The sequence below is a fragment of the Salminus brasiliensis genome, chromosome 22 (assembly GCF_030463535.1).
Source record: "Salminus brasiliensis chromosome 22, fSalBra1.hap2, whole genome shotgun sequence".
NCBI lineage: Eukaryota > Metazoa > Chordata > Actinopteri > Characiformes > Bryconidae > Salminus > Salminus brasiliensis.
Genome location: NC_132899.1, coordinates 23,873,444 through 23,945,532, shown reverse-complemented (window position 1 = coordinate 23,945,532; position 72,089 = coordinate 23,873,444). Strand labels below are relative to the sequence as shown.

At 42.4% G+C, this 72,089-nt stretch overlaps 3 protein-coding genes across 4 annotated transcripts; 2 read left to right on the top strand and 1 right to left on the bottom strand.

The window, feature by feature from the left end:
- Positions 1 to 15,311: 15,311 nt before the first annotated feature.
- On the bottom strand, positions 15,312 to 38,112 carry ubald1a (UBA-like domain containing 1a). The gene is made up of 3 exons (XM_072667858.1): positions 37,591 to 38,112; positions 36,823 to 36,882; positions 15,312 to 15,694 (listed from the first exon to the last, which is right to left on the bottom strand). The coding sequence occupies exons 1-3, from the start codon at positions 37,696 to 37,698 to the stop codon at positions 15,389 to 15,391; spliced, it is 474 nt and encodes a 157-aa protein (XP_072523959.1). The 5' UTR covers positions 37,699 to 38,112; the 3' UTR covers positions 15,312 to 15,388.
- A 535-nt stretch (positions 38,113 to 38,647) lies between these two features.
- mgrn1a (mahogunin, ring finger 1a) lies at positions 38,648 to 59,824 on the top strand. 2 transcript variants are annotated; one of them, XM_072666943.1, is made up of 17 exons: positions 38,648 to 39,146; positions 39,503 to 39,621; positions 39,736 to 39,824; positions 39,937 to 40,083; positions 41,555 to 41,672; positions 42,449 to 42,515; positions 42,601 to 42,644; positions 43,282 to 43,329; positions 44,467 to 44,535; positions 47,120 to 47,279; positions 50,569 to 50,681; positions 51,425 to 51,651; positions 52,610 to 52,724; positions 53,210 to 53,255; positions 53,883 to 53,999; positions 56,488 to 56,530; positions 56,651 to 56,740. In XM_072666943.1, exons 1-16 carry the CDS (start codon positions 39,059 to 39,061, stop codon positions 56,523 to 56,525), a joined length of 1,605 nt encoding a protein of 534 aa, XP_072523044.1. In that variant the 5' UTR covers positions 38,648 to 39,058; the 3' UTR covers positions 56,526 to 56,530; positions 56,651 to 56,740. The 2 variants fall into 2 exon arrangements, with proteins under 2 accessions (XP_072523044.1, XP_072523043.1); XM_072666942.1 differs by lacking the exon at positions 56,488 to 56,530 and having other exon boundaries at positions 38,649 to 39,146; positions 56,651 to 59,824.
- A 2,514-nt stretch (positions 59,825 to 62,338) lies between these two features.
- Positions 62,339 to 67,282, top strand: foxj1b (forkhead box J1b). Its single transcript, XM_072667427.1, has 3 exons — positions 62,339 to 62,565; positions 63,502 to 64,088; positions 65,661 to 67,282. Exons 2-3 carry the CDS (start codon positions 63,561 to 63,563, stop codon positions 66,480 to 66,482), a joined length of 1,350 nt encoding a protein of 449 aa, XP_072523528.1. The 5' UTR covers positions 62,339 to 62,565; positions 63,502 to 63,560; the 3' UTR covers positions 66,483 to 67,282.
- Positions 67,283 to 72,089: the final 4,807 nt, after the last annotated feature.

The window sequence follows — 72,089 nt, the reverse complement described above, 5'->3', positions numbered from 1 at the left end:
AGGCTTAGTTAAATGTGTGCTGTGTAAAATCAACAACTCCCTCTCATTTGACCAGGAATGTCTAAACCTTTGCATACAACTGTATTAGTCCAGCTCTGGCATACAAATCTTCAATCTACAAAAAAATTGATCAAATAAACTGTAGCATTACCTGTGGATGCTGAGCTGTAGCTGTCTCTAGAGGAGTATCCCGTTGGTTGGTCAACCAAACATTAGTCCTGGAACTGTGGTTAATGTCAGAATGTTAGGAACATATAGAGTTAGCACTATATAAGAAATAAAAATATATATGCATACATAAATACATATATATACACACAGCACTTAGTATGTTATGCTTGTCCTTCTCTAGGAACACGTCCTATGTTCACATGCAGTTTACAGGAGCTTTTATGCTCACACAGTTTCACATTTACATGCAATGTACACTCATCATTTCCCTAATCACTTTTTACTTGATTTCACTCTTGCGTGATGCGATGTTTGTCAGATTACCATCACTAACACGCTTGCCTGGTTTGGCCCTCGAGTCACTGCGGTTCACAGCAGAGAAGAAACAGCCTTGTTCAGAGTCACATATTCAAACCTGAATGGATCGTGGGGTGACTTTCTAGAAATGACATGCCGTACTTCTGCTGTGTCTGTTTTCATGTTGTTTGCATGTTTGCTCAGGGCTGTTGTGGCGCTTGTGGGACGCGGACTGCTTGCGTGCCATATTGGTTTGAATACATTTCCATAGGCAAATTCTGCTGGGAAAAGGGCATTGGTGACTCAAAAGAGTTAGATGTGGGTTTATTTGTTTGTTTTTTCCTTTTTTTCTAGGCAATTCACATTCCTGTAGTTTGTGAGACTGTTATTTTTGTCGTTTACATAATATCGTTCTGCCAAAACAGCTTTCACCCGTTGCAGCATGGACTCTACAGGACCTAGCCGGCATGAAGTTCATCAGCAATTTGTACTGCAGTAACTCTTCTGTGAGATCAGACCAGACCTTCTGGCCTTCACTTCGTACTCACATCTACAAGTCTTAGGTGCCCATGACCCTGTAGCCGGTTCACTGCGCACAAGACTTGCCTGATGTTTTGAAGATGCTCTGACCCGATTGTCTTGCCATCACACTTGGCATAGTGTCTCTGATCCTTACACTAATTGCCCATTTGTCCTGCTTCCAACACATCACCTTCAAGAACCGACTGTTCGCTGGCTGCATAACATGTAGATCCCACCCACTGACTAGTGGCATTGTAACCAAATAATCAGTGTTATTCACTTCACCTGTCAGGACACCCCATGATAGCATTGAGATATGGAGGTATATAACTAAACAAGTAAAACTGGAGAAATCTCTAATAACATCTGTAAAATGTGATTAATGGAAATGTTTTTTCTTGTGAGGAAAAAGTTTGGACACCCTGTGTCCTTATAGCTGGTACGTCCATCATCATCAGAGGTTTCCTATAATCTTCCACCAGTCTCACACATCGACTGGGAGACCCACTCCGCCATGCAAAATTCTTAATTCCTTGGTGGATACCTCAAATTAAATTTACAGTGCTTTTTACAACTGACATTGGCACAAAGTAGCTTTACAGTCATTGGTAACAGAAAAAACTTTCTCAATCAAAGTAAATCCAATAAATATGACTCAATTCTGAGTAGAGGTATTGAGTGTAAGATGCATAGATATTTAACAGGTAGGTATTGATAATAAGGTGCATAGAAATGTTACATGCTGTGACATTATATGCAGACAGCTTATGGTGTACATGAAACATGAATCAGAGCTAGAGAATATATATAATATATAAACATAATATAATATAATGGTAGAGTGTAGTAAGAATAATAAGAGTAATGATGGTTAATGGTGGTTGTAATGATTACAGTGGCAAATAGTGGGCAGCTGGTCTGACACCATTGGTGTCTGGTAGAATTAGATAGAATTAGTTCTAGTTTAGATTTGACTAACAGTCTAATTAAAAGGAGAGAGTCAGAAGGTGATACAGACATGGGAGCACCCTGAAACACTGGCAGCAATACACTCCACTGTCCACAAACCAGAGTGACTGCGTACAAGCAGCAGGGCTACAGCTCCAGCTCCGTTTACCACAAGTTAACCCTGTGTCCATGACAACCTGGATCTGCAACATTTCATCTAAAGGGATTAATTAATACCATATACATTAATACAAAGGCTAAACTGAACAAATATGTTTCCTGAGGCACTGGGGCTGCTATCAATGAATCTTGCTCTCTCTATTCTTTAATAAACCCAGGATGCGCACATCTAATTGGTCCAAAACGCTAACTAGCTGACATTTAGCACAAACACAACCACTATCATTATTACTAGTGGTGGATAGAGCATCTAAACTAAACATGCCACACTCTGAATGCTCAAAAGACTCACCCACAGCCATAATTAAGCAGGTACTTGTAGTTGATTTAGGCACTCGCACAACAAACAGCCTTTGTTGCAGTGGTAAACAGCTACTCCACTTTCAGTGATCAATAAGCCTTTGGAAATAAACTGAGCAGGAGCACTGAGCAGGGACACTAAGCCAAGACTAGTTTGAATGCTGGAATATGCTGGAATAGTTTGGGTCATTGTCATGTTACATGGTCCCCCTCTGCTTCAGTTTTTGGACAGAAGATCTCTCCTTAAACGCTGTCTGATACAATACAGAATTCATAGTGGATTCTATGACTGCAAGCTTGCCAAGCTAAGACAGGCTCCAGAATCCTCTCTAATGACATTTTAATTCCAATCTGCAGCTAATATTCTGCACCTGATTCTACTTGAAGGCATTTTAAGTAGTAATAAATGTTGGAATGTCCTATTTATTTCCTCACAATGAAAATGCCATTTGTGTTAAGTATTTTTTAAATACATTTCTTCAGTTGCATTAGGTTAATTATATTACCCCCATCTTTTAATATTGTTTAAATGAAGATTTAATGTCCATATGTTTCATTATGTTAAACACGACAAAGGTTTTCAGAGGCGGTATCCATTTCAAAAGTCATTCAGTTAGATTTGATGTGAAATGGTTAACTGTAAAGGAAATTATGGAGCTGGATTTCTTTACAGTGGTGGTAGCGTTTACCGTTTACTAAATCTAAATCCGCCATTTTCTATAACCTAATTATTATATTCACTTATACTTTAACATCAATCATAATTATTTTTGTGCCAAAATAAAGTAAAAAAAAAAAATAGAGAGCTTGGTGTATATTTTTATTGTTTGTGCACTCAATATTAACCATATTGCCTTCAAAATAGACTTTATTCCAGTGTAAATAGTTCCTCTATTTAATTCTCAGACCATATTGTAACAAGATAAACTAATGGATTTGTGGGAAAATGTGATAAAGGCACAACTGTCCAGCTTGCTGTCTTTTCCTCTGCCTGGTCTCTAGGGGTCAGTCTTGGTTCAGTTCCCAGGCGAGGGCAGCATGTGGCCAGCTGGAGAGAACTGCTGAACAGACTGCACTCCCAGCTCACTGAAATATTAACCAGCAGACTGCAATGACTGCAGGCCAACAGCTCACAACAACACAACACAGTTCACAATACAGTTCATAATAACAACACAATTCGCAACACAATTTGCAACACAGTTCACACCACAACATAACAAAGCACAGCTCAACATAGAGCAGCTCACAATACAACATGCAATATAACACAGCACAGCTCATTAATGCAAAGTTCACAACACGGCTCATATCACATCTCACAGCCTAACACAATGCAAGGCCCACAACACAACTCACAGAATAGCACAGTACATAACACAATATAACACAACAGCTCACAGCACAACACAACTCATAGCATGAATACTGCATAGCACAACACAACTCTCAACACAACACAGCTCACGACACAGCACAACTCATGACAAGACAACACAGCACAACTCAACACAGCTTACAAAACAGCTCATAACAAGACAACACAGCACAGCTCAACACAGCTCACAGCACAACACAGCTCAAAACAAGATCACAGCACAACTCAACACAGCTCACAACACAGCTCAAAACAAGACGACACAGCACAACTCAACACAGCTTACAACACAACACAGCTCATATCAAGACAACACTGCACAACTCAACACAGCTGACAAAACAGCTCATAACAAGACAACACAGCACAGCTCAACACAGCTCACAGCACAACACAGCTCAAAACAAGATCACAGCACAACTCAACACAGCTCACAACACAGCTCATATTAAGACAACACAGCACAACTCAGCTCATATTAAGACAACACAGCACAACTCAGCTCATATTAAGACAACACAGCACAACTCAACACAGCTCACAACATAGCTCATAACAAGAGACCACAGCACGACTCAACACAGCTCACAACACAACACAGCTCATAACAAGACAACACAGCACAACTCAACACAGCTCACAACTCAGCTCATATCAAGACACCACAGCACAACTCAACACAGCTCACAGCACAGCACAGCTCATAACAAGACAACACAGCACAACTCAACACAGCTCACAGCACAGCTCATAAGACAGACATGAATTAGCCCTGTGTGTAAACTAGTGATGACACTGGGGTTTCTGACTCTGCAGCACACCGTTATCTATAAAGCCTGAAGCTAAGAATCTGCTGTTTATATGGGGTCCCTCTCTCTTTATGTTCAGTGCTCGTTCCACCACCCTCCCTTCTTTGAGCCCTTTTTTTCTACACACAGACACACACACACAGCTGGTTGTGCTTTCTCAGCAGCAGACACATGTGCCTAAGATGACTGTGTATGACATCACCTCAGTGGGAGGAGCCATGAGCAGGGGGTCAGTCAGGTCAACCAAGTAACAACACTTACACACCGTCCAATCAGCAGCTGTGCCTGGTGCTGCTCTGTGTAAGGAATGCTACAGTCCGTCCCCAACCTCTGATTCATGTTCAGTGTTGAGTGTCTGTATCTTCTCACTGTGGTTCCATTGCGGTTCTTCTGGATTCAGTGCATCACATTCTCAGAATGATCATCTTCATCATCAAGTTTCCCAAAGCATCTTCGTGTTAGATCATCTAAACTGGTAGAGAGAGTGCTCCGTGTGATGCTCGCTCAACCATTTGTTAAGATGTGAAGATGGGTTTTTAAGAAAAGCCTGAATTTCAGTAGTTGATTATAATAATTTGTTGTTCCGAAATGAATGCGGTCGAATCTCCAACTTCAGATCGAAGAGCCGCTGTGTGGTGGTCCTTTTTTACGCCCCCTGACGTGATGCAGTAATGGGAACAGCGAGGAGCTGCAGATGAGATCAGGGTTTGGTTTGTTTTTTAAGCTTGCTTTTCTCGGTTTGTCTCGGCCACCCCAGCACTGGCACTGCCTGCTTGTGGCCTATAAAGGCCATCATTATGGTTTTGGGAAATGATCCTTTTTCACTCATTCTTTCCCTCTTGTGATTCACACTTCGTTCCCCCTCAGTTAGAGGGAAATGCCTCCGAACACGATCCTGATTTTCATTTGTTCCACTTCTTTAAATGATGACAGCAGAGCAAATCTGCTCCATCTCTTCTGTGGAAGCACTGAGAGCTAATCACTGCAGATAAGGCACTGTGTGTGTGTGTGTGTGTGTGTGTGTGTGTGTGCGCGCGCGCGTGTGCGTGCGCGTGTGAGAGTGTTAGGGCAGCTGTGCTGTTGGGTTATGACGTAGTGGGATTAGATGGAGTGTGTGTGCTTATGGGAAAAGCGAATGAAGGCCAATCAGATCCCATAGCTATCACTCGCATGCAGACAAGGGCAAAAGCAGATGTACGTACATAGGGGTCGGTCTGTCTGTCTGTCTGTTCAGTTCAAGATTTACTGACATGACTTAATCAAGTATGATACTGCAAAAAGGTAATAACACAATAATAATAATAATAATAATAAGTAAACCAAAGATTTAGATTGAGATTTAAACATTTACATTTGACATTTAGCAGATGCTCTTATCCAGAGCGACTTACAAAAGTGCTTTGCTATTTACCCAAGAATAACCTCAGCTAGTTTGAATAGACTAAAAATTCAAATAATAAACAGCTTCTATTGACAGGAACTGTTCACAGCCAATGCACTGTTATAAATTATAAATATTAAATTATGCAAATATAGCACATAAGTGTTGGGTTTGGGTTGGGTTTAAATGGCCACCCAGCCCGACCTGCTGGAAGATTGCCCGCTGAGGTCCCCTCTACCTGCGTCAGACCAGCTGCCACCTACCAGTACAACCAGCAGGCCCCCTACCCACCACCACCCACACCAGACCAGCGGTACACCCTCCTACCACTGCTACCTGTCTAATGACCATGTTAAAACCTAAGTGGACTCTTTTCACATATATGCCTCTATTAATATCACTACTATTAACTATCTAAACCATGATTAATATATCATGATTATGATCAGAGCAGTTCAACAGTATAGATGGTTTGGTCATTTTTTATCAATAATTTATACATAGCTCTGGTCAGAGGAGGATGGGTCAGGTCCCCCTTGTGAGTCTTGGTTCCTCCCAAGGTTTCTTCCTCCATCTCTGAGGGAGTTTTTCCTTGCCACTGTCGCCGTTGGCTTTCTCACTGGAGGTCTTGGATCCTTCATGTCTTCTTACGTTATTTCTTCTTACGTCTCTCTTTTACTAATTACTAATAATGTAAAGCTGATTAGTGATGACAACAGTTGTAAAAAGTGCTATACAAATAAATTTGACTTGACTTGACTTTTTCTGTCACAGAATTCCCTCATATTATTCAAATCTTGCTTTTATTGTCTGTAATACAGCTCTGTAAACAACTCTAAGGGTCTGTTTACACCTGGTATCAACAATGCATTTTGTATCCAGATAGTATCTGGTCCTGCTTTGACCGGATTCTGTTTACACTTAATTCATTAAAATGCATTCCCAATGTGACCAGATACAATCCGATTTACTTTCCCACATAATAAAAACACACACTAACACACACACTTCATTTCCCATTTACTTCCTGTAAACATCGGTTTCTCATCCAAACTGTCCTGCTCTGGGAGACTAAGCACAGTTTAGAGAAACAGTGGGGGTTCTTCAGGTTCTTCTACAGCATTGTGGAACAATAGATGGTTCTCGCATTCCCGTAACGGCTCTGTTAGAAAATGAGACAGACTATTTAAACTGCATTGGAATAAACTCTTGCTCTCATCGACCGGTAAACACTTGGCGAGAGAGAAGCCAAGATCCACGTATTTCTCGCTTAACTGATGAAATCCGATCTTAGAAAACACATTTCGTTCACACTGGCTTTTCATGCGGACAAGGAAAAAAAGGAGTATTTACTGAGTATTTGAAGGTATTTGAAGTATAAATAGTAATTATGCAACTATAGATGCTTTGTTTGGGACAAAATATGCCTAGTTGTGGTTTTACAGGCCCACTTACAACCCTGTTATTTTGCTTCAGACTGAAACAGAATGCAATTGCTTGCAGAACCCGCATATTAAAGCATCACTGCCACACTGTCACAAAAACACAGCAATGATTTTTTAAATTATTTTTCAAGTCCTACCGGATGGTGCTGCTGTCCTCTCATTGTGTCCTCTCATTGCGTCCTCTCGGCGGAATGTGCTGTTAGCAAGCTGAAGAGATTTGTAGCTGGGTAAGCTTTTAGCCTTTTTCCAACTCAGTTCCCTGGCTTTGTGTTTTTCAGTTATTACTAGTAAAAAATGTAGCTGGTGCTTTCCCTTCTGATGTGTGTTTAGCAAGAAGATATGGTAAGAGTTAGCTTTGGCTAGCATTGGTTACCTTATAGCCTGACGCAGATCCCTGTTTGACCCCTTAACCTTTTCTTTGTTGAGTGCCGATTTAGAGCTCCGCTCTGGCGGACACTGGCACAGGAAACGCCGCAGTCATGAGGCCTGCCTCGCGCACTAACCTGTATTCCCAAAACCAGGAGAGTCTGGTGGTGATGTGCTGCTATCCGGTATCAACAACACCATGTTCTGCAGAAGTCAGAAGTCATAAGTCCCCCAATAAAATCAAGTTAAGACTGTTATGTAACAGTTTGGGGGGGTTGGAATCGGCCCATTTTTGTTGTTGTTGTTGTTGTTGTTTGGAAGGGGGAGACAACAGTGTTTGATGCATGTCCGCTTCATGTACCAAACTCTCATTATTCAACTACTTCAAGATAAATACAGTTTTGACAAAAGTCATCATTGTTTGCTTGATCTAGACAAACCCACAGTTACAGACATGCTCATCTGACTGACACTGACCAGACAGACATTAATAATAGACTAATTACTGTCTCTTTTTGTTTTGCTTAGCTCTTCGATCTTTGCACAAACCAGTTATGACTAGCATCCCCACCACTTCCCCGTCGACATTTTGCTGAACCTGCATATGCAAGTGTATTTTGTATGTGGCAATATCAGGTCAACTTTGTTTATTGAGCAAACACTTGTTTATATGCGGTGACATTGTGAAACTGCAGGCTGGAGCTGCACAATAGGCGTGCGAGTGGTGATAAGCCACTCTTTTAAGACTCTGAGGTTTATCCTATCAGCTCATCTGGCAAAACCAACACGCTTTATTGGTCTGCCTGTAGCTCTGTGGTGAAATCACAGGAGAGGCTGCCTATAGGTGCAGTTTGTAGGTTTGGAGTTACTGACTATAGCTCATTAATGACCATCAGATATCACAATATGACCACTGATGACCAGATACTTTCTTTTGGATGGTCAACCTTCCTAAATACGCCTGTGACACTGACACAGCAGTGGCGTGGTGTTGTCTGCAGTGCTGGTATTAGTGTACTAGTTGTACCACTGGTGTGTTTTTTAGCATGTTATTGGCACTACTGGGTAGAGAGTGGTCCACCAGCCAATAAGGCAACCAGGCAAAAGTGGTCCTGTGGTCAGAAAACACCCACTAATGGACGTCTAGAGCAGAGGTGGGCAACCGAGGGCCTGCACAGGCCCTCCAGCACTCTAACAGACCTAGTAAACCTGGCAATTAACAGGCGAGTTAAATCAGGTGTGCTTGAGCATGAAATGCGCACACCTATGCAGGAATCCGGCCCTCCAGGACTGGAGTTGCCTACCACTGGTCAAGAGAATTATTACTACTACAGTATCTACATTAAAAGAGTATACCCTTTATAACCACTGGTTAGATGTTGAGTAGAGCAGCAAAAGGGTTAAAGGTTCTTCAGACCTTTGTATGCTTCTTCACACTTACACACATCTCCTTTACAAACATAGTACTTAATAATAGGTTCCCTGCTCTGGTCCTCTAGGACCCCAAGCCCTGCATATTGTAAAATTGACCCTGCTCTAAACACACCTGATCCAGCTAATGAGCTAATTAACAAGTCCTTGTGTAGGGCAGGAGGTTCTCCAGCACCAGATGCATTGCTTAGGGAACCTTTTGAAGGACCTTTTACTTTTTAAAAACCTTTCTAAGTGTGTAGGCTCACAAGTGGTCTTGGATCTATTCATCTATACATCCATCTTCTTGTCTTGTGTGTTTCTTCCTAGTCCGGACCGCAGCGCGCTTGGTGCCTACCTGGAATCATTGAGTGCAAGGTAAGAATACGGCCCGGACTAGAGAGCCAGCGCAGAGTAATGTGGTCTTGGATAGTAAATGAAATGGCTATATTTGCGTTGTAGACAGTGTGATCCACCAGAAATGTTAGCACCACCATCACTGGAGAGAAATCCCATGTTTGTAAGATTCTCTACAATGAAGCACTTCAGCCCAAGCCACTCTGAACGCCGCCGTTTGCACCTCAACCGCTGGAATGTGCAGATGTTTTGAGGAATAAGTGGAACTTTAAAACTTTACAACTTTGAAACAGCTGCTTTTTTAATAGCCACTTAGTCCTTCAGCTCCTTGAATACGATTGTGGTGATCAGAGCATGTCTTAATTCTTCCAACACAAACCCACTTCCTGCTGACTCATGGCCAGTCATTCTGTCTGACCAACTTGCAGAACACACACACACACACACAGATAGGAACTGAAGCAGCAGTGTGTTTAGAGCTACGGTCTGTGTGTGTGTGTGTGTGTGTGTGTGTGTGTGTGTGTGTGTATCTGGTAATGAACCCTGCACTCCTTCTGATTCATCACAGGACTGCACTACTTCCCCCTCCTGCCCCCTTCCTCCCTCTCTGCCATTGTGAAATGCAGCACAGTGTCCATTCTCACACTCTCCCTCTCTCTCTCTCTCTCTCTCTCTCACAGACACACACTCTCTCTTTCCGCACTGCCACAGCAGTAACAGTAAGCGTCCTGCTCAGCCTCTCCTGGCCAGCTTGGTGCGTACTGTGCTTGTAGTGCGGCTCCGTGGCGCGGCCAAAGAGGAAGCGGAAGGGCGAGCGTCTGGCTGCTTACATAACCACACCGCGCCCTGCATCAACACACTGGAACAAAGAGAGTGTGTGTGTGTGTGTAGGTTAGTGTGCTGCTCAGCTTCAGCAGGCAAGGATGCAGGGCAGCTCAGTGGCCGTGAGAGACCCCAGCCAAGGCCAAAAACTTTAAAGAGTCCAAATGAAAACCAAGACCTGAAGGTGAATTGGAGACCAGTTGAATGTTGGGCTGTAGAAAATGCTGCTCAATGAAGAGGACAGAGACTTGTTTGTGCTTTTGTAAGCTGCATATAACTTTAACTATCAATGGTGCATCCGCTACGATATTAACAATATTAGGGTATAAGAACATGGCAAAGCAGTTTCAGGCAGGCGTTTCCTCAGGTTGTAGTGTAAATACGAAATGACTGTTAACAAGGAAAGACTGAGGTTAAGTTGCAAGAGAACTGCTAGTAGGATTGCTAGAAAAGCAAATGAAAGCCAACTGTTTCATCATAAAAAAGAGCTTTAGGAAAATTTAGCAGACTCTACATTTGAGGTGCACTGTTCTACTAGGCAGCGACATCTGCTCCAATACGACCTTCATGGAAGAATCAAAGATTTTAGTCTTTTAAAGCTTGGTGCAGATCAGCTTTTGACCATTGCCATCAAGTACGGGGGGGCTGGTCTGTCCTTGGCTTTGTAGGCCAGCATCAGGGTTTTGAATCTGATGCGGGCAGCAGCTACAGGAAGCCAGTGAAGGGAACGCAGCAGAGGAGTGATATGGCTGAATTTACCTCAAGCAACCAAAGGCCTTAACATCATTGAAAATCTGTGGAAAAACCTCAACAGAGCAGTGCATGCAGGATAGCCCAAGAATCTTAAAGAACTAGAAGCCTTTTATAAATCCCCCAAATAAGAAGTGTAAGACTAAGAAGCTAAGAAGCTGGGATATTTGCCAGAGTGGGTGTTTGTAAGTACTGACTATGCAGGGCTCCCAACTTTTGCTTTAGGCCCCTTTTCCTTTTTTGTTATTTTGCATGACTGAATGCTGGTTTAGAGGCTGTATCTGGGACTTTCATGAAGTTGGCCCCGCCAACAAGAAATCAAAAAGCAATTGGTTGATTCTGAGGTCACCTCCTAATCGTGTTGGAGGTTAATCTAACATGCCAGGCCTTCAGTTCCCCTGAAGTCCTAACCAGTGGGAGAGCTTCGTTTACCTGAGTCTGCCCAGATACCACAGGAAACAAAATCCTGATTGGACAGTTTTCTATTCAGCCTTTTCAAAGTGGAACCCTTTAGTTTGTCAATCGAAACACAACAATGAAGTGAGTTTAGTCCTACCTTTCAGAGCTGAATAAAAATTTAACTAAAATGTATCTAATAAATTCCTAGAAATCATTAGATCTTCCCTGAAGGCCTAGAAAGCCTTGAGGGTTCCCCAGTGTTTCTTCCCACTTTCTGCTGATATTGTCCAATGCTGATACAATGCAAAATCTGGACTTCCACCAAATGACTGATGCTGAGAGGCAATGCTGCTTTGTTAAAATTAAAAAAAAAAACACTCTAAACCGTCCTGTCATCATATTAAAATCTGTTCATACATGTAAACTTATGCGAGTTGCCCAGGCCAAGGTTCACCTGGCACCCAGCGGCTTAGAGCCCAGTCTGCGCATGCAGCCTGGCGGAGGTGCTCTTGCCAACTTGGCAACGTCCCGGTTTCCAAGTCACGCCCTGAAAAACACACAAACACACAGTGTGCTCGGAACACATAGAACATAGAGAGGTGTTGGAGAGGGCGGGAAGAGATGGGCTGCAGCTAAACAAATCAAAGGCTCTCTCTCTCTCTCTCTCTCTGTGTGTTTGTGTGTGTGTTTAGTGCGGGAGTGAAACGAGGACACCCAGCGCGAGAAACTTGCTGACCCCCTGCTCGCCCTTCTCGGGCCGCCCGGTGTGTCGCTCTCTGTAGAAACATCTGTGCTTTATGTTTACACATATTTAACTTTCATTCTGAGAGAAGTGGGACCGCAGTAGCTCTGTTTATGATCCCAGCTTATAAAAGTCCTTCTCTTTTTCTCCCAAGACTCCAAGAGCCACACACTGGCACCCTGGCGCACACATGCTTTAGAGTGCTTGGCGGAATGTACATGTTGTTGCTGTCATTAATAAGCTTTTATCTTTTCTATTTTTCTCTTTATGTTACCAGACTCTTAAGTTCCAGTCTCTAGAGTTCACTCTGGATGGTGTAATAAGGCAGTTCTGCAGACGAAAGCGCCTAATGAGAGAGAGAGATTAACAGAGACTGGTTGGAGCTGAGGAGCTTGAGGAGGGTCCACAGCGGTCCACAGCAGAACAGCATGCCAGGTTTCACGTTTTTCAGCCAAGAACAGAAAGCTGAGGCTGCAGTAAGCACAGGCTCACCAAAGCTAGACAGATGAAAAAAAAATATCATAGCCTGGTCTGATGAGTCTTGTGTGTTCTTTTCGTTGGCCTGAAGAACAGGACTGTTGTAGAAAAGAAGATTCACAGCATTTAAGTGCTCCTGGAAAAACTGTGGGACTTGCATGACTTAATCACATCAACATGGGCCAAAATACCAAAGGAAGACTTCCAAGGAAGAACTGAAGCTGTCCTGAGAGCAAAAAGAGGGCCTAATGAAGTGCTTGGTGAGTATTGTATCCTATATATTTTTCTCCCCAAATACTACTGGATCCTCTGCATTATGAGGCTGGCAATGACTTGGTCATACAAACTCTGTACTCTACTACTGTCAGATCTTACCAGCTTTCCAACAACCTCGTAATTTAGAGCATCCAGTGGCAATCAGGAACCAAAAATTACACAGGACAAAAATGTTGGTGGCTTGGGAACACCTTTACCGCAGGGCATGATTGGGTGGGGTTGTCATTTCTTCCTTTCAGAAATCCAGACCCAGAGATGCTAATATGGGCATGATGTCGACTACGGAATGACCTCACCTCTTCAGTGGATCTACGTATGTGCGCTCCTCTGGTAAGTACAGAACCCCCCCCCCCCCTCTCTCTCTCTCTCAAAGTAAAAATGACTTAAAATAAACAAGTATTTCACATTCCAGCCGTCTTCCATCTCATTTCAACTCCTGGAATCATGGTGGATAAGGACAAGGACGAGGGCGGTCCCCAGTCCACAGTCGTATGGTACGTAGAGCAAACGTGCTGCCCCCCCACAACTTGTGACCGAACCGTGACTGCAGATTAGCTGTGGGAAAATACACAGTACTGAATCATATGTGAGGATGGAGAAGGAACACCAGCATAGGACATACAATATTTATTTAGGAACACAAACAATGATAAGTTAATTATCAGGTAGTCCACAAATATTGTGGGAATGGTATCAATACAGTCATACAGGGGAAAACGTACATGAAAATCCGTTTAGGAACATGTGATCCCGAAAGACAGGGTTGTGATTAGAAAACTGGTGGAAATGGGGCGGGGGGAAGAAACCCGAACACTGTCAGAGTTTAAGATGGATTATTGGTAATCAGTTCATGGAAATTAATCATTCACTTGCGTTCATCCTAAAGAGAGACAGTCAAATCAACATTAAAAACTTTTTTTTCTCATTTTTCATCCTTTTTAAATAAACAGACAATAGAAAAGTGGATGAGACCTACCCTGAATTTGAATTGTGACATTTATTATTCTCTCTCTCTCTCTCTCTCTTCCTCTCCCTGATGCACCCAGAGGAGGGCAAGACGACACTATTCCAAAAAGACAATGCATCAGATTGCAAAACAAGGAGCTCATGTAGAATCCCCGCCCCCCCCCAAAAAAGCAAGAAACTACAAAATATGATATATATTTATATATGAATACATCATGCAAAGTGGCAAGTCTGCTTACAAACGTCATATAGTAGTCTGGTTGGATGTAGACTCTTTCCCTTCCCAGCTGAGAAACAACAGTCTAATTAAACCCACCCTCACCCTCACCCTATTAAAACAAATGCCTTTCGATTAAATGGTCAAGCATGATTCAAGAATGTCTGTTGGTCACTGTGGAGAAACCTAGCATCTAGCTAGCCTGGCAGAGATTCGACAACATCGTTCGCTTGTTGTGTTACTGCATGAGAACGAGTAGCTGGGTTTTTTTGGGGTGTGGTGGGTGGGGGGAGGGTTATGCCCGGCTTGAAATCCGGCTTTACAAAAACCTTCTGTGTTCAACTAGTGAGATTCCCTGATTGGCTGAGGAAAGAGGAAATAGTCATGTGACCAGTGAGGTACGAAGAGTCCAAAGTCCCAGTATCCGATACAGAAAGGAAAACGTCCAAAGACTTGCTTCTTGTGTGTGCGCACGAGTGTGTGTGATGGGAATGCCACACACACTATACACATGAATGCGTGTGATGAATACTATTCAGTATAAAGGAAAAGAAAAGGAAGAAGAAGAAGAAAAAAAAAAACTACAATAACATATCTCCAATCCTCATGCAACGCCGACTCAAGTAATGATTGAATGAGTATGGAAAGGACACCAGATGGAAAAGCCTGAAAGAAAATGTGAGGAAAGTAGTTGCTGCCTTAGGGTGTGTGTGTGTGTCCATCTTGCAGGGAATACCAGAAATAATCCTTGGGCATGACGACCCCAGTATTTATCTACTGAAGAAAAACGAAAAGAACATCGACAGAAAAAGAAAAAGGAAAACTAGGAAAATTCAGTTGCTTTCTTTAATACGATGTGCGTTTCTCTAGTTCTGCCTTATTACCTTTGAGTTGGCTGTTCTCTACCTCACCACTTCTGAATTGTCCATGTTGCTTGGTTTATTCTTGGTTAGGTTGCTCTATCTCTCCCACCTCCTGTTCAAGGTGAAAGACTAAAGCAAGTGCCCCCTGACCCCGGTCCCACCCACCAAACCCACCCACCCACCCTCCCTTTCCCTGGTATTGTATCCCTGGTGTTGTATCCCCCCACCCTCACCCTCAACTCAATCCTCGCCTTTCCACCCACCCCAACCCTCAACCCGATCCACCCCTTGGGGGCCATGCAGTCCGGCTCCTCATCTCTCGGCCTCCATGGCCACGCTGGCCTTCTGTTCGGCGGCTGCTTGCTGGTTGACTGCGGACGGCCAGCCCGGGGGAGGGTGGGCTTGCGTGGCCGGAGGCCCCTGAGTCCATAGTCCCTGTTGTCCGGCCATGGGCGGGGTCATGCCCCAGCTGACCTGTGGCGGAGGAGGCGAGGTGGCCATGGAGGCCATGCTGGGGCTGCTGCTGTTGAAGCTTTCCGAGGCCTTGAGGCGGGAGAACATGGTGAGGGCGTCGGGGAAGTTGGGGGGAGTCGCGGGCGTGTTCGCTGGAGTACACATCTGCAGAGAGGATGAGATGCAGAGTCAGGCACAGTGGGGCAGAAAGATCGTACCATCAGCACAACAACACACGCAAGGTCACAGGAGGGCTCAACATGCTAGGAGGAGAACTAACATAAAGTCAGCTAACAGATGTCCACATTGACTAGAATCATGTGGAAAAAATGGTGGGAAGAGGGAGGGCCATCCTACCCACCCAAAGAGAGTAAGGCCAGTTATACTCTCTAGGAATTGCTGACAGAAATGCAGAATTACGACAGTCGGGGCAGCCGTGGTCGTGAAGTTTCCTTTATTAAGATGGTACGTGTCTAAGGTTAGGCTACAGGCTAAGCAACAAACACAGAAGTAGTCAAGCACATTCAGCAAAAGGTGTATTAACACAAGTCTCACTGATATTTCAGCAATGAGGAGGCAGTCATTCATGTTAGGTGGTCTGGCAACTACTGAACTACTGCAGTGGAGGCTCAGCGGTTAGAGCACCGGGCTATTAATGACAGGGTTGCGGGTCCAATACCAAGGCTCGGCAAGCTGCCACTGTTGGGCCCTTGAGCAATGCCCTTAACCCTCCCTGCTCGGCAGGCGTGTGTGCTCACTGTTCACAGTGTGTGTTTGATTACTAGTGTGTGTGTGTGTGTGTTCACTGCACAGATGGGTTTGAGGTGGAGGTGCGAACTGCATCTGTGTCTAGCAACACAAATGGTGAATATGGCCGCCTCTGTCTTTGTTATGCTCCATTATGTAATAGTTATGTTATATAGTCTCAATTTTCGTTATTTAGTTCTCAAATTTTTTTAGTGGATATGCACACGGAAAAAGACTGCACGTTGACCTCGGCCCACAATTCCCATATCGGTGCATCCCTAAATAATATGAGGGGGGAAAAGCTTGTACATAACTATTGAAGCTATTGAAACTACAGAGCACAATCGGGACCGGTTCGGGTTTCCCTGAAGATCATGCCGACATTCCCTCCCTTCCTACACTGTTCCCTCCGTTTGTTTGCACTGATGCTCTGCTAGCAGTACCATTTCCTGTTTCTCATCTGTGCCCTGGCATGGCGCTCTCTGCCTTCCCCCTTCGCGCCTTTCTGCTCCGCTGTGACCCCTCCATTGTACTTTTTGTACCGGCTCTTCTCTCGCCACAAATCTCTCACTTGCTGAGGTCCACAACAGCCCACGTGGGAGCGCTTCTACAAACCCTACAATGCCTAGGGGCTGCAGATCATCATCATCATCATCATCACCACCATCATCACCAACAGCAAAAAACAAAAAACAAAAAAACAATCACTTAGCTTTTACCAGATCCGTTCCAGTCATTGTTCCAGATGTAAACAGGGCAAGTAAAAATAGAGACGCATTATGTGATGCAGCATTTTTGCATTTCTTCCTTTTTTCCGTTTTTTCAAAGCTTCTCTGCTAAGGACACTTGCCATTTGTGCCTTCCTCACACACTTCCTGGTGTGCCCTTCCACTGGCCCTGCATAGCTATGTGAAACCTCTCCATATTATCTTACTGCTGAGGCCACATTTGCCGAGCTCAGTCACGGCCGGCACCCTGTGCCCCCGTCCTGTCAGCAAACTCCGATTCCCTCTCCCCCCGCCGCTTATCGACCTGTGTGAAAGAGTATCTGCACAAAACGACCACAACTGCCCCCTCCATCGTCGGTCAGAAGTCTCAAATAGACCATGATCTCCATGAATCTGAGTGCCAACCCGGATGCCAATTGGCTGTGAATGGGGTTGCTCGATGATATCGGAGTCATTTCAGTATCAGTTGATAATCGCTTAACAATATCTGCACTGGCACGGTGGTGTGGCAGTGTGGTATATGCGCCATGTTGTCTTCTCCAGGTACTTGGATCCAACCCACCATCCGAAACGATGTGGTAGGAGAACTGGCCCCTAGGTGAAAGTGTTTTAACAAATGGGTGTGCGTGGAACCCTGCGATGGACTGGCACCTTGTACATCCAGCCTTGTGCCGAATGATTGACCATTAAGAAGCAGATAAGAAGATGCATCGGCCATAAGGGTGTTCGTGATTCTGAGCACTACGCTGGATGCAAATTGGCTAGGGATGCATGAAAGCCTTCAAAATCTGACAGTGAACAGTGTCCGGCTGTTTTCGTTGTCAGCAGTGTGCACACAGGTTAATATTCAGATGTCCCTGAATGTCTTAAATACCTGGTTCAGGTGTGTTAGATTATGGGTGGAGCTAAACTCTGCAGAGCACATGGTCTGCAGAGCACATCTCCAGGACCAGCTCTCTCAGCAGCTCTGTATCAAACACGCTGGATGCTGATTTGCTGGGAATGCACAGAGATTTCAGAATATGTGAAAATGGTAAAAAGCAGAGCTTCAAATGTGTCTGACATCCAACAACAGCACAAGGCAAAGGTTCCACAGCCTTCACAGCAACAGCAGAAGCATCTGGGGATCCTCCGCTGTTCATATGGAACGACAGACTGCTCTTCTGAGGTGTGGTGTACATAACAAACACGCAGCAGCCCACAGCTGTGTTGCTATGGAAATATTTTGCTTGTCAGGATAGAGGATGGATCCCTTGATGAGAAAGGAGGCCAGATTATAGACAAGGCCTACTGTGCCTGCGCTCCGTCCTGTTTTATTAAATCCCATTCTGAAACGTCGATCCCACTTTCAGCTAACGCTCTAAACATTGTGTGTTTACATCTCACTCTTCCTCGCGCACACTGTGGTAAACCATACTGTGTCCCGGTGGCCTCCTGAGCCGTTTTAGCATTGAGGCAGAAGATAAATTAGATGCATTTCCTGTGCAACCCGAGCTTTCTGCCGTTGATGTTCCGCTGAGGCTGAGTGGACGAGGAATCTGTAAACAAATGCCATCTTGTTGCATCATTGCGAGGCTGGAGGTCAGTGCATGTTACCCTACGTCCAAACAAAATCCCACTCTCAAGATTTACACAGGGCAAATAAAAGCAGTTGGTGTGGGATGAGAGTCTACGCCTACTCCGATTGCGCTGACATTGTTGGTACGGCAAAATTATTATGAATATATTTTTGGTAATTTTACTGATATGATCTCCTGCTCAGGCTGATATGCTCTGGTCCACAGGGCGTTAGATGTAGTCGGATATTGCACAAGGATTGAAACTTGGGCACTGCCATTTTTCCAGAAGGGGCGCTTCAGTATTAGCACGTGAGTTGCTTCAGTAAATATTGATTCAGTATATATATATATATATATATATATATATATATATATATATATATATATATATATATATATATATATATATATATGCCTATGGTGGCATGTCGTTCACTATGGAGAAGACATCCTGTGTAAAAGCCATTTATTCCTCATTAGCATTCACTGCTTTACTGGTTAGCTGTGGTTTTAGTTAAGGTGTAGGCAAAGAGGCTGCCCTCTACTCTTCCAACACTACCATACTGTTATGTGGGGCTGATGAAAAAAAAAAAAATCAAAAGGCAATGGATCACAATTGGCTACAAAACTGAAAAGCATCTTTTGGTGTTATATCTTATGCAGTCGCTCACTGTCTTCAAACACAGACTGAAGACCCACCTCTTCCAAAAGTATTTAGGTTAAGTGTAGTGTCGAGTATTATGGTCTCCATACTGACTTTTGTGTTTAGTAGTATCTAAGCCTAGAGGTATCTTTTGGATCTTAACCGATACAAACTAGCTAAGGGTGTTTTCTGAGTAAACAGTGAAACACTTTTGTAATTTGCTCTGGATAACAGCGTCTGCTAATTGCGGTAAATATAATGTTATGGAAGTAAAATAACAACAAAAACGTGCACATTAAGAGGAGTTTTCAGTTTGATCCACAAGAAAAAGACACGCTCATTTGTCCTCGCCATAGTCAGGCACCAATCAGCTTGAGCTAAGCTCAGCATGGTATATTGCTAACTTGCTAACGGCTTACAGCTTAACGTGGCATTATGAAAGAATTGGAATTTCCTACTCCAGGGCTCCCCCTACAGTCAGGAAGTAGATTTACACCAAGAGCAAATAAAAGCAGCTGGTATGGGATGAGATTCTCAGTCCACGCTGAGAATATTGGTACAGCAATTTTTTATGCATTTAGATTTTTGGAGACATTCCTGATATGATCTTGTGCTCAGATTGATATGGCCTGATTGATAGCATGTAATCAGATATTGCGCAAGAATTGGTTACCAGTTCAGGTCAAATACTCAGACTGTTACATTCCTACTGCAGATGCTAATCATTTATCTACATTTACGTTTTACATTTTTTTTTTTTTTTACACAGAACAAAATTTGCATGGATTTTGCATGAAATAAACCGCTCCAGCATTTTAAATCTCAAAGTGTGAGAGCTAAGATGCCTTAAGCTGACTTTAGGTACTACACCATCTATAGCAAACACAACAGCAAAGATGAAATGCATTAGCAACACAATATCTAGGAATTATTCTGCAAAATGGAAAGATGCAAAAAGCAGAATTACACTGATTTTTTTTTTTTTAACCCTGCTACACATTCTGAAAGTGCTGGGAGTCGTGGCCATCTTGGAACACTTGAAACATGTGACCCGCTCCAAAACCAGCCTATTTTGGACCAACGGAAGAAACATGCTGCTACAAATGGATTGAAATTGCAATAGCAGAATGCAGATGAAGAGAAACATGCCTTTTAGTCAAGCCTTTTAAAGCAGAACATTCCTGCTATTAGGCTGAGGGTCTTGTTTTTGTTTGTGACCCATTTTTCAGACCAAAAACAGAAGGAGCTAAGGGCTGACCCAAGCAGAACGTGGTTCTTGACGTACTCTGTAGACATTCTGCCAGAGGACGTTTATGGTATGATCTGAAGTGCAGAACACTGGAACGTAACTGATGTTGCACAGACAGCCATGGAAACCGACCAGGATTTAATATGCAGCAGCATCACATGTGTGATGAGTGACAGTACACGATCAACAACGTACAAGTTTACAGCAGGCTTAGGTCAACTGAGTGGTGAAATCAACGGCTCTCAAACTTCCAGGACTCCTAGATGGCCCACGGTTCTCCAGGAGCTCTGGATCCCTGAGGACTACTGCCTTAAAAGTGCCAAACTGCATCTATTAGGTGTAATAAAATTCTGTAAGCTGAAAAATGCTTAAGGGTCTAAATATTAAGGGTCTAAATATTGCATTTACTGCACACCAAAGTTTTGTAGGTGCCACCTAAAATAGTCCTTCAGTGTGATCCCATTTTACTGTGTGGAAAGGCACGTCAGAAATTCTGAAAACCAGGCCTATAACCAAGAAACCAAATGAATTGGCAGCTGAATATCAGCAATTGCTGTTAGCAGACTCTATTTAACTGGTTTACACTTTATTCTCTCTGTAACTGTTCTGTATTCAGCCTCCTTACTACAGCAAGATGATTGCCCGAGCATGCGGCTAATAGGCGAACAGGCTGCTTCAATAATATTGAGAGACTAGCCTCAAATTCATACCTTTACAGAAGAAGTCGCGGTAAAACTGCAAACAGAGTAAAATTATGTTACTTGCACGGCTGATCCGAGATCAACGTCCCATGTTTAGCTTCACATAAGATGCAGTAATATGAGATTATACAATCCTGGTGCCAACAACACATTTATTATAAGGGGTCCTAGTGGAAATTAGCATGTTGCTAGCACCTAAAAAGCTTATTATAAAGCAAATAATAAGGTTTATACTATGATCACTATCACTGTCATATAATAACAGTTGTGCATTCTGATTAACATGCATACTTTATTAGGCTTACTTTTAAGTCGTAGTACTGGTTTAGGTGGCAAAAACATTCAGTAGCACAGACTTTTGAAAATTTGAAAATGTTTTATAGTTCAAAAATGGCTTAGTGTTCTTTAAAGGCTTCCTCTTCAGATGAGCCGACAAGCTAACAGAGCTAACCAGTACAGTGTTGGATGCTGAGAAATACTCAATACTGTTTTCTACACGGGATCTTTTCTCCTCAGTGAACGATGTGCCAACATGTTAGTCTGTCAGACAGATACAGCAATGCTATCTCTGCCTTCCCTGCCTGAACCCACAGGGAATATGCTAGTTTAAAAACTTGCAAAGGTGGGAACCCTCATTTTACCTTTACCCAAATCCCTGTACCTAAAGGCCTGTAAATATTTAATGAATATTCCTCTGATTAAATCCAGGTATTATCCGCCCACTTTACGATTTATGAATGGTATGATATTACTCTGCACTGTACGTAAGAGATTTCCACTTTCCTGCAAGAGTGCATCTTTAACAATACGTGAGTCGCTCTGCATATAATTAATAAGCCTGGGAATTGAAGTAGATAACAATAATATTGTTCTGGTTTGTTGTTCTGTTTGAATCCCAGATCATAGCGAGATGCGTATCGTATTGTGGAGCTGCTGCCAATCCCAGCCCGACGCCTTCATTCTGCTGCAGCTACCGTCATGTCCACACTTGCAGGGAGACGGGGAGCAACACAGTCATCCTCACTTCCCTTTGCAGTTCCATCAGGGAGAGTTACATGACCAATTCGGGCTGGGGCGAGATTAACGGCTTTCGCGCAAGCTTTCAGAAAGCGTCCCTCCTTTCCGCTGATAACTGGAATTTACAACAGAGGGCAGAAGATGGCTCTCAGACCCCTCAGGACTGAGGACCATGCAATATGTGGAGGCTCATACACAACCATGAGAGAGGAGGAGCAGCTAATTCACTGGTTTATGTTCTCACACACACACACACACACACACACACACACACACACACACACACACACACACACACTCTTTCTCTCATCTGCCCAAGGGTTAGGATGACAACATGGTGCAAATACCACAGAGGCCTTGCAGTTCATATAATGATTAGGTTTGGAATGGGATCTTTTATGGTGTACTGCAGTGCTTTGGCATGGCAGTGTTGATTTGGATCTTGGAGTCCTGTTAAAAGGTGTGTTTGTGTGGTTTTTATGTAACAAGTATTGTCACTGCATAACCTTTCTGTATAGTGTAGAATGAAACGGGCCATTTTGGTTCATTTACCTATATATGTAATGATCTCTTTTGAGCCCCTAATATGCCCACGTACCATATAGGCCACTTGCATGTGTTCCACTGTATTGTGAAAAAGTAAACGTGCATGCAAATCTTTCATCTGTCAATGAATTATAACCAAGATCCCTGATTTTAATTAGCTTTAACGGCTATGGCTAGTTTACAATCATCGTTAGAAAAGGGCAGGTGATGCAAATTTCTAAGGTTACTCAAACTGTGTCCCAACAGTCAGCAGCATGCCCACAAAGCAGGAGATGGATAGAAGACGACAGCAAAACGATTTGAGGTAAAAAACAAAACAAAAAAAACACTATCTGAGAGAACTGCTCGTAGCATTGCTAGAAAAGCACATCAAATTTTAGCAGACTCTGGAGTGGTGGTGCACTTTTCTACTATTCTATTCGACTTTTCATGGAAGCATCATCAGAAAAAAAACGTTCCCTGTGTCCTCACCCCAAACAAGCCTGAAGCATTTTGGAAAAATATTTATTTATTTATTTTTAAAATCAGGAAGGCTAAGAACACCGCGCCAACTGTTAAGCACAGTTTGTGCTGCAGCCAGGGACACAGGGAACATTTTACTGGTAGACAGATTTCATTAAAATACCAGCAAATTCTGGAAGCAAAACATTGCACAGTCTGAAGGTCTTCTACAGCAGGATAATGATCTCAAATCACCTCAAAATCCACCTCGGGAGGCACAAGCTGAAGGTTTGCCATGACCCTCACAGTCCCCTGGTGTACAAATAACTGAACATCAATGGAAAGACCTCAGACCTGTTTACCTTTTTTACTTACATATTTGTTTGTGGAAATAGAAACTGTGTCAGTTCTTCTACAATTTGAGCCAAAATTTGAGTCCCTTTGTTGATGTGCAGGGACTATCCCGAACACAGGTCAAAGTCCCATTTTTATTACCAGGTTGTGCTTTTATTACACTTTTCCCAACACTGTTGGCTACAATTTAACTTAACAACAACTCACACACTTGCATTCTGAAGTAACAGGCCTACATTGTACCCTTAGTTAAACACCCTTAGTAGAGATTACAGTCCAGCTTCTTACAAGAATTTTAGCACAATTCCAAATTAGCCTCAACATGGAGCATTTCTACAGTATCTGCTTTACTTTTCAGTACACAGAACATAACTGCAGAACGATGAATAAACAAACATCTAATTACAGAAATTTCTTCATATACTGGAAAAATGACAGAATACTGATGAATGAGAATTTACTAATTGATTAAAATCTTAGATTAGTCAACTGGTCAAGAAAACATCTCTAGGGCAAATGCAAAATGTTTTATAAATTCCCCCATTGATTCCCCATTGTTTAGGCTATTACTGTTGTTAATCATCTTATTAATTATTCAATAATAATAATAATAATGATTCAAATCTCTGATATTATTTTCTATAATAAAACAATGAGTTGAATGAGGAACACAAGCAGGCCGGTATGATACAGCAGTTGCCCATATATCTGTCCCTTAACTTCATTTGCATACTTAATTACTGGGCTAAGTTAAACTTAATCTTAAATCCTCAGAGAGGCTGAAAAACATAAACCTCAGCAGCTCTTTCTTTTTCCAATGCGGAATAACGCATTTGCTTTCTGACAGCGATTCTTTACACCTCACAGCTCCTTTCCAAAAATGAATCATTATGGACCGAAAGTGGTTCTTCTACAGCATGGCTCAAACAATCCACTTTTTAAAAGTGTGCTTGCTCAAACTCTTATTTTATTTATATATAAGCTGCTGTCCTATGAAAACCATGCATCTCCTTGTTTGTCTGTTTTCAGATTTTAGTCCATGGTTTGAACCCGGTAGCCGCTCTGTTCACTGTGTAAATAACTCTGGATGAATGGACCAATAGAAATGCTCTAAATTACTTGGACTGAACTAAACTTATTTTACATTCACACTTCCATTCAAAGTTCAGAACACCTTCCCCCTCTCCTGTAAAGTCACCATTTTGGAGATGCATGTTTGTCATTGGACAGCAACGATGTATACACACATCTATGATCCAGGCTCTTTAATTCGGAAAACTGCTGAACTCCAGCTCTCGTTTGTCAGTGAATGCAGGAGAGTGTGACAGGCTGACAGGAACATACCACATGCAGACTATCAGACCGCAGTCTGACAAGGATGTTAAAAAAACAACAACACAACAACACTGGTATCAGACGGTAAGAAACCAATCCATCTCCTGACTGTGTGTGCGTGGGTGTGGGGGGTTTGTATACATTTACTTCCAGGAGACTAAACCTAGACAATGTAATACCAGACTAGGTGCGAAAATGCTTTATACTGCACCCTAAGCAGAAAGGGTTCTACCGAACCCTCATAACAACTGATGTTGGTGCTGTAGAACCATTTCTTTTGAAGAACCCTTTAATACACGGATACATTTGTTGATCATTGGTTACTGTTGTTCATGTAGAGCTTGATTCTCATATATATATATATATATATATATATATATATATACACGCACACACACACACACACACACACACTCACTTTCCTCTAACACAAATGAGACATACTCATGTCCTGACAAGGCCTGAAAAACAAACGTGGGTAAATGATCTCTGGCTGCAGAGCTTGATGATTAACCTGGCTGTTGACACACCACAGGGATTTCAGAGCAAAACAATGGGCAGTTATTGTCTCCTTGTGACTGAACGGTTTTCTAAATGGACAGATGAAAAAATAATCACTCAGTCCTTGCATCTACAGCAAGAACATGACGTGATCTTGGTAGGAGCTAACAGTGGCGTCAGCGGGCCTTGGCATTGCGCGGTGACTGAAAGACTAGATTAGAAAGTCGTAAAATCCCCCAAGGTCAGCGGCAGCAGTTAGGAGTCAGCGCTACGAGGCCTACAATAACGACATATGCGTTTCGGAGGTTTTAGTACATTTAGTGAGTCCCTTCTTTCGAGACCCTTCCTTAGCATTTCTACTAGGTTCAGGTCAGGACTTTGACAAGGCCCCTTGCAATCGTTCATTTGGTTTCTTTTCACTGTGAAATGGATTTGCTTTTGTTTTGAATCCCTGTTTTGCAACAGAACCTGATTAGGGTCTGCTGTTCAGGGACAGATGAGCAGACCGTCTGTTTACATCTACTCTAACACCACAGAATTCACGGTTCCTTTACAAATAGTGAGTTTTCCCTGAGGCGGCAAAACTACCCCCACCATGTTTAAACTAGGGATGCACCGATCTGATATTAGGATCGGATATCGGCCCCGATATTAACAAAATTCGCTGGATCGGGTATCGGATAATTAGGCCGATCCATGAAACCAATCCTTTCACTTTCATTTCTTAGTGTGACACTGAACTAAATAAATAAATAAGTATATAAATGACATATTTAGTACATTTATATCTATGTGTTAATTTGTTATACTATAAAAAGTCATTAAGCCAATCCTGATGCCTTAAGTCTCTCCCACACGGTGGGAGGTATATGGTTTATTAATTCAGCAATGATATCGGACTGGTATCTGGTATTAACCGATATGCAAAGTTTATGTATCGCTATCTGTATCAGAGCTTTTTGCATATCGGTATGCAAAAAGCAGCATCTCCAATCAAGAAATACAGTATGTGCGTAATGCTATATTGGCCATGAATGCCATTTTTGCCACACTGTATTTCCCAGCAACAATATACACACATAAAGCACCCAGATATAGGCTCTCATACTCTACAAAATATTCCCTCTGGCCTGGGTCACATAAAACTGCAGCAGAAATGTTGTGTGTGTGTGTGTGTGTGTGTGTGTGTTGCACACCACTGCTTGTTCACACATCTGCTCTTTACTAACTCTCCGCCAGCCAAACCATCCACCACCAAGCTCCCTGTGTTCCGGGAAGCTATGCTACTAGAAACACACACTCACTCAAGTGCAGGCCAAACCTCTTCAGATGTGGCTCTGGCCCTGACTGGCACACTTACCGAAAGAAGGCCATACTCAATGCCCACTCCAGGGGCACCAGGCCCAAAAGCCCTGCATGGTCTATAATAAAGCCATACAAATGTCAGTGGTTTTAGTACTTACATATGATTTGATTTTCAATTATCTAAACAGCCAAAAACATCCCAAAATAAAACATCTACTGTACTTCCAACCGTATTTTTATAACAGGCTCTAAAATAAACAGTGACTGTATGTCTGCTTACAGCGCCACTATATACACCACCACTCAAACGTCTATGTTTTGTTCTATCTACAGCTACGACTTCGAAAACGTAGGTTTAAATATTACAGATTTGACACCAAATGATGTTTTGGGATGTTTCATTCAATGTACCAAATATTGTGGATACTGTATTTTGCCGATTTCCACCATTTGGATGAGGCATTCTGGACATTACCTTAATTCTTGAAGCTATTCAGATTTCTCCACCATTTTAGAAGCTCCCCTCATCAGTCAGGATCCTTTAAAATGTCCGACCCATTATATGAAATCTCCTATCTAATTTACTACATGAAGACCTGTATTTAACTCCTACAATATTTACATTGTAACTTTTTTTTGGCACTAATTTACTTCAACTTTGCTACAAGAAGTGGAGACAAAGGATGACACCTAAGCCAGTCTTTCTATCTCCTATTAAATTAAGACCAAATGGAGACCACAGAAATCCGCAGTGGATCACATGCGAGTTAAAATTTGAAGGCAGTCGGTCTTCTGGTAAACAAACAAAAGCTGAGGTTGGGTTATCTCCGCTAACGCTGCTATCTTAGCCTTGTGCAGCTCGTATCTTTCAGCTGGAAAACAGCCAGTTCACAGTGGGTGAAAGATGCCGTATGTATAAATGGGGCCAAATAAACAGTTCACGAAGTCTAGTTTCACTGTATTTTATGTCTTTTGGCATTTTGCCTTATTTTAGTCCCTTTTTACATTTACATCTCCCAGGGGTGAGGGCCAGTGGGGTGGATGTTGATCTGCCACTGCAGCTGAAAAAAAATCCTAGCGGAAACACTGTATTAATGGACATAATCGGTCATAACAGCTGTGACATCTGTCATAACATGTCTCCGGCATGGTTATGCCAATTCTATGTAGCTGAGCTCAAGCAAAGTGTTCTCCCTTTCTTACTGTTTGCTATTTACCATCAGAGAAACCCAGAAAACCAATCGAAATGGTTCAGAATCACTTGTAATAAAACCATAACCCCCCCCCAAACAACAGATCTGACCATTCAAGGCATGGACTCCACAAGACCTCTGAAGGTGTCCTGTGGTATCTGGCACCGATAGGTTTTTGAGAGGTGAGGCCTCCAGAGTGCATCTTTAAGCCTTAGGTGACCATGACCTGGTCATCGGTTCACTGGTTGTTCTTCCTTGGACCACAGGGGCAGTGGTGGCTCAGCGAGGGGCAGTGGTGGCTCAGCGGTTAGAGCGCCGGGATATCGATAACAGGGTTGTGGGTTCGATTCCCGGGCTCGGCAAGCTGCCACTGTTGGGCCCTTGAGCAAGGCCCTTTACCCTCTCTGCTCCCCGGGCGCTGGAGTTGGCTGCCCACCGCTCTGGGTGTGTGTGTGTGTACTCACTGCCCCTAACACGTGTGTGTGTGTGAGTGTGTGTTCACTACCAGATGGGTTAAATGCGGAGGACACATTTCGCTGTACAGTCCACACTGTACAGTGACGAATACGTGCACCTTTACCTTTTTACTTTTGGTAGGTACTGACCACTGCATACCAGAAACCCCACACAAGACCTGCCTGATGTTTTGGAGATGCTCTGACCCAGTCGTCTAGCCATCAATAGTGTCAAAGTGGCTTAGATCCTCACTCTTACCCTTACACTCTTATTTCTCCAGCTTTTAACACATCACCTACAAGAAGTGACTGTTCACTTGCTGCCTAGTATATATACAACTAGAGCTGGGTCATATGACGATATTCTATGGTATTGTGATCATCTTAGTCATCGTGATAACAATATGCTTTTCTAAGCTTATGGAGGATACTGTTAGTGCTTGAAGAACACTGGTCAACTGCAGGTTTCATTACTAACAGTGTAATTAGACTGGTTTAATTAGACGAAGTGCAGCAGATCATTGTGTTCAGTGCAGGAGAGGATCTGAATAGCAGTTTATAAGAATCTGTTGCTACTGATGTATTCAGTCTGTGATCACATGTATCGTGATCAATATTGTGTATCATGAAAAAATGTCTTGAAATATTGTAATAGTGTTTTTAACATACCGCTCAGCCCTACTTATAACCTTGACAGATGCCACTGTATGTGTATATATATATATATATATATATATATATATATATATATATATATATATATATATACACACACACACACACACACACATATGCACACACACACAGTGGCATCTGTTAAAGTTAAAAGCTGGAGAAATAAGAGAGTAAGGGTAAGAGTGAGGATCTAAGCCACTTTGACACTAGAGCCACACTGTGTTGGCTAGACGACTGGGTCAGAGCATCTCCAAAACATCAGGCAGGTCTTGTGTGGGGTTTCTGGTATGCAGTGGTCAGTACCTACCAAAAGTGGTCCAAAGAAGAACAACCAGTGAACCGATGACCAGGCTCAATGATGCACTCTGGAGGCCTCACCTCTCAAAAACCAGTGCCACAGGATACCTTTAGAGGTCTTGTGACTTGAATGGTCAGATCAGTCGTATTATGTATTTATATATATATATATATATATATATATGTGTATATATATATATATATATATATATACACACACACACACACACACACAAACTTTTGCACACTACTATGTACTGCAGTAAAGTGATAATGCCGTGTACTTTCCCAATGATGCTCCCATAAAAGAAACTATTTCTAGCAGTAATTCTACACTTCTCGACATGTTCCTGACGTCATGTAGCACTAATCCATCACACACCCGGCTTTTTCCATTTCCCCAACTGCAAGTCTCCACAAGACACGTCTTCAACTGTGCTCATCCTTTCATTAGTAAAAGAAGATAACAAGCCAACTGGTTACTTTGACCTCTTCTTTAGCTCCATTCTCTGGGGTCAGTGTAGTCCAGCTGGACTAGGCCCCGGACAGCCAAACTCTGACCTTGGTGTGTGTGTGTGTGTCATCTGTTTCTACGAGCTGGAGCTCTTGCTTTTTACCACACCAGAAACAAACCACATGTTTAAAGTTACCAGAACCCCCCACCCCCAGTTCCTTCACCCAGCCTGCCAGGAACACAGCCTGTTAACCTCTTTTGTTTTTTTTTGTCTTCATGTTTTCAGGATTTAACAGGAGACTACATACCATCGAGCCCTTTGTTTCTCCTAGAAGTGAGCGGTTAGCAACTTGGTTGAAGACCACCGCGGCCTTATGTTACAATGCTTAATGTATTAAACTGCTGATATGCATGTGTGAGCTCTTTAGGGTCCCTGTCCTCAGTGACACAGACACACACATCAACTAAATCTGTCTCTTTATACAGTCTGTCGAGATCTGAATGATACTGTACTATTACTGTACTCTGTACCACTTCAACAGTACATATTCCAGGCTTAGTATTCAGTTCTTTTTATTAAGCAGAGAGGCACCATTAAGGAACTATGGCAAATATTAAAAGGTGACTAAGCTTGAATGATAATGTCAATTGAGATGAATAACTGCTGTTTGCAACCATATGCTGCCTAACTAGTTTTTAATATTACTATTAATTTGTACTGACAACTGTACTGTTTTACAGACAGCCCGTAACACTGATCACCCCAGGCTTGTCCATTTTAGAGCAGATCCCAAGGCTAGGAACTACTGTGCCAGTACTATGTACTTTACATAGTTCTAAAAAGTGAGAAAGTGAAGTGTAGGCCCTTAAGGCCATTGCCCACTGGACCCAACACCATGTCCAAAACATCTAAACCATTGTATTTAAGGTGCCCACACTGACATCAGTGCGTGGCAGCGTTCTCCGACTTCCAACACTCCTCAATGTCTCTGAGCACCACTTAGCATTTTGTTAATACTGCAATAAATGAAACCTTAAACCAGCCCACAGTAAATTGACGTGTAGTTTGGACGTTACACCGGAAAGGCAGCCAGTCTAAAGGCTTTAACACAGGTCACATGTTCTAATTTTTACCTCGAAGCAAAGGCCTTATAGGACAGTCTGTTCACTCTACGGCCTCTGCGGTTATTTCTAGTCACAACAAGACCAGGCTTCTATCTGTAAGACTGACGAGACCAAAATACTGGAAACTGAAGATCAAATTAGCATTTTACAAACAGATTTTACACACAGATTTTTGTAGCGTTCGGCTCAATAATGTACACAAAACATACGTTTTCTGGCTACTGCGCTTATGCAGATCTCCATAAAGGGAGGCTTTCCCCAGTAGCTTGTCAACCCTTGCCCACTTGCAGCACAACAAGCAAGCTGATTGGCTCTTTTTGTTGAAGGGCGGGACTTTAGCCCTAAACAGACGCCATGCTGACTATTACGAGAACTCCCATTCATATTTCAACCAATGGCCGGTCTCCTCATTCGTAATATCTCTAAAGTCAACTTATACTAAACAAGCTGAATTCAATGAAAACCTCACAAAGTTTTATCCCATTAAATCTGTACTAGCAGAGTGTAAAAAGAACAGGAGCTTGATATTTACCAGTGCTCCCACTACAACTAGTTTTAGGTGGTGGTATAGCTATAGTACTATGTGTTGCTATGGCATTTGTGGTGTGTGGTATTGGGTTCAAAGATTTAACGTAGGTAAAGATGTGTGTAATGTATCAAAATAAATAAATAAATAAAGATGCATATTCATTCTTAACTGCATAAATAATTTGACACCTTTACAGGCTTTTAAGATTGTGACCGCTCTGTCTCGATCATAAGGACATGTGAATCTCCAAGCCAGCCCCCAAAAACATCACTTTACGAGCTCATTACCAGAGGAAAGCATGAAAGAGTGTATTTTTATAGGCCACAGTCTTAGTTCCTGTTTAAAGTCACAGGAGTGTGTGTGTGTGTGTGTGTGTGTGTGTATGAGTATACTGGTGGCGAGCTGACATGGCCAGCAGTGGACCCACTTCACCTTCGCCTCAGCTGTGCTTAATATTCCTCCAGCATGCAACTCAAGCCACGTCAAGAAGTCTAATCTAAATGAATAATGAAGCAGTTCACTATCAGACGAACTGTATTACGAGCTAAACCAGCTGTAAGGAAAGACGCTTGATGTCTGGCAGATCTCAGCCTCATTTATTTTGTCCCCTTATCATAAAAAAATGCCAAAGAATGCATGGATTTAGTGTATTAAGTTATTGTTTGATGGATAAATATGAAGAAATTACTTAATATTTCAAATTTAGTCAGCCCAGTTGCAGTTTAACCTTTTTTGTATGCTCAATAATTTGATAAGCTCTGCTCTCATTGGCTGATTTGCAGCACTGCAGCAGCTCACAGGAGCCATGTAGCACCACAATGCATAATAGCCCATAGCATAGCTTAGTTTTTAGCCCTGTAACAAGAACACTGTCCTTTTTAACATTAATATGTAAACAAAAAATTAAAAACTGTAACTTTTTGTACTAATTCCTGAGTCAGTGTTGGTATCCTGTCGCTGTTGTGTGTGGCTAGCTAGCTGAAGAGGGATAGCTTTTAGCTTAGCACAGATACCCTTCGCTTAGTCGTGCACCGCCATTTAGATTCCATTCCCAAGATCAGGCCTCAGGTCAAGCTAGGGTCATGAGGTCAGTTTTGCGTGGCAACCCAAGGTCGCCTATTTGCCGATATCTAGCAGAGTCTGGAGGTGACGGGCTGCTTTCCAGTGTTACTGATGCACATATTGAACAAGACAGTCTCAGAAAACTATAATAATAATAATAATAATAATAATAATAATAATAACAACAACAACAATAATAATAATAACAGCCACAGCACCGAACTCTCAGAAAGTACCTGTGTCCGGTTACTGCTCTGCCATACTGGTCTATGGCTAGAGCGCTGGTGTATGTCAATTATGGAGGCCTAATATTAGCAAATCAAGACGATTGCGTAACAGTTTGGGGGTTTTGGCATCGGTTCTTTTACAGCTCTGTTTTATTTATGGCAGATTTTTTTTTTCAGTCAAGACACAGCAGTGTTTGAGGATTAGAGTCTGTCACTTTAATGAAGCAAACTTTCATTATTTGACTATGTCCAGACAAATGCAGGCTACCTCTGCAATAGCTAGTGGAGAAGCCCCTAATAAGCCCATATATACAAAGTCTACTTGCATTTTTCAACAACAAAAGCATGGAGATTTGTAGCGACGGTTATAATACTTTTAAGATGTTCACGGCGGGGGGAAACTTTTTTCTTACGTTTTTGGGACAAATAGATTCAATTTTAATATTCACAATATATACTGATATGAATATGCAAAGTACTGAACTGGATTATAGTGTTGCTATAGATTTCAACATTTTACTTCCCATTAAAAAATATATTAGAGTCACATGGCCAACAGCAGTCTGGACATTTCAAATAAACAGCAGTCTAGTTCTGCATTTACTGAATGATCCCATTTAAAGAACTGCTTTTGTGGTGTTTTTAATATTAGCAATTACTTACAATGTAGGAACACTGTCATGGCTAAATCTTCAGACAGGCTAATTTAATGTTCGAAGAAAAATGGGGCTAATTTGTTTTTATTGAAAATGTAAATTTTGTATTATTTTATGCTTATTTTGTATTTAAAGAATGTTTAAATTCACTTCTTACAAAGTCCTTTGGCCCACTACACCATTTTCATGACATTTGTCAGTAGAGTCTAAATTGAAGGTTTTTGGATTTACGGTTCATCCCAGAAATTCCGAATTTTATGACTTACTTACATATTATGACTTACTTCTAATATGACTTACAAACAGTGTTAAAGCTCTCTATTAGCAAGGCTACGTTTTATTCATTGTCATTTGCAGAAGGCACCTTCTTATATAGTCATCTTTTTCAATGTTGAACTGCACACAGATTCTATTTTCACGTTGCATCTGTAATTGTTTATTACGGGCTTGCCCCCATATTTTGCAAGCATTTGGAGAGCATTTGGTGAGTTGGAATCTATTTTTGTGTTGACGCCTCATCAGGAGTAATTTCATCAGTACTTCACAGCTTCACAAATATAGTACACAACCACGCCAAAAAACACAAGAGGCACATCTACAACTCCACCGTCCTGCAGATTCTCTTTTATGTACTTAAGGCCAAAGTGACTTCAGGGACCACTTGCAGCCACAGTTCTGTCAATCAGAATAAGTGTGTCAGTGCTGCAGAAATTCTGGAGCAAAGTGGATTAGGACTGTATAGCTAAGCAACGCTGATAAGCTGGAGGGGGGTTGGCTACCAGGCAGCAACCGCGGGCCTGCGCCTCATGTACCATCAACTGAATAGAGCCAAATTGTGCAATGCTGGACAAGCTGTTCTGCATTCAGCTCTGAATGAGGGTCTACAGATGCCCTTAGATAGTGTGCGCCCACAGCTTAATAAAGGCCTCAGAGCTAGAATAGCCTATTTACACTGGGTACAGCTAAGCAAAGCTGTAGCGGTGGTCGCATGGATTAAGGAAAAAGGTCTTTTAAAAGACTGTAGGTTTAACACTTCAACCACTTGATTTACGACCACCTATTACTGCATGCAGAAATGTAACAGGCTGGTTAAGGTCTTAATAAAGACCTTAGCTGTGCTGGAGTGTGTTTTTTAATGCTGTGTAAATGAAAGGGAACAGGAAAAAGTGCATTTACATTTTGTACCATGCTGCATTTTCAGTCAGGGTCTCTGAGTGGGGGTGATGGGAGGAAATACATTTCCCATCCCAGGAAATAGAAATTATTATTATTAAATCAGAGGACATTTTCTTTAAAAAGACGTTTCTTGTTAATGGAAGTTACAGAGAAAATACTTTTGGCTTTTAAATGGCCTGAATTTCCCCCTCTTTTTAAATGCATGTGGAAACTAAGCTGCAAAAACGCCAAGTTTTTAAATTTACTGTTTCTCTAATGTCCCAGGAGCTCTATGCTGTTACATTTGAAGTGGGATGTCTGAATTTCCTAGAATTTCTGAGAATTCCAAGAAATTTCCATTGGAACGCCCTCAACAATTCGGATTTCCTCCTCGGAAAGCCAGGAGAGCCTCAACAACCCTGGGTCTAAAATCCAAGATGGCTGCACCGCTCATCAACAGTCTTTGCAGTCTATCAGCACTTCTATCCATTTGTATCTCATTAAAATCAGTTGTACCCACAGTACCGTCCAACTTGTCCCAACCTGGGACAAAGCTAACAACCTGGGACATACAAAGTGGGACATGTTTAGGTTAGATTTGCCATGGAACACAGGTAAAGGGCTGGAACGTTTAACTGGAACACAGTCAACTCAGATTTTACATCATTCCCATCACTCCAACCTCCGAGGTAAACACAGCATCGCAGCATTATCTGCCTATATCAGCTCATTCAGCCGACCGTAGTTTAGCCCCGGCCCTTCTTCCTTCTTTTTCTAAGGAATAAAGAGAGGTTCGAAAAATGGGAAAGTGAGATGAGTGGAAATTAATCACAGCTGCTTTGTGAACAATGAAGCCAGGCACACGTAATAAGTGGACCTCAAGAACGAAATGAAGGACACAGGCCCTTTAAATGATGTAAACAAAGGCATTCAGAGTGGTTTGGTGAGAAATGCTCTGTTCTAGAGGAACGTATACAGTGGTGGTGATGGGAACCAGAGCGTTCGACGGTTCTGAAAGCTGCACCACAGACAGCTATTGCATGAAATGGTTGACGGAGACACCGTGTTAAGACTGTACGTTCTATGATGTTGGCTTAAAACTAATTGTAAAATTCATTGAGGGGGCTGTACGGAAATCTAGTCTCCAATAAAACAGACTTATTCATACGTTCAACTATTTTAGCATCATCGGCATCACAAACAAACACACAAACAAACACACACAAACAAAAAGACGAGTGTGGATCACTGGGTAAAACAATCAGGTACGCTCCTCCAGTCTACACTGTGCACAAACTAGGACTTTCCTCTTCAATGCAACCAATGAGGTAAGGGGGTCAAATTTAGATTTCTAGGTAACTTTAAGTTACAAGAAAAACATTCAACTAGCAACCGAAGAGATGCAGGAGGAGGGGTGCGATGCGTCCGTAGGCATGGGAACCGTAGGCGGAGGATGATCTCTGAGATTTTTCACGCACATATCTGTCGTAGCTGATGCTGATCAATGAATATCTGCAAGCATAAGCACCGTATAACATCACCTGGACTTTCTGCACACTGAGCGCGTGAGCAGCCGAGGTGTTAAAACATCGAATATTGATATCAATACAATATCCTGATATCGCTGTGCATCTGTGTTCACCCCTGAAGCACCACTGCTGCCTGTCTATTACGCCGGCCAGCTGCAGAAGCTGTTCGGAAATGTCCTGCGGTGCGAGATGCTCGAGAAGCCAGATGCAGAAGGATGCAGTGCCTGCAAACAAAGCCCATCTCAGTGGACATGTGCCCTGCAAAGCCAACACACACACACACACACACACACACACACACACACACTCTCTCTCTTTCTCTCTCATATATATATATATATACACACACACACACACACACACACACACAGCTAGGCTGTGAATAAAATGAACGCTGGCCATCTATGCTATCTGCACATGGAGCCACGGCCAGCCTGCAAAACGTAAACACTGCACTGCTCGGCTCGGCTCTGCCCTGCCTGCTGTTCGGCGTCGCTGGCCCCTTGAACCTGGGACTGCATTAGGCGGACATTAGGAGCTAGCTGGCTAAATCTGAGGCATTATATCCCGGGTCCGTGTGAGGGCATGACTGGAGTCCTCTGGCGCTTCCCTCGTCCACCACAGCGAGAGCAGCGTGAACAGGGCCGGCTGTGTTTATTTCTGGAAGCCCCGTGTCTCCGCAACATGGCCGACATATACACTGTTATTGTTACTCGGAGAGCCCTGTTTCTCCTCAGCCAGACCCCGCACGGCTAATGAGGAACCATTTTGAGACGGGCTACAAACATTACCACAGGCGACCTTACTCACCATTTGATGATGGTGACCGTAAGGAATATTAGTCTCTTGAAAGAAGGCACTGAGGGCTGTCTGTAACCAGAGACAGAGAGAGAGAGACAGAGAGAGAGACAGAGAGAGAGAGAGACAGAGAGAGAGAGAGAGAGAGAGAGAGAGAGAGAGAGAGCATGGTATAGCGTTAAACACTGGTATAGCTCTGTCACATGAAGCAGCTCGTTTCATATTTACAGTACTTAAAAAGAGAAGATGGGTGTTTTTAATGCTTTTTAACGCGGTTAGTGTTTCCCTGAATGCCTGAATCGAGGGCTGGTTGACAAAAGCACCAAACCAACACGTTTGGACGGGCGTTAATGCGCTGTTTACTGGTATGCAGCGCGAGCGATCAGTGAGGGACCACGGAGGTCGCTTTCATTGCATAACAGCCCCTGCAAGCTCGAACAGTGTGTCACGGGGCAGGATTATAGTATTTAATCTAGAGTAAACTCAAACTGGAGAGTAGCCAGAGCAGGCTATTCCCGTTCCGGACTACTATAAGCTAGCACCAGCTAAAAGGTGGCTAGCTATTTGCTCTCATAGGCGACCCAGCACACGACATTAAAGCGATCGGACACGGACAGCCGAAACGAGAGTTCAATAGTCCGGCTTCTAGCGAGCTGCTGGCCGGCTGGCTAACTAACTGTGAAAGCCTGGGGTCCGGGGCAGCGAGGAGCGCCGGCGCTAACCGGGCACAACATCAACACTAAGGACAAAAAGCCAGCCAAAGCAAAGCAGCGCTCCCACCTCGAACTGCCAATGTGCCGCTTGCAAAAGCTGCTTCGCCTGATCCGCCGCACATCCAGCTGTCAGGACGAACTGGTTTATCATCACTTGATGTTTAAGTTCATCCATGTTCGCCGGAGTTTAGGTCCGAGCCGCGGGCAGCGCTGTGTCTTCCTGGGATGCAATGTTTTCGAGGTTGTGTTTCTCCCCTTTTCTCTTTCAGTCGTCCACCATTACAGCCGGCTGAGCAAACACAAATATTTACTGTAGGGGAGCCGAGTGTCAGGAGCGCCCTCTGATTGACACCGCGGAGCGACCAATGGCTTCCCAGTACAGCTGGTGGGAAATGTATGCCGCAGAAGCTGCTTTTTTGTTGTGTTTATGATGGAGCCGAGTCGCTCTGAATCAGGCCGCCCCACCCGAGCGTACGCCTCGATTCGTTAGAGCAAATCAGTCAGAGAAAGCAGCACAGTCGCAGCGTTGCATTTCCAGCAGGCGCGCATAACGACCGTTGAAGCGCCGCGTTATTGCTTCCCCCGAACTACATTTCCCGTCGGCCCACGCTTTGTTTGTAAAGTCCTGGAAGGCAGAGTTTTATGAATGACAGCCGCTCCCATCCAATTCCCGTCCGAGCCACGCCGCTACCTCGCCAAATATGGTAAACAAATCTTCCAACACCAATTGAATTGCGTGGAGCAGCGTAAAAGTCCAAAGGCAGCGCTGGAGACTAGCTGGTGTGCGCTGCGTTTGCGCAGGCTCGGCCGTGTGTTTTTTTAGACGCTCTCCTGCTACTGTACTACGTCGATTTTAATGATGTGTGTGATGGCGGCGGGGAGAATGGCCTGTATGTTTTTTTTTTTTTTCGAGACGTAATGTGATGTTTATATATGTTCACACACGCGTTTCTGCGTTTTGAAAATAACGATTACATCATACCAAAAAAAACATTTTTTTTTTAAACGTAGTCTAAACGTACACATACACACTATATATATATATATATATATATATATATATATATATATATATATATATATATATATATACACGCTTTATTTGTCAGTCGCCTCACATGATGCACTAGAGAGTGACACTACATATCCCATAGTTCTTAGCTCCTTGAAATCACGCATCTCGCGGTGTATCTGGTGTTGTTTCCACAGAGCGGAGTCACTGGAATAGTGTTGGAAGTGTTGTTTTTGGTCTTTATAAGACCTTGTTTTTTTAGTCCACTTGTTTTTCTAACGTCTTTAGACATTAGTGTATGCGCTGCATCGTATAGTTTATTGTTTCCATGCGTTGGAGGATCATTTCGACCCAAAATCACCGTTAAGGGTAACATGTTTTTGTCAGGCAAGATGGGAATGCGATTGCATCTATAACGGATGAAGCAAATATTAACTAGCTAGCCAAATAAACCCGTACATATTCCCAAAACGGCCTCGTTCCGGACATTTTCGTGTTACCAGGGGTGAACTTGCATCTGAACATGGGTTCAATACTTAGTCGAAGGATTGCGGGAGTTGAAGACATCGACATTCAAGCCAATTCAGCTTACAGATATCCTCCCAAAACAGGTAAGAGAGGGGATCGATAACAGCACTGGCGTTAAACTAAGCGAGCCAGCTAGTGACGATGCCTGAATGCTGACTGTGGCTTTTCATCTGTAATAACATAGTTTATTACTCAACTTCAAATCTGTCATTTTCTGATTGTTCTGCATCAGTTATCGATGCAGTGATCACTTCTCCCTCCTCCCAACCCCACTGTGTTTGTGTTGTGGCTGTTACTGATGGCAGATAAGGATCCTGATGTGTTTTAGTCACGCAGTCCACAAGCAGGAACCAGGCATAGAATTTGCATAATGCACCGAATCCACAGGTGTCCCTTTGTCCCAGGTTCTGAACGATCATTCTCGCCCTCAACATTTCAGGAAATTACTTCACCAGTCATTTTTTCATGGGAGGGGAGAAGTTCGACACCCCGCACCCTGAGGGTTATCTGTTCGGAGAAAATATGGATCTAAATTTCCTGGGCAACAGACCTGTTCAGGTAAGCAACACCCAAAACCCAGTTACCACAAATGCTCTTAGAGTATCCAACGAGAAACCAGTCGCACTTAACGGAAATATGCACTTACTGCACTTTCTGATTTGTTTATGCCAGTTCCCCTATGTGACCCCTGCGCCTCATGAGCCGGTGAAGACCCTGAGGAGTCTGGTGAACATTAGGAAAGACTCCTTGCGGCTTGTTAGGTAGTCATATCCTGCAGGCTCTTATGATTGAACTTCTATTTTCATTATAATTACTGAATAATAAGCCTTGGATCCAATCTGTGAAATCCATAAACCCTGCTCTTGTTCACAGGTACAAAGATGATGCTGACAGCACGACTGAGGAAGCTGAAAATCCTAGAGTCCTGTACGGCGTGGAGTTCTGTTTCGATACTGATGCAAGAGTGGCCATCACTGTATACTGTCAGGCCTTTGAGGAGTTTTCTAATGGAATGGCAGTGTAAGTTTCTGTAGTACAGCCCATACAGCCCATACGGAAAGACCTAATGCACTGAATTTACTTGATTTAAATATGAACAGGATCTGGTTTGAACCAGATGAGTGTTTCCCCTACCAAAGGACATACACATATCTGCACCATCATGAACATAATTAAGGAAAAAATAGCTGTATGTAATCACAGGGTTGTGGGTTTGATGCCCACAGCCTCTGAGCTTCCACTGTTAGGCCTTTGAACAAGGCACTTTACTCTCTTTGCTTCCGGGGCACTGTAGCATTGTAGACCCTGCAGTTATCCCTAAAATGGGATATGCAAAGAGAAGAATATTATTGTACTCTACTGGTACAACTCTCCTAACTGACTTGGCTGAACTGGCATGGCTAGCTCTGACTGTGATTTTTTACAGTTACAGTCACCAAGAAGGAGATTAAAATAATACAGGAGTGAATTCTGTGACCTGAACACACAACTCAGCAATTGGTAAAAATGAATAACATAAACAAATACTTGTATTGTACGAAAACTAGGGACTGTCCTGGTCCAGTTACCCCCCCCCCCCCCCAGTTTAGATAAATGAGCTGCTAATTAATACTGAAGTAAAATCACTTTCTTTTTAGGAGGAGTTTCTATATTGAGACTTTCTGCACTGATTGATTTAGTTTAGTTGAGACTTTTCTTTAAAAGGGTTGTTTTATAGTGTGTTTAATATTTTATAATCCAGTCTGATTCTCCTCCCTGACCAATCAGCTCGCAGCCCCTTTAAAACACTGCAGTCAGTTAGTTTAGAGAAATATCTCTATCTCTGATTACTGTCAGAGTTTGCAGATGCTCTCGCTATGGGACAACGAGAAGAAGCTCAGAGCATGTCGTACTTGAACTTGTTTAACTGTAAAATACAGCTGTTATATTTGAACACTCATATTTTCATTATTCCCACATTCCATCAACACAATTTAGCCTTTTAATTGCATATTATTTTGTAATATTAGTGAATTAATAAAGATATTCACAGCATGCATGCATTCATTTGACAATCAAGTAAAATCAGTGCATCACCCTTTTCCCTGTACAGTGTCTTTATACTACAGCATGAAAAAGAGTGCTTTAGGTTCTAGGTCAGGCTGCGAACTCTTGCAGTGCTTCACGTTCATAACGTGAGATTGTTACAGATTGAAAGGAACATTTAGATCACATGGTTGATGAGCTGAGTAGTCCTAAAAATCCTGCTTCTGTTATCCGAGCCTGAGGAAATACAACACTACTGTAGCTAGACAACAGATCCCATAGCAGGTTCATTGATGCCATGGAAACAACAGCACAGATCACGCTGGGCTTTTAGTTAACACTGAGAGTAATGGGAGCACTCCCTTGCTTCAGAGATTGTGGATTGTGTCGGTCTTTCACTGACGGATGTTTACGGTATTTGGTAAACCTGCTTTATTGATGATCATGATTGTGATCTCCCTTTAAGGTATACTCCTAAGACGCCGGCTATGTTTTCTGAAACGGTCCATTTTAAGAGAGGGATAAATCAGCAGTTCTCTCTGCCATCCTTCAAGATTGACTTCACTAAATGGAAGCCAGAGGAGGTGAGAATCACAAACATTGAAGCATGTCAGCTTTCCACATAGCTGTGTGTTTCCTGAGCTGCTTTCACAAATACCCTTTTAAAAGATAATGTCATAGACTTATACAACATTTAACTTTCAACAGTAACAGGTGTTCTATTATCAGTTACTTAACTGTAGTACCAGATGAATGGCCGAAACTAAAATTGAAACTGCTTTCCAGTAGATTTGTAGGCAGATTTAGACAGATTTGCAAGTACTCAGTTGAGTGCTGGAGATACACTGACGAGCCAAAACCTTATGACCACCTGGGGAAATGGTCTGCTGCCAAAACAGCTCACTCTACAAGGCTAAGCTGCCCTGCAGGCTTTTTGCACTGCTCTTTTCAGGCCTTCCACAGATTGTCGATGATGTTCAGGTCAGGAGACTGTGAGGGCCAAGGCAAAACACTCAGCTTATGCTTTTTGAGGTGGTCCACCAGTTGTAAAAAGTTGGACTGGAGAATTTGCTGGTGTTTTTGAAATTGCTCGCTTTTCAAAATGCATCAGGCATGTTTAGATGATGCTGAATTTTGTGGGGAGGACAAGTGGACATAATGTTTTGGCTCATGGGTGTATGTTGTCAAAACTGGTAAACCAGTAACATTATTATTATTACTATTATTATGATTTATTTATTTATTTATTATTGTAAACTATGATATACTAAGAACTGTTGTAAGTTTAGGGTTAAGTTTAAAAGCATGACTGACACTTTGAAATGACATTGACAAAGTGCTCTCTGTGTTTTTTGCCCAGCTGAACTTTGATTTGGACAGAGGTGTGTTCCCTCTGGTGATTCAGGCAGTCGTGGATGATGGAGATGGTGAGCCTCACAAGTAACCTTTCAGAGACAAATTCGAATGTCTAGTTGCTGTAGTCCATCTAAGTTATTTTCTGTGTTGTTATAGATGTCATAGGACATGCTCATGTACTTCTAGCAGCATTTGAAAAGGTATGTACAGAATATTTGTCATTTATGAATGTTAAGTGGTATTATTAGTTAGTGGTGGACAATAGACAAGACACCCATGTTTACACTTTGTGTTGGACGCAGAGGGAATTTGGCCTCACACACTAGTAATCAAACACACACAATGACAGTCAGCACACAGTGCCCGGAGTGGTGGACAGCCATCGCTGTGGCACTCGGGGAGCAAGGAGGCATCAATAGCCCGGTGCTTTAACCGCTGAGCCACCACTCCCCCACAGGACGACCACATGCACCACCATTTGTGTTGGATATAGATGAAATCTGGCCTCCATCTTTAACCCATCCGTGCAGTGAACACACACAACACACATTAGTAAGCACACGTCCCCAGAGCAGTGGGGAGCCATTGTTGCGGTGCAACTTGCTGAGCCTGGGTATAGAACCCACTGTTAATGGCATGCTGTCAATATTATGATAAATTACATTACGTTGCATTTTTCTGATCATATAATGCATGAAAGTCTGTTTAAAGGCTTTATTGCAGTTTAAAATTCGAGCGGTTGAATATAATAGTTATAATTAATTAATGTAATTCAGCGTTTAACTCCTGCTGTTGTGTTTGAGCAGTTTTGTGATTTGAGTGTTTGATTTTTTGCAGCATGTTGATGGCAGTTTTTCAGTGAAGCCTTTAAAGCAGAAGCAAATAGTAAGTGTATTTTAAGGCACCTCACTACTAACTTTCATACTCCTTTATATTTAGTAATCCTGGCATTAATGTAACTACTTATCTCCTTCTGTGTAAATAGAAATGGCAGTTATTATTGAGTGCTGAAATACAGAGTTGGATGGTGAATTAGTAGTATCTAAGCTTAGAGGTATCTTTGGATCCTAGTCTATACATACAGCTAAGGGTATTTTCTGAGTGAACAGCGAAGCACTTTTGGACATGAAGTATTGGGTGATTAGGAAATTGAGGAAAATTGTCACCAGATTATAAATCTATGGGCAAAATACTTGAAATTATACAACAGTAAGTTCCGGATATTCAAGCTGATTGGTTAAAAAAGCATGGGCTGGGCTGTAATTTTGCAACAGCATTTGTTTTTTTCACAAACACTATTGGAAGTATTTAAGTGCATATTATATTAGCTGTAGAGTAGGGTTAGGAAGTTCATGATCTAGGGTGTTTCTTCCTGAAAAAGTGAAAATGGCCTTTACTGCAACACGTCACCAACACAATACTGGTTGAGACAGTAAAGACACTTGTTAAGTGTTAAGCGTTAAGTGTTTTCACTGGTGTTCAGTCAGCATGGCTGAATGAGAGCCCTTTAGACTTGGGCTGGATTTCTGCAGTAGGTCACTTGGCAAATAAAAAAAAAAATAGAAGTATTTGAATTGTATATTATCTCAGTCCTGCCCGTCATTAGGTCTTTACTTGCATGCAACATTGACATAATTAAAAGCAGATTATTGTTACTTTTTAAAACTATTTTGACTCATTTTTTCAAGTTAAGACCTCAGCTAAAGATTCAACCTTGTTATAAAGATATATAAAAATACCAGGCGATATAAATAGAGGGCCTTGACATTACATAAGCGAGTGTGAATTGCGCTCATTGCGCACAAGGAGTGTCGTCAGCAGAAGCACTTCAGGGTGAACAGCAGCTGTAGAGTGGCTGTAGCTCACTGCTGCCAGCGTCTGGTCTGAACATGTATAAGCTCACCCCATAACAATGCCAAAGAACTGACTGTTGCACTGGTTGATTTTTAGAGTGCCTGTTTCTGATGATCTGTAAACTCCTTTCGTGAGTAAGCTCATCTTTATACTGATACCTTCACACAGGTCGATCGAGTGAGCTACCTTCTCCAGGAGATTTACGGCATTGAGAATAAGAACAACCAGGAGACTAAGGTAAATCAAGAGAGGGTAGTTGTGCTGTGTTCTGAGAAAGAGCTAATGTTGTTTTTTCATTAACAGTATGCACACAATAAAATCAATTTACAAATAATTTAATAATTATTATTAATTTAATAATTTTAATATATGTAATTAATTGCATTCCCAGCCCACCCCAACACCTACAGTTTAGTCTAGTCTAGTGAGTTTAGTAAAATAAAGCATGAAGCAAAGCTAAAGCTAAGTTATTGATGCCCGTGGTCTGAAGTTGGGGAAGCTGGGATGGGATTGCATTTACATGGAGTCCTGAGGTAATGTCCTCTTTCACAGTAACGCTCTATTCAGGTTGGAGTAGTTCATCAGGGGAACGTTTGTACAAAACTTTACGCATCTCCTCAGTAATAAATCTCTCACTTCCAGACAGCAATAGAATCACAAGCGAGTTTAGTACTCAGATGTTTGCATCCTATTGCTTCTTAGACCCAGTGCAGGTGGTGGGAGACAGGAGGATGACAGCCAAGCTGGCATCCATGCTGGAGAACAGCTCCCACCCCATGCATGAGACTCTGGCAGCACTGGGCAGCTCCTTTAGCGACAGGCTGCTTCACCCCAAGTGTGTGAAGGAGCGGTATCGCAGGTCCTTCCTTCCTGCTGCCGTCAGACTGCACAACCAGCACTGCTCCCAGCGGACCACATACACACACAATTAACTACACACACATGTTCATGTTCAGGGAATACTATGTGCAATACCCCCCCCCCCCCCCCCCCCCCCCCATGTGCAATTAAGAGTCTTTTGCTGTAAATAATATTGTTATTGCTCTTTTAATTTTTAATTCTTATTTATATTGTGTATATAGTGTAAATTATTTATCCAAATTTTTGTAACTGAGTGTCTTGCTATCCCTTTCTGCTGTTACACTGGGAATTTCCCCACTGCGGGACTAATAAAGGACTATCTTATCTTATCTTATCTTATCTTATGGGCACATGATCACATTCACAACAGTTGAGTTCCAATGGTCGAACAGACACTGGCTCTTGTTACAGGTCAGGGCGAAGCAAAGTCCCCCTCAACAGTTTCATTTCATTTTTGTTTCGTCATTTAGGTTTATGGAAAGATATGATTCTGAAAAATTACATTTTGGGGAAGTTTTCTCTTTGTGATTCTGAAAATTTACATTTTGGGGAAGTTTTCACTTTGTGATTCTGAAAATTTACATTTTGAAACATTTCCCCTCTGTGATTTGGAAAGTTAACATTTTGCACAGTATTGTTTTTGCCAATTTGGAATGTTTTTTTTTTATTTTTCACTAAGTTCTGTTTTCATGATTTGGAAAGTTTACGTTTCATAATTTAAAAGGTTTACAATACCTACTGTGCACTCAGAGACTAAATATAATACCTATATGTGCACTCAGAGACTAAATGTGAAGTGTAATCAGAATAAGAATCTCTTTATTTTGCCAAGTATGTTACACATACAAGGAATTTACTTGGTGAGAGCTACACAAGTATGACATTTAATAAACAAACAGACTATTAACAGGTATTACACTAATATACAAATACACTAAACAATGAATAGAATAAAGAATAATAAATTAAACATAATAAAGAGTTATCCATATTTAGCCTGAGTAGACATCTATACACAAACCATTATGTACAGATATAATAAATATAAAAAATAAATAAATATAAACATTTACAGAAAATGAACATCTGTACAGCTGTGCAAATAATCATAGTGCAAATGTTATGCATGTTATGTATCAGTACTGTGTAATGGGGGACGTGTACAAGGTGAGATCTGTCCTGAAGAAAAGAAAATCTTGTATCTGGACAAAACAAACATTATCAGACAGATGTTCTAGTACAGATGTGCTTGATCTGGATGGAAATAAAATCAGGAGGAAGCCCTGTGACAGAAAGAATTACCCCAGGACCCCAAGTAATCTCCTCATCTAAGAAAATTGCAGGCAGAATTACCTTCCGTTTTTCTCCTTCTGGGGTTATCTCCATGTTTACCCAGGAAGGTTTCATCTCACAGTGAGCAAAGTGATTAGAATGTAAGTGCGTCTGGATAAGAGCAGCAACCAAATCCTGCGTCCCAGAAGTTTAAGGCTGTATATTTGAGAATCTGAGAATGTGTTTATACAGGTGAATTTAGTGGGTTGGCACCCATAGTAAATAATTAAAAACTGTTACCAGTACAAGCCAGAATTCTGTCTATTCCTGTAACTAGCTTGATAGCTTAATAGAGCCTGGTAGAGTACTGAATTCTTTGATACTGGCTCTATTACCTTGATTTTGATAGCAGTGCCTAAACTATCCTTTTTTGTAAATACAAAAAATATATATATTAAAATACACACTTACAGTGTGCATAGCCTATTCCAGAAAGTAGCGCCAGGTGACCTCCACTGATTCCAGACTAATCAAGAAGCACTAAAGCACATTAATAACATGCATGCGTTATGTAATTTGAACAGCCAATCAGCAGTCCAGCATGTTTTTTGGCTCACTGCTTCTGGTTTCTTTATTTCTGCTTTTACGCTACTTCTGATGTATGGTGGTGCTTTCTGTCTTCCTCCAGTCTCCAGAGGACGAGAACAGTGACAACAGCAGCGAGTGTGTGGTGTGTCTGTCAGACCTGCGCGACACACTCATACTCCCCTGCAGGCACCTGTGTCTCTGCAATGCGTGTGCTGACACACTGCGTTACCAGGCCAACAACTGCCCTATCTGCCGACTGCGTGAGTGTCTCATTAATCAATGCATAAATTGATGTGTCCCTGTGTTCGGCTATTATTATCATTATCATTGAAATGAGCTTTGTAATGTTTCAGAGAATAATAACGTACAGCAGACAGAGCCAAGCCAGTGCCCTGAAGGGATGAGTGATCATGAGTGATTTCCTCTCGCTGTGATACTTTTATTTATTTATCTTTTGTTTTAATTAGATGAGGTTGTAACAAGTAGCAGCAGTAGACACGTGCAGGGCCTCTTGTGTAATTGACCTTTTGGAAAACAGAGACACCTGCTGGACAGAATAGAACATTATTTGGTGTAGTTTAGCCTGCAGCATGTGAGTTAAAAAGATTTAAGCAGCCCCTTTTAAAATAGCAATGGGACATTCAGTATGTGGCAATAACCCACGTAAAAGGCTCAGTATTATGATTTTATTGACATTAAAACTGTTTACTTACTATGTCTTAGAAATGCCATTTAGATTGCCATTGAGAGTTCGTTCTCTGTGTGTGTATATATATAAATATGTTGCTAAAACTGGAGAATGCTTTAATTAATTACCATTTCCAAAATACACCTACACTATATAGAAAAAAAAGTATTGGGACACCTGCTTATTCACTGTTTCTTCAGAAATCAAGGGTATTAAATAGAGTGTGTCCTGCTTTTGTCAGAGTAACTGTCTCTACTGTCCAGGGAAGGCTTTCTACTGGATTTTGAAACACTGCTGTGATGATTTGATTGCATTCATTGGCAACTGCATCAGCGAGGTCAGGATGTTGGACGATAAACACCCCACCTCATCACCAACTCCCCAAATCTTCCAATAAGATTTTGATGGAGAACCAACCACCATTGCATAGAACATTGCTCCACTGCTCTACAGCTCAATGATGGGGGGCTTTATACCCACTAACCCACGACTGGCATTAGGCATGCTGCCAATAATTTCATATTTATATTTATGTCCACAAACATTTGGACATATGGTGTATATACACCTGCTTGTATGTTTCCAGAATCACAGGGTTGGGCATCTTCAGCTTTTTCACAGACCGTGTAATTTTTGCTTCCAGAATTTGCTGCTATTTAGTTGCATTGATTCTTCCTTGTAACGGTAAAATCTTCTGTGTGCCCAAAGCATGGTAAGTTTACCCCTGTGAGTTTTTTTATTAAACCCAGCACTATTGTTTTTCTAAACATACCTCATACACAACGTATTGTGACCAAAACCTTCAGAAAGTTTTCTTCTGATGATTCTTGCATGGAGGTCAGGTGTCGCTGCACAGTAGAACAGTGCACCACCACCCCAGAGTCTGCTAAAGACCCTTCCTGAACTGTTCCTACTGTGCATCTCTCTTAGAACGTTTTCTTCATGCCTGCCAATTGTTTAGACAAGGGGGGATTCCCAATGCAAAGTACATGCTTGGTAGGACTGATTTGGCAAGTTGGACTCACCGTACTCCCGAGGATGGGAGGGCGGTATTCTTCACAGTATTTCTGCATTTGGAGCGGCATATTTGGCAGAGCTAGGTCCACACAAGTCACACCCTGATGTATCCTTGATAACACGGCTACAACTGATGCCATTTCACGGTATCAAGTCCGCAGAAACACAAGCACAGACAAGAACGCAGTTTAAGAATCGGCCAAGGTTTGAAGAGTCATAGTATTTTTAAAGCTTTCAAATTTGCATCACCTGACCTTACCTAACAAAGCTCTAACAGTCTAATTAAGGCCAGAAAACTTATGCGAGGGCTTAAATCTCTTGGGTTGCTCAAATCTTTTCATGGTGCTCCTTTCCTTTTTCTTTACTCTAAAAGTGTACAAAACAACACAGGTCATGTGTAGAATGTTAGACAGGAAGAATTACAGTAGATTTCTTTTTTTTTTGCCCTGAATTATTATATATACATGACATGACACAACATCCACAGAGAATTTGACCTCTGTTTAATGTTATCCAAAGGACTGAGTGTCTGTTTAGGCTATTTAGACATGAGCTTAAAGCCTGATATTCTGTGCAAAATATGCAAGACACTGAATAGCTACAGCCATGGCCAAAGATATTGGCAAAGATGTTGGCATCCTCAACCTAATATTTATTTATATTAATTAATATTCTCTCAGCTGCTGTTTTGAGATGCCCTGTAGGATTTAGATTTTTGGCCACTTCAGAAATTGCTGATGCTTTACTGGGTATCTTTCTGAAGTAAGCTTTGGGTCATTGTCCTGCTGAAAGACCCATGACCTCTGACAAAGACCTAGCTTTCTGACACGGGCCTCTATAAAGCATTTGTAATTGTGACAAATTTCTGGGAGAAGCGGTGCATTTTCTGAAAGAAGTGCAGGGGTGCCAGTGTTTCGGCCATGAGTATATCCTGTAAAGCGGTGCAGTGTACTGAATTTGAAAACAAAATAACCAGCTGTTAATAATAGGGATGCACTGATCCGACTTTTTCTGTTCCGACACAGATATGGATACATAAACTTTGCATATTGGGAATTTAAATCTGGAATATTTGGATATTTAGTGACAAAAACATGTAATCAGTAGTTTTGGACACTTTTGTTTGGTCGTGTCTGCCTGCATGTGTGCCTGTGTGTGTGTGTGAGAGAGATCCCCTGCTTGGCCCCCCTCCCTGTTCTTCTCTTGAGTAGAAAGCAGGCTGCTGAAGACCATGTGTGTGGATTTTAGCTGTTTTTCCAAGCTGGATTACTCACCGATAGTTGATAACAGGTCGACGGCAGGCTTGATGTTTGCTATGATCTGTGTATCATGTATGTAGGTTACTCTGCTTCTGAGTTATGAAGCCTAGAATACCGGTGGTGCGGGAATCTGGTTTAGTGAATGGATCGGTCCCATGGATCCAGCTAATGTTGATATCCAATCCTAGTATTGGATCGGTGCATCCCTAGTTAATAATCTTAATCTTAATAATTTTAATGATTAGTTTTATAAAAAACTGTATTTTAATGAATACAGTTAAGCAATTCAGAAACAAAGCCCTAACAGCACACTTAAGTATTACTAATCTTCATGTCAGTGCATCCCTATAAAGAAGAAATGACAGGATGAGGGTGAGATGTGAGTGAGTGGGCCTTGTCTGTGCCTGCTCTTCCTTTTAAGAGCATTAAGAACACCTTTTAAAAGCGTCCTTTTGTTGCTAAAATAAAGGTGCTAGCGCTTGTGAAGTGTCTGCTTATGAAGACGCAACACCTGCGTCTGCTTTATTTGTAGCACAGTAATCAGGGTTGTGTTTTACTTAACTGGCTTTTTCTCTTCATCTTTAGCCTTTCGTGCGCTGCTGCAGATCCGTGCAGTGAGGAAGAAACAGGCTGGCATGCTGTCTTCCGTCTCCTTCAGTCCAGTGCTCTCTCAGAGCTCAGACCACACAGAGAATACGGTACATAATACACACACATACATGTTCGAGGTCAAATAGATCAGCACATCTGTGCCAGTTTTTGAGGAAACATTTGCGTTTGAGTGTAGTATATGTGTATATAAGCCTAACATTAGCACCACCTACCTAATATTTAGTTGTTCCCTTTTACGCCACCACAAGATTTTGGAACATTTGATTGCATTCAGCGACAAAAGCATTAGTGAGGTCAGAATGTTGGATGATCACCAGCCCACCTCATCCACAACTCCCCAACTCATCCTAAAAGTATTGGATGGAGGACCAACCATCATTCCAGAGAACACAGTTCCACTGCTCCACAGCTCAATGCTGGGGAGCTCTATACCTCTCTATTCCACACCTGGCATCAGGCATGCTGCAAATAGATCCATGTTTATCTCTAGTTATCTCTCTGGTTATACCCCAGAGAGTCTTATTCCATTGGCAGTAACTCTCTACAGGGGCTAGACAAGCTATGTGTGTGTACACCTGCACATGTGTGTCAGCAATGGGTGCAACTTAAACAAGTAGCTAAATGCATACATTAGAAGGGGTGTCCACAAACATTTGGACATATTGTGTATCTCACATTACCAGGTCATTTTTATCTCATGCAAATTGGCCTTACGTTCAGTGGAAAGCACCCTAAATTTGATTTGACTTCGGCGTAGAGTATTGATACATGTTGTGTTTGGAAGTCAGGGTTTTGGCCCGGTTCATCTTTCAACCTCCTATATCTCCAGAACTCTGAGAACATTCCTCCAGGATACGAGCCAGTGTCCCTGCTGGAGGCTCTGAACGGAGTGCAGGCTGTGCCTTCCGCAATCCCTTCAGCCCCTCTCTACGAAGAGATCCGGTTTTCAGGTGAAGTAGGTGACTCACTGAACCTGAGCAGACGACAGCAAAGCATGGTGGAGCACAGCACAGACCCAGCAGCGCTGAAAAGCAAAGGAAGCAAGTCACCTGATGGGTAAGATCACCTAAAACATGTTAAATATAGCAATAACAGAAATTAGTGTGCTAATTTGGTACACTAGGTAGAGATGTGCACTTTTTATGGCTGGATGGAAAGGTCTAGTCATTTACTCACAGCAGTCCAAACCAGTGTTGAACTGTGGAGAGAAAAAAAGGGAATGTCTACAGTAGGTTTAAAATGTGCTGAATATAAAATGTAACAATGGAAGAAAATGTCCCCAAAATGTCAATTTTTGTTTTAATATTTATGGTTGCATTTACTTATTTTCTAAAATGTACTTACATAAACGATCATTTAAAAGTTAAATTAGTATATTAAATATTATTATTATTTAATATTAGTATATTAAAACAATATACTAATATTATTATCATTATGCTAATATATTATATTATATGTTTGTAAAATTATATTAGTAAACACATTTGAATGTGTTAGTAGGAGAGCCCTGTGCTCTTTACAGCTTTTAAAAAAAGTTGTAGGAAAATATATTTTTTATGTGTCTAGAATAATAATCAAACTCTAGATGTTTTTAACTGATAACTGATAAATATTATTATTATTATTATTTATTATTTGTTTTATTTATTTATTAGTTTAGTTTAGTTTTTTTTTTTTGTTTATTTATTAATGACTATTGGTTTTACAGTCTCTTACACAAACATGCACATCACTCTTGTAAGAATTCATCAGTAAATATCATCACAAAAAAAAGGATGGGGTGTGGGCCATTTATCAAATTTACATCTACATTATAATATTTTTAAAACATGAAATTATTAATTAAATGTATTACCTTTTTAAAATCATTATTTAATAGAAAATAACAAATGTGGATGTGGATTAATGTGACGAGCGACTTCAGAGCTTTAAAGTGGTGCTGTGTACTGCGTGATCTTGCCACATATTGAATTGCTTTGAAATGCCTGTATCTGCTGTGGTTCCTCTGTAGGTCGGTACGCTCTCCATCATCTCCCATCCAGGAGGAGGAGGATGAGGAGAGACTGTCTGACCTTTCTGACACCCAGCCTCGCTCTGTGCTGCCCTACAGTCCAGCACCCACTGAGGTCTGACCGCACTACCCTGCCAACTCACACCATCACACTTTTCTTACACACGTTTATTTATAACTTCTTGTTTCAGTGTGGAATAGGGATGCAAATCTCTGACTTCACAATGCCAGGATATGAGTTGATTTGTCGTATATTTCATTTTTTTATTTAATAAGGCAAAAAAGAACCAGAAGTGGTACATTTTAAAGATATCATATAGTCAGCTCTATTACTAGGACATATGTATGATGGTTATGTATGATTTCATTCTGAGAGGTTTTCGCAGGCTATACTGTATTTTGCTGTTTTTATAGGATATTTATATATAAGAAAACTCTCTAAAAGGTGTTTTTCTATTTATGGATTTAGATTTATCTGATGGTTTTACAGTGGTAGTTCTGAGATCAGTGGCTCTGTTTAAAACTCTTAATTCAGTGGAATCAGTAAACTCACAGCTGCTGTCTCCTCTAAAGTTGTTTTGTATTCCTCCACCCCTTCAGGCTACAGTCGATGGGGAAGCCTCTGAACCTGGCTCTCCAAACACCGGTAATTTTACACTGTCCCAGTCATGTCCTAGTGGAATTGTGTGTTAACAGCAAGACGTGAAAGACTCATACGGATATGTCCACTGCATGTAAATTCGCAATCTGAAATTTCGCCTCCAATAATTTTCAACAGGTAGTAGCGAAAAAATGCCTGAGGGATTGTGGGATAGCTGTAAATTGACATCAATATTTTAACCACATTTACATTTGAATTTAATGTAAATGTGTTTAATGTAAAAGTCATTGTGGAGACCACAATACTTGGCAGACTATAATATAGAATTCTTAATAATAAAAATATATAATAATTCATAACAACAAAGGCTTTTTTAGAACCACGTTTTAGAAAGAAGTCTGCTTGAGCAAATTCTTTATTTATTTGCAATCCATGACTTCATGATTGATGAGGTGCTGGTGAAGGGAGGCACAAAAATAATTGATGATGGTTCTGACCTTGTAGCTCCAAACAAAAACCTGTAGTCCCAAACATGGGATACCTCACCAGTGTCTCGAGTATGGAAAGGAGATAATTGCATTACTTCTTGTTGTTTGGCTGAACCTTCACTTTCACAAACTCCTAACATAGCCGATACGCAGTGTGTAAGAGCCTCTCTGCTGTGTGCTGTAGGTTCAGAGAGCAGAACTCTGGGCGTGTCTGTGAGTGAGATCTTGCAGGACTGTCACAGTGCCCGCAGCAGCCTGAGTCGCACCGAGAGTGACCCCTCAGCTGACCTGGCCCTGCCTGGTGAGTGGACACTACCTTATTTTTGCAGTTTACACACACTGTACTTTCAGTGCATGGTCTTTAAGCTTTACACATACTGCCACCTTCAGCCTCTAACATTTTCTGATCACTGCAGATTAGCACCTCTCAGCTGCTCTCTGTGTCTACATGCGGACAGAGCAGTAAACTGGACTGTTCAAGATGTGTCCAGTCGTCTTTCCAGTGTCATTCTTTACAGCCTGTTATATGAAGCCTGCTGTTTCTGCTAGTGGTCTCTAATAGGCATTTACTGGCTCTCATTTTCCTTTTCCTTTTCGCTGCTAATACTTAGCGCAGCAGTTGTGCAAAAATATATAAAGTGTACACAATCTGTACATGATCCGTCAAGGCATGTCTGGAGCTATGTGTCTACTGTGGCTAACAATAGTGATGTCCCTATCCCTGATCCAATCTGAGTACCTTGTTCTCTGAGTATCAACTGATACCGATTCGATCAAATCTTTATGTTCCTATAAACAATCCAGCCACACAGTTTATATATTATGACTTTGGACTTTATGGTTTAATAATCCAGACAGACTGACCTCCCTGATCGGCTCCCGTGTACTTCAAAACACAAATAATAAAAAGAAACGAATCACACTGCTTTTTAACCTTCAGAAAACGCTCCTCTCTGCTGTGGGCTTTGAATTATGTCTGTTAATGGTACCTAGAGGATGGCCTGAGGACGCTCTGCTTGAACACAGCGGTAAAAACAAAGGATCGGAACTGGATCAAGCTTCAGCAGATGCCTGGTCCATTCATATATGCCTCAGTGCCATCAGTATATCCCTAGCTAACAAGTAATGGAAGCTTATGTACACCAGTTGACATTGTATATACATGTTGTCCTACTCCAAGCTCTATAGGCTTAAAAGCCAACTACCAATCAAGTAAATCAGGTGATGTGCATCTCTGTAATGAGAAGGGGTGTGGTCTAATGACATCAACACCCTATATAAGGTGTGCTTAATTATTAGGCAACTTCCTTTCCTTTGGCAAAATGGGTCAGAAGAGAGATTTGACGGACTCTGAAAAGTCAAAAATTGTGAGATGTCTTGCAGAGGGATGCAGCAGTCTTGAAATTGCTTGAAACTTTTTTCATGGCAAATAGCCAACAGGGTCGCAAGAAACGTGTTGGAAAAAAGGCGCAAAATAACTGCCCATGAATTGAGGAAAATCAAGCGTGAAGCTGCCAAGATGCCATTTGCCACCAGTTTTGCCATATTTCAGAGCTGCAACGTTACTGGAGTATCAAAAAGCACAAGGTGTGCGATACTCAGGGACATGGCCAAGGTAAGGAAGGCTGAAAAACGACCACCTTTGAACAAGAAACATAAGATAAAACGTCAAGATTGGGCCAAGAAATATCTTAAGGTTTTATGGACTGATGAAATGCGAGTGACTCTTGATGGGCCAGATGGATGGGCCCGAGGCTGGATCGGTAAAGGGCAGAGAGCTCCACTCCGACTCAGACGCCAGCAAGGTGGAGGTGGGGTACTGGTATGGGCTGGTATCATCAAAGATGAAATTGTGGGACCTTTTCGGGTTGAGGATAGAGTAAAGCTCAACTCCCAGACCTACTGCCAGTTTCTGGAAGACACCTTCTTCAAGCAGTGGTACAGAAAGAAGTCAGTATCGTTCAAGAAAACATGATTTTCATGCAGGACAATGCTCCATCACATGCATTCAAATACTCCACAGCGTGGCTGGCCAGTAAGGGTGAATTCTGTCTAAATGAATTCTGTCACAGTACGTGCCCAAATGTTTGTGGACACCCCTTTTCAATAATGCATTCACTAGCAGTAAAGTGCACCTATTGCTGGCACAAACTGTTCAAACATACACATGGCTTGTATAACCTCAAGAAAAAGCATATTGGCATGGGATGTTTTGCTGGAACTGCACATGAGCCCAAGGTCACCATCCCCAATGCACAGCATTTGGCCGTGGTATTAATGGTAAAATTGCATTCTCTGGAGTGATGGGGCTCCATCCAGTATCTCTGAGATGAGAATTTATAATCCAGAACTAATCATCCAACATCAGTACCTGACCTCTCTAATGCTCTTTCTGGTTATTTGCAGTAGGGTTTCACTTATTTCGTGGAAAGTTTTCCCCTGAAGAGGAGACACTGTTAGTGGAGCAGATGGGGTTCTATCTCCTTTTTAAAACCCTTTATGTGGGAAGAAACCTGGATGTCTACATATAGTGCTTTAAAGGAATCTTTGATTTCTGAGGATTACCAAGGACGATAGCTTCAGCACCTGCCTATTGGCTATTATAAAGAGCAAACAGGGCCAAAGGTTATAAAATGAGGAGAAACTTCGCTTTAAAACACACTTATGCTGTTTGGCTGAAGATGGCTTTGACCTATTTTCACAGTCTGATGCTTGTGTGCTTCTGTTCTGCCATGTCTCCTAACTTTTCCTCTGTTAATCTGACCTGCCCTTACTCTCAACTTGCTCAGCCTCTGAGTCCTGGTCTACTGCTGTTGAGGAATGTTGACGATGGTAGGTGTATCACTGCTGATTTCTGCTGTTTTCAGTAGGCGTACAAATATGAACCAATGTTAAGTCTTAAGCAGCTGTTCTTAGTCGCAATGTACTGTCTCACTCCAATCCTCTGTTTAGGTTCATCTGGGTCCATTGAAAGTCTGAAGAGCCAGAGCACCAGCAGCTCCAGCCAACCTCTGCTCTGCCTCCCCAGCAGCCTACACGTGGAGGACGAGCGCCTCAGCCCATAGCAGCAGCCAGCGTGCTTTCCTCTGCTTTCATTAGCACTCTTTCTCTTATTTGGAGTTTATCTCTAAGCTTCATCAGCCTTCAGTCAAGAGTGTCTCGCTCGGAAATGCCGTAACATACCACAATCATTAATGCCCGTCAATTAGGCAGTTAAATGTAAGAGGGTGTGCATCGGCTGTGATTTGCTCACAGTAGACAAATCTCAGCCTAAGAGGTGTTCTACTGCTTTTATACAGCCGCTTTGCAAAGTGGAAAAGGAAAGAAAACTAAAACCAAGAGGCCACAAAACATAACCATGTTTAATATCAGCAGTATCTTCTGCCTAAATAGGCGACCATTGTAGTTGTTTAGCAACCAGTGGTCTGTGTAATGATTTAGTTATGGTGAAAAGCTGTGCTTTTTATCAGATATAATGCCATGGGTAGAATCCATTTCACCAGTCGTACTGCATGGCTGGAAATCATTTCTACTGAACCCCTCCATAGATCAGTGCCTCTGTGATGGGCTGCAAATGTTTCGGCTGCATTGGCTGCCCCTAAATCGTCCTGCCAGAATCTTCGGTGTCCTCCAGACCAAGAGCCACTGGTAGACATGATTCATAGTGCTTGAATCCATAGGTCTTGGGTATTGCGGATTTTCCATTTACCTGCACTGGGTGTCAGGTGTGAAGAAAGCACTGGAAATATGCAGAAGCAGACTGGAGTCAGAGTAAGGTTAATAGACAAGACACTCGAATCAGAAGGAGATTACAGTTTCGAGTGTGAAGGAGGGCTTGTTTACACCTTGCATAAGCTTGCGTTCCGTGTCTGGATCATATCTGGAGAGCCAAATTGAGCCATGAATGTCACAGTTCTTTTGTACAGTAATCATCTTTAATATCATTTGGTACATAAGTTTTAACTTTGAGGGGTTCCAAAAACAACACAGGTTCAAAATGATCTATACAAGGGAGGGGAACTCGAAAAACTTGGGTTGGAGTTCTGGGTGACTTCAGCTCATAAAACATAAAGCCAGAAGACCCTCCAACCCCCTACCCCCACTGAGTAAAGGCTGGAGTTGGGGTGGTGGGGTGCAAATTTTTGCCACAAGAAGGTGAGGGAAGAGGAGCGTATCATGAGGCAGGAGGAGTTTGGGCGTGGTCCTTCTCCCAAACTTTAACTCCATTCCAATGTCCCTTAGCAAGTTGCACCTTGACCAGACTTTTGAAAGACTTTCTTAGTCTCAACAAGCTTCTGACAGAATTCTGGTTGGACTTTTAAGCACAGTCCACATATTTTTGATAGGGTTAAGTTCCAAAAGCTTAATGTCAACCTGCGTCATCCATTACATTCCATTGTTCTGTTGGAACGTCCAAATGGGTTCCAACTGTCCAGTTGTCCAGCTCATGGTTTGAGGCTAAGCTGAAGAATTCTGAGGTAGGCCTTCCTCTTCATCATTATCCACTTTAAGCAATGCACTAAGCAAAACGGGCCCGTAGCATTATGCTACCACCACCATGCTTAAGAGCTAGTACTTAGTACTAAGTAATAGTCTTAGTAGTAATCCTGGGGTTGAATGCTTCACCTTAACCCCTCCAAAAGTGCATCAACACATATTCTGTTTCTCATCTGTCACTACTGTTTTGGACTAAACTGTTTAAAACAGGCAGTGAATCGTCTGCATCGGAGCAGAAAGGAGCACCCTTTATTTTTCTGCATTTTGTAGCACCACTTACTGCCCGTGTGGTTTTTGGACGAATGGGCGAGGTGAAGAATGGCGGTAAAGGATTGTGGCTGGTTTCACCAAAACAGAGCACCTGCCATTCTTTCACATACGCCGGCAGACAGGGAAACGTGTGGCGCTGATGTAATTGTATGATATAGAAAACACATTCCATTTACACTGGCATTCAAGATCCATCGCTGACCACCTCCGAATGTGGTTTTGGTAATCCGATCATAATCCGATCACAATGCATGCTGGGCGTGTTTACACTAGGCTTCTCATGTCATGTGTAGAAACCTGAACATGATCCGCTCATCGAAAACACTTGTTGATGCAAGGTGTGAACAGCTTAGATGGCTCTAGAGTATTCACTAGTGGGTGTGAACAAATCCGTTGTTCAGCGGCTGCTGACGGAAATGCATAAAGCCGGTACCTGGCTAGATTCCCCCATGCACTGAAGTTTAGACCCATAGTGTATTTTCTCTTGTCCAAATACTTTTGCAGGAATGTTCTGTATGCATATGTTGGACATCATGTCAGGCCCTCACATAAATACACCTATATATATATATATATATATATATATATATATATATATACAGTCCTTAAATTGGCCATTCTCTCCAGGTACTTCCTCTCTGCTGGAGCACTTTTTTGGGGTCTAATTTAATGCAACAAGTGAAAATCCCTGCTGACCAATAGGGAACTCTTTATGCTTTAACTCTTCAGAACTCTTACAACTGACTCCTCTTATATTGCAGTGATTATTTTAATCTGATATCAGACAGTTATTTCCAGTTGTTGTTTTCTTTTTGCCATGGCAGTGCAATCAATGTAAGGTCCAGTCAGTTTCACACACGTATGCCTTTCGTTTTTTTAAGCAAGCCTCCTCTTTCTGGTCTGTGACTGAATCCTTCATTATTATTTCATGTGTATTGTCAGTTGAACACTAGGTAAAGTATCAGTCTGTAACGCATCAGTTACGCAAGTATTTGTGGAATTTATGTCTGATCTGTTTGTGCCTTATATGGCTGTCCCTTCCTCTGGTCTCCGAAATGTGCAAGATGGGAAGCTGTAAGCACTTCTTAAAGCTTTAATTAGCCAGTTGAAAATGGGTTTCCTTTACATACATAAGGATGGAGACTAGGCCTAGTCCCAGATTGGAACACATTTGTGAGCAGAAATGATTTGACTGAATGTGACGTGTGTTGATACTTCAACTTGTTCTCTGTCCAAACGCCAGCCTGGATCGATATATCTGTCGCTTTTTAGTGATTCACTGCTGCTAGCCTCTGTAAAAGTATTGTATATTTGTATGTAGATGAATCGTTTTATCATAAAGTGCTGCACCCAATTACATCTCATTGCTCTTTTCTTTGAGGCACTGAAAGTGCAGTTAGATGAGAATGCAGAATGTAGCCCAGTAGGTTACAAAAATATGATTACAGTAAAATTACTGCAAAACTATTCAGTCCGCTGAAAAGGTGTTCGCTTCACCTGGATTACAAACGAAGAATTTCAAACCATGCAAACCACTCTGCTCTTAGAGTGCATGTTCAGAGCCAAAACTGATATGACCAAGCAGGTGCGTTTTTATGAAATATTGAATACTTTATATATTTTAGCAATATTTTACCAGGAGAAACCAGGTGTTCTGTGGTCATTGTTCTTTGCTTACACCTGCAAAAAATGATAGAAAATATAATTGAATATTTTGGTTGCTATGGTTTTGCTAGGTGGTGGTTAGGTGGTTGTATTGGTGTTGCTAGGTGGTTTCTAATCTATCCATGTTAAATTTAATATACGTTGGATATGCGGGTGCCGGGTATGCAGAGCTTTCCTCCAGACGCGTTGGTCAGCCGGTGATGTTGCATCGGCAGCAGTTTGTAAAATGACCGCCCTCACTAGTGTAGGGGGCATTGCTCACAATGGGGGGAGGTTTAGTACTTACAGGTTGGGTAATTGGCAGTCCAAATTGGGGAGGAAATGGGCAAAAAATGTCAGACCCCCTTTAAAGTGTTATGTTGATGCTAAGTGGTTTCTAGGTGGTTGCTGTGGTATTCCAGGTAGTTGCTATGGTGTTGCTAGGTGTTTGCTAGTATAATAGTATCCACTATAAATAAAATATTATAATTGGTTTTAAATTACATTAACATTTACATCAGTTGTCCAGCTTGGACATTTAAATGTTTAAGAGTCTTCCAGGAATGTTTTGTGTGAAATGCCTCACTCAGGAAAACCCTCCCAACTCCATATAGTTCACAGTGCTGGAGACTGGAACCCGACTAAAGGCTTCATTGTCTCTAAAATGTGTAGCACAGTTATTACATGTTTAAAACGTGTTCTTGGTGGGGAGGTACATGCTTGGTGTTTCAGAGAAACAACATTACTTGTGAACACACGGATGATTGTGTGTCCCCTATAACGGTAGGTACAGTTGGGTCCATAAGTATTTAGACAGTAAGCATCTGAGGAACGCTCAACGTGGGGTGATGCAAGTGAAGGAGGCCATCATTAGACTAAAAAACCAAACAAATCTATCAGATAAAGATCAGAAAGTTTATAAGTGCTCAAATCCGCAATTTGGTCTCCAAATCTCCAAAGAAGGGATACACTGACAAGTTCAGCAACCCCAAAAGACCCGAAAGACCATAGAAGACACCAAAAGATGAATTTCCATGGTAAAGAAAAACCCCTTCACAACATCTAGTTGCATCAAGGAAAGGAAGGGTTCAAGATCCCAAGCGTACCATGTCATCTGTCAAACATGGTGGAGGCACTGTAATGCTATGAGCATGTGTAGCTGCCAGTGGGTCTGGGTCACTGGTGTTTGTTGATGATTTGACTGCTGGTGAATTTCTGAAGTGTACAGAGGTAAACTTTCTAATGTTCAGCCAAACGCTGCTAACCCGAAAGGACGGTGCAGATGAAGTACACATGAGTAATGAATCCAACATCTGACCTCAACTCAACTGAGCAGCTTTTCACTTACAGAAAGCCCCTCAAACAAGCGGCCACTGTAATAAGCCTGGCAAAGGATCCTCAGGGAAGAACACTCAGCATTTGCTGATATCCATGGTTTCCAGACTGTCCAGTAATTGTGAAATGCAGTGACGATGCTTCATCTCCATTGTGGTGGTGGTCTACAGCAGAGTGCAATGACCCTGTACTGCCACACGGGGGCTCCCTAACATTAGCTCCGAGTGGAAATGCGTTAAATAAGCACGCGTATAAAGTTTACGTAGCCTAACGTCCACTTACGCAAGATTATGTCAGAGAATGGCGAGTGTGTGTGAGTGTGTGTGTGTAATGTAACGAGTTAAAGCGCGTGCTGAGGCGGGACCAGTGGCGCGCGGGTGCAGCCCCAACTTTAGCGCCTTTCTCTCAGTGTTGGCGCGCGACAGCTCCGCAACCAGCACTGTCCGGAAGCGGGAAACTCTACCTCACAACACACACACACACACCTTCAACTGCCCTCAACCACACACACACCTTTAACGGACACGTACCAAACCCCCAACATGGGGTTAGTAGTAAACAGTGGTGGTCCACGTTTCAGGCCTCCCCCATTTATTTATTTGTTTGTTTGTTTGTTTATTGGTTGTTTGTTGTTTACCCTCTAAGCGTACTCACAGTCACACTCACACTCCTACACTATGGAGGTTCCTGAGGACCAGAGTGATGAAGAGTGTCAGGGCTGACCTTGCCTTAGTGTTAGCCGAGATGGGAGGGTTGGAAAGAGGGGAGGGGGAGGGGGGGGGTTGTGGTAAAGACACGCCCCTCAGTGTGTCTCCACCAGACTGCGCTACGTGACACTGGAGCCAATCAGAGCGCGCCTGGCTTTAAAGGGCTGTTAAGAGGCAGTAAAGCCTCCTCCAGTCCGCCTCGCTCCCTCACTCCGTGCACCGTGACATTTGGGATGCAGTTCGCCTAAAGGTGGATCTTAATCTTTGCTCTTTTCACATGAGAATGGAGTGATCGTAGAGTACAGCCTGTGAGTGCACTTGTTGCTCTGCCTCCTCCTCCTCCTCCTCCTCCTGCTGCTGAGACTCATCCAGGGACGCAGGCTCTCCATCCACTGCGTTTACTCCACAGCCAAGGTAAGACACGCACTCATTAGCCTTGTTTTGGACATTTTCAGCTTCATGGCTGTAAATAGGCTTGAATGAACCCTAATGAACCTGTTTAAGCTTTCTGATGTTTTTAGTCTTTGCTGCTCTTTGCATTTTCTTTCTCTCTGTGGGGTGGATTCAGGTGTAAAGGGGCATCAGGTTAATCTGGGCAGTGTTTTTAAGCTTATATGGGCCAAGCATGACAAACCTGTTATTGAAGTGGATTTTATTTACATTAGTGTATTTTACAGTGTTTGCTTTTGCATATTTAAAAAGTATACAGTAGTGAGAGGCACCTAAGACTAGAATAAACAGGTGTCCCCTGTTGTCTGGAGGCCCAGAATAGCTAAAGCTGACTTACTGTGGACATCTTTTCTAGGTGTCTCTGAATACGGATGTGGATCTGGGGTAGTGGGTTAGGTTTTATGGGGGCAATCATGTGAATTTCTGCATGATCAAGCCTTTAAGTTATTCAGTTTTCATTAAAAATGACTTTGGCGGTTTAATATATGAACTTTAATGAAATGTATAGTATTTTAATTCACTTATTTAGAGTTTACTTCAGAATATCTGCATAATTTAGATTCAAATAAAAGTAAATAGATGTGATGTGGTTAAATTCAGAGACACTTATCGACGTGGTATTGGTTCCAATGGTTCAAGGCCTACAGCACAAATATAGTCATTGTATAGTCATTCACTATCCAAACCCACTGGAGACACGAGTCTGACTGTTTATACTTAATGTTGATGGTAGTATAAAATATATATGGATATATATAACATAACATAACATAAGGGACTATTTTGCCATACACCCTGCATGTATCCCTCCACCCCAATTATATTGAAAAAAATAATAATGTTGGGATTAAATATTGTCCCTAACGTTCTCTCTCTAACTTCCACGTCTTTTTTTTTCAGGTGTCCCACCACAAAAATCCCCCAAGAGGTGTTCGGAACAGGCCGCGTCTCCTTCCAAGATGCCAGTCCTAACGAGCCCTGAGATCGCCAACAAATTCAAGGAGAAATGGATGCTGCTTCACCCAGAGGACTGCGAGAACGCAAGCGGTTCCGTCAGCTTGGACGACAGCCTGACCAGCCTGCACTGGCTTCAGAACTTCTCCATCCTCAGTGCCAACCCAGAGAGGTCGCCCAGCTTTGGCTGCCACCCGCAGCACTTCCCTCAGCCCAAGAACCTTTCAGGAGGTTCTGACTCGCCATCCAGCCCACCTGCCGGGGACACGGCGGCTATGGGCATGGCCCAGCCCCCAGGGAACCCTACGCCGGCCTGCGGAACCTATGGCCATCCACAGGCCACAGGTCTCTACGGCCACAGTGAGGAGGTCGACTACAAAACGAACCCTCACGTCAAGCCCCCTTACTCATACGCCACGCTCATCTGCATGGCCATGCAGGCCAGCAAGAAGACGAAAATCACCCTGTCCGCCATCTACAACTGGATCACAGAGAACTTCTGCTACTACAGACACGCAGAACCCAGCTGGCAGGTAACTGGAGGACCCATGCATTGCATTATTGTTGGTTATTATGATATTATCATAATATAAAAGACATTTATTCATTTTAATACATTTAATTGTGACTGGAATGTTAAAAACTCCATACTGAAGAGACAGCCTGTAGAGCCGGTTGTGTCTCATTCTGGTTTTATGGTCAAAGGATCTACATTACCCTGAATCATCTACAAAATACGACAACATCAGACCTCCTGCATCTGTCTTGTGAATAAATAACATGCACCAAGATAGCTTAGACACCAGGCTGTTGCTGTTGCTGGAGTCCACTATACCCAAAGGGCCAGAGTGTATCCTGGGGCCTGCCTCTTTAATGAGGGACCCTTAGGGGGACGGTGCTGGCAGCCCAGCACAGCTGATCATAAGAAACATGCAGTGCTGCATTACAAGAGAGCCTCATTAGGAGCATATGCTCTCCTGTACACACATCATTCCCTTCCCCCACCTTCATTAACCCCCCCCCCCCCACACACACACACACACAGTAGTCCAGTGAAACAGGATACCTCAACCTGCTGCACAATGGGATCTTCCAGAGGTCTTTATGTGTGAAGCTCGGCGGTATTGCAGATCAAATGCAACACCTTAAAAAAAAAGCTCACATAGTATTTGTGTACTGACCAGTAGACTGGTCACAGGTGGTTTAATTTCCGTCATATTTGTAGCTAGTCTGGGGTAATGTAGTTCCTTTAGCCAGAAGGACAGTATGAAGTACTACTGGCTTTACAGGTGAGACCTTTAGCATGGACTAGACTGTCCACCTGTTGTACCTGCTCAGCATGATTTAATGCTGAAAAAAAGAAAAGGTTACAAGTATTTAATGACAAATGGATCAATAGAAATGATGTACAATTATTTTAATTTAAGAGTACTTTATAAATATAAAATAATAGTTTTTTGCTTCATTTATTAAATTCCCACCTGGAACATGTGCATACAGAGTACTGTAGAACCTGCTGTATGTGGTGTGTAGACTTGCTGTAGACCGCTGATTGCTATTTCGGAATCCTATGTATTGAAGTGATTTTTTGAATATTTTATACATATATGTATTAAATACATTTAGAGAAACTACTGATGAACCAGTCATACAAATATTAGCTAACAAAATATTAAGTCTTAATGACATTCTTTGAGTAAATCTAAGAAAGAATCCTGCAAATTTCTGCAGAGTTTCCAGAAAATAGTCAAACACAGCATATAAATAGGGGAATCAAATCCAGGTCTTCCACAGGAAAGGCAATGCCGTTACCTACTATGCCAAACCAACTGAATTTTTAGAGGGTAAGCACCTCAAAGACCTGGCTAGTAAACATTTAGAATATTCTCCACAGCTTGTGGTGCTTCACATCAGTGACACTGTGTGTTCCGGTTTCCCGTGCTGTGTTACTAACAATCAAATAATGAGTAGGTGTGTAGTAGTGTAGTAGGCCCAAACTTTTGCACACGACTATATATATATATATATTGATTGACAGTACCTTTAAATCTGTAAACCAATGACATACTGTATATTCCCTAACAAACTTCCATTGTGTCTTCCAGAACTCGATTCGCCATAACCTATCCCTCAACAAGTGCTTCATGAAGGTGCCCAGGCAGAAGGACGAGCCGGGAAAGGGAGGCTTCTGGCAGATCGACCCCCAGTACGCCGACATGTTCGTCAACGGCGTGTTCAAGCGGAGGAGGATGCCCGCCACGAACTTCAGCACCCAGAGACAAAGCCGCCTGCTGTCCTCTTGCTCCTCCTATAGCCCACAGCGCAACCAGTCGACGGCAGTGGGCCACTTCCAGGAAGCCGTGGCGGGGAGCAAGCGCAAGCAGGCGTTCCCCAAGCGAGGGGCCAAGCTGGGGAGAGTGTCCCAGTCACCGCTGCTGGCCAGTGAAATCAAAAGCTCGGACGTCCTCCGAGGGGACTTCGACCTGGCTTCCGTCTTCGACGACGTCCTCGGCGGAAACGGCAGCACCTTCGAGGACCTGGACATCAACACGGCTCTGAGCTCTCTGGGCTGCGAGATGGAGGTGACCTCCCAGAACCAGCACGTGCCCAGCCACGTGCCCAAGTGGTTCGGCAGCGAGGACGAGCAGGCCTGCGCCTACTTGGAGATGAACAGCATGATGGGGTGCAGCATGGAGGACTTTCAGCAGCAGCAGCAGCATCAGCAGCAGCAGATGCAGACCCATCCACACTATTATGAAGGAATGGCACTGTTTTCAGATATCCCTCAGCAGCAGCAGCAGCAGCACCCCTGGGAGATTAAAGAGGAAGCCCAGGCCATCCCGCTGTCTCTGGACCAGGGCTACGGCCTGTGCGAAGGATTCTTCTCCGAAATGCCTCTGTGGGAGAGGGCGGAGTCGTTTCTGTGAGCGTTCCTGCGCGTTCCTCACACGCTGCTGGTCTGAAGACCTGTTGACTTTTGTTTTGCTACATTAGCATAATGAAATGGTACAACACCTGGAAAATACTATGTAATTCTTCTTTTTATTACTCCTTTTGCCTTTGTTTTGTTTCCTGAGGAATCTATGCTGAACACTGATGATCATCGTTGTTCCTGTTTTTTTTTAAAGACTCGTTGATTCATGGTTGGAGGGTTTCAGTTTCAAGATGCAGAGGATTGTTGTGGAACATATTCTAAGTAGTGGCAAATGGATTTTTGTGTAGAGCTAAACCTTTATTCCTTATAGTTCGCTCGATATTTTAGACTACGTTATAATACGAACATGTGATCCTTAAATCTTTACAAAATCAGCTATGGGAAGGAAACAAATAAGGGGGATGCAACAAGCCAAAGTGCTTTGCAGAGATATTTTTCAGAGAGAAACCCAGCACAAGCACTTTGAGGTACTGTTTAAAGTTTGGTTCCTCTGTTTTCAGCCTTATAATTTATTTGAGAACATGTGAGAAAATATGTCTCCTATCTTTCTTTCTTTCTTTCTGTTTTTTTTTTACACTTTTGTCCTTTTACACTTTTTGTTTTTTTTACATAAGCTGTTTAAATGCCATGGCCTGTTTTCTTCTGCTGATGAATTGTGAAAAGGCAATACCATATTCATGGCAAGGACTGTTTTAGAAGTGTCTTTGTATTGACTGTTTTCGAAGAATGGAATCTAACATGCAATTTAAATCAAATTATATTCTGTACTTGAATAAAAAAGGTTTGACCGTCTCTGAAAGTTGTCTTTCTGTTGTGGTTGTGCTTCAGAAAGGCCATTAAATTCCATCCCGAGCCACCAGGACCGTTAGGAGACCAGAAAACGAACATTCAGTAGTCAACAACATGTCCAACAACAAATGCACTGGATCAGTGGCCACCAACCATCCATCCATCCAACCATCCAACCCAAATCTAACATGCTTAAATCTAATCTTCTAAAGTCATGTCCCTCTTCTGAAGGCGGTAGTCAGATGGATCAAGTGTTTGGTAGATTAGGGTAGTTTGGGTCATCTCCAGAAGCTGCGTTGGTAACCTGCTCTAGATGGCTCTACTGTGATTTACAGTCAGCTTGTGGTTAAAGGGGCGAGACACAGCATTAAACAATGGGGAAGCTTTAGGGCTCTCCAGATAGGGATCAGAAGGTTGTGGGTTCAAATGATCATCTACACTCTTTAAATAAGCCAATCGTTCCTGGCTTGGAAAAACCTTTGATCAATTTTGTGGAGACTCTTTAAAATAGGCCAGCCTGTCAACTATTAAGTGCGGGTGAATCTCCTACGGCTCACGAACTCTTCTTTTTAACCGAATAGTGAGTTTTTAACATGGTATTACCATTTGTTCACCAAAGTGTCTTGTTACGCTTCAGTCTGTCCTGATCCTTGTCCAGAATGATTCCTTGTCCAGAAGCCGTTCTTGTGATTTACCGTCGGAACAGTTTGCTTATCGACAAGGAGAGTACAAAGACGCCCTGGACAAGTCTGAACAGGCCCGGCTGCCCTGAATCACATTTGGTTTGGCTTAACAAATAACCCTAACTCGGTTTGTGTTTTCCCTCGGACCTCTGCCGGCTGTGAACCTCACCCTTTATGCGAGTATTAAGGTGTTGAAGAGAGTGGGAAGAATTCGGTTGGGCAGGCTCAGGCACTGATAACATTCGCAGCATTCGCATTCATGAACATCGTGGCACAGAATCACTGGACATGCTTGCGGGCTTGTGCAGTAGGCTTTGTTCTTGGCCATTGCTTGGACTGGACTTTTGAAAGTGCAAATGAATAGAAGGAATGCTTTATTGGTTCATTTTTTCATTGTTGTTATTTATCTGCGTTTAATTGAGTCTCTACCCAAACCATACCTCCTACACTGGAAAAAATCCCGAGACCTTGAATACGTGTGAAATTCCACTGCATTTGGGGCGAAAAATAATACTTTTCACACTTAAAATCTCTTTTTAATGAAAAAGGAAAAAAAAGGAAAGCCAGGGATTATTCAATCATGTTGGCTCGGCCTCCTTCTGCTGGAGGTCACGTTGCAGGGACCCCTCCGAATCTGCGGGATAATTCGCATTCCTAGGGCGTCGGGCAGAATGTTAGCACGCTCCCGTGAGTTGAGCTAAACAATGCCATGGTCAACACATTTTGTTCCACATAAATGTGGGACGCTTGTGTCTTTTCCAAGAGCCTCATCTCTGCTTAAGCAGGAAGAAGGAACAGGGTTGCAAGTAGATCAAGGTTCAAGCCCGACTCTCTGCCTCTCTGCCTCTCGGTGGAGGTGACACGGCAGAAATGATGTTAGACTGGGATGAGGGTGGGTGAGCAGGGGCAGTCTCTGGGGAGGGCTGGGAGAACTCCTTGGCAGTGTAGATAACATTATCTCCCCAGCGGCAGGGACTCAGGGCCGTATTTACACGGGCCACAGTGGCCACTAAGGCCCAGCATGCGGACCTGTCAGCAGGAACAAGGGCCGCTGTCACGGCGGGACCACAAAAACACTGCTTTATGTCCCCTCGGGCACTGCTGGCAGCCGCTGATTACAGGTGTTATGTGGGCATGCCAGCCAGATCTCACACAGAGAGGCAGCTTTTGCTGCTTCGCAAAAACACCACAATCACTCTCTGCTTTATGATGAGGTAAGGGGAACACAACGTAAAGCCATCTCACTTCAGGGCTGGTCGATATGTTGGGTACACCACCTGGCAGAGGTTCTCCATCCTGGTCCCGGAGTACGCTTACCCTGCGGACTGCAGTGTTGGTCCTGTTCTAGCACACCTAGTTCACCTCAGGAAGGGCTTATTAATTAGTTCAGTAGATGCATCAGGTGTGCTGGGAGAAGTGGGAACTTGGAAAGGTGTTCTTTAAAGGTACAATGTCAAAATTCTGCCTGTTTTCCTGTTTATAACAGCAAAGGTGAAATGTGTTTTGGGGTCTGCCATTCGTGTTTTACAGGCCTTTTCAGACTTACATAACAGTTTGATGAGTTTGTTGTGAGCACTTTCTCCCCAAAACCTAGAAAACCCCATGCAGCCACCTCCATAGGGCACGCTTTACACGTGTATTTCAAGACAAGCTGAGAGAAACTTCTCCAAAGCAACTATAGAGATGCTATTCTCACTATCATGGGTCAGTGGAACATCAACCTGGTTTTGGAGCTATTATTTTAAGGTAAAAATGTTACATACTGCTGCTTTAATTACACGTTTCAGATATGAGACACTTGAATATTTAGCAGAAGAAAATGAATGCCCAGAAACAAACACAGAACCAAAAAGGTGAGGGATTCTTACGATAAGGAAAACTAAAGGAGAACTGAGCTCCAAAATATTTGTTTGTCTTTTCCTTTAAACGACTAAATGGGGGCACGAGTGACCTCCACACTCTTGGCATCCAAGGACACATATTTTGCTGGAATTCGTCTCACAACACAGCAAGGTTACATTTCTATATGTGCTTCTTGCTTTCCCTGTCAGGGAGAGTGAAGCATAGATCCTGTAAAGTTGTTAGTCAGACTTCAGAGAGCCTGTGTTGAAAGGCGTCGGATATTGAAGCTTTGTCCTTATCTCATTTAGAGCTTGACTAAACCACACAAGCCCTTTCATTTGGGGCTGGGAATGACTGGTGGACACCCACAGGACCAGGTTAAAGGGCAAAGGTAATTTAGCAGACTCTTCTTTTAGAGAGCCATGCTGGGAGAGTGAGATTTGATGTATATCAGATAAAAACGTTGTTTATGTCCCTTGCCTCTTTTACTGGCCATGTGTAAAGTGTGACAGCACCATGCCTGGTTTCCTGAAAAGACTGGGAATTAGGTCAGATATGCCTTTGAAAGGGAATTCTAGAATGACAATGCTTTTAGGTGGGATCTGGTCAGTTGTTTGTGTCATTTACACAGGCTTCTATTATTAGCCAAATCAACAATTTTGCACATTCTTAAAACGGAATAATGGAAGAACATGGAAGACAACTAAAGTAGATGATCACCCAATTTTTTCCTTGGTGAAGAAAAGCCCATTTACAACATTTAGTCAAATCCAGAGCACTCTCAAGGAGGTGCCATATCATTGCCGAAGTCAACAATCCAGAGATGTGTTCAATAAAGTAAATACAGAGAATTTAACCACAAGAAGCAAACTATTGGGAACAGAATCTGAAACAGATCTGCAACAAAATGCATTGGACACATGAAATTAAAGTGACAAAACCACATCATCTGTCAAACATGGTGGAGGCACTGTTGTGGCATGAGCATTTAGGGCTGCTGATGAAACTGGGTCACTGGTGTTTACTGATGGTTGCGACTGCTGACAGAAGTAGCAGGAGGAATTCAACAGTATATAGAGCTATAGTTTCTACTCAGGTTTGGTCAAATGCCCATACTTATTTAATAGCTAAGTCAGTCACCTGACCTAAACAAGTTTGTACTCACTGAAGACAAAGCTAAAGTCGAAAGAAAGACCCAAACGGACAGCCAGGTCTGGCAATGCATCTCAAGAAGGGAAACTTGGAATTGGTGATGTCCGTGGGTTCCAGACTTCAGGCTGTTACCAAGTATTAAAAACACTCATTATATTTGGGAAGCCCAACTGGGTCCCAGTAACAGCACATACAAGCCCACCTGGAACCCACCTATCCCACATCCCACCCATGTTGACCCAACATGAGCACATTGGCTGGGCTGTGATTAAGTTATCTTTTCTTCTACGAACATTTTTGAATGACTATAATAAAAACAAAGGTGCTGCTAATGGCTCTTTGCTTTCATTCTTCACACTCATTCATCTCTATTACTAAAACATGGCTCTGCATGGAACCAGAAGTGGTTCCTCTAAGGCATTGCAACCTTATTTTAAAGGGTGTATGCACAATTTAGAAAGACAGTACAAAGGGAATGGTTAGGTCAAGACATTGCGATATTCAACAATATCAATAATTGGCCCAATGCTAATCCAAAGAACAGCAGACATCATGTGTTCATATTAGAGCCCATCTAAACAGCTCTTCCTTGCTTGTGCCCCTGAAACGCTGATTAGATTAGAATATTCCATTCATGAACACAATTTCTCAATTGCACAGAATTTCCTTCAGTTCCCCCAGAGTGACCTCAGTGATCAGTCCAACACAGAGAGCTGAATTAGCATCGTCAATTCTTAACCAAAACACAATCCAGGACTGACTTCACCCCCCCTCAGCAGAAACCCTATTATTTCTGGCCATACTGCTGTAATCAGCTCGCTTGCACATTTGTAATTGGCCGTTCCCAGAACCACCTCCTTTTTTCGTCACCCCTGTTAAAATTCAGAGCTTGTGCTTTATGTGCTGTGTTTTGATGTGCTAATTATATTGATTGTGCTGAAATTGTACAAGTAAGTATACAAACCCATAAATTGGGCGGCACGGTGCTGTTTACGCCTCTCCGGGACAAAGTCCTTTCAAAGGTGTCTGAGAGAATGGACGTGCAATTAGGGGGTGAAGAGCTCCATTGAAATGCTTCCTCACGAACAGACACCAGACAGCAACTTCCCTCAGCTAAATGGGGATCTAAAAAT

What these genes read in the sequence shown, in the direction of transcription:
- ubald1a (XM_072667858.1), bottom strand. Translation starts at nt 37,698, where the DNA reads ATGGATGAACTTAAACATCAAGTGATGATAAACCAGTTCGTCCTGACA. An exon ending in CGGCACATTGGCAGTTCGAG is followed by an intron (nt 36,883 to 37,590) that starts GTGGGAGCGCTG and finishes CTCTGGTTACAG; the next exon opens with ACAGCCCTCAGTGCCTTCTT. An exon ending in ACGGTCACCATCATCAAATG is followed by an intron (nt 15,695 to 36,822) that starts GTGAGTAAGGTC and finishes TCCTCTCTGCAG; the next exon opens with ATGTGTACTCCAGCGAACAC.
- mgrn1a (XM_072666942.1), top strand. Translation starts at nt 39,059, where the DNA reads ATGGGTTCAATACTTAGTCGAAGGATTGCGGGAGTTGAAGACATCGAC. An exon ending in ACAGTCCAGCACCCACTGAG is followed by an intron (nt 52,725 to 53,209) that starts GTCTGACCGCAC and finishes CCACCCCTTCAG; the next exon opens with GCTACAGTCGATGGGGAAGC. An exon ending in AGCTGACCTGGCCCTGCCTG is followed by an intron (nt 54,000 to 56,650) that starts GTGAGTGGACAC and finishes TCCTCTGTTTAG; the next exon opens with GTTCATCTGGGTCCATTGAA.
- foxj1b (XM_072667427.1), top strand. Translation starts at nt 63,561, where the DNA reads ATGCCAGTCCTAACGAGCCCTGAGATCGCCAACAAATTCAAGGAGAAA. An exon ending in ACGCAGAACCCAGCTGGCAG is followed by an intron (nt 64,089 to 65,660) that starts GTAACTGGAGGA and finishes TGTGTCTTCCAG; the next exon opens with AACTCGATTCGCCATAACCT.